A 72,089-nucleotide genomic window follows, 5' to 3' on the forward strand; every position below is an offset into this window, starting at 1 on the left:
CACTCTGCCCCGGCCTCAGGGACTCTGCCAATCCCTGAGTCTCGTGCCCCCGGTACTACACCATTCCCTCGTGAGAGGGTCGGGTCCGGCCGACAAAAGCTTGGATCGAGGGCTGACTTTCAACAGATCGCAGCGAGGTAGCTGCTCTGCTACGTACGAAACCCTGACCCAGAATCAGGGCGTCTGCAAGTGATTTGGCAGCAGGTTCTCCACAAACATGCGGTGCGCGATAGGAGAGGGGCGACTTAGAGGAACTGTTTTGAAGTTTATTGGACATTGAAATATCTGAAAGAAAGAAAAGTATTATTTTTGGGACTTTTTGGAACTTTATTTTGAACAATGGCCGATTCAAATGAGTCTCAGACCGAGACGCCTGTCGAGGACATGGAGGACGAAGTGACGCGTGTGCGCAGGGCAAGGACAAATGTCTCCCATTACGAGGAGAATCAAATGATTTCATGGCAGACAAAGAATTCCTTGAAGAAGTGAAGCTAAATATGACGAGGTTGAATGAGTTTTTTGAATCTGCCATTGTTCTAAATAAAGTGTAACCCCTGTCCCAGCAGCAAAGTCTGACCCATCGTGTCTCTCAGCCTGCTGACGTCACTGCTGATGTGTGACAGCCGGCTAACGAGGCGTTGCCCCGGTAACAGGAGCGCGTGCGGCTCGCCTGTGTCTCTGACAGGTGCGCTCACTTTGGCTTCTTAAAACTGCACTCTATAACTTTGACTGCGCTCGACTGTCTCCAACAAACGGGTCGCTGCTCAGAAAGTAAAAGTCGTGTCCAAATCATTCTTGAACCGTCAGCGCCCCAAGAGACGGCAGAAGCCAGCGGTGTCCTTTTCATCCGGCTACTATGTGCGGCTCGTTTCTTATGGCAGTTTTAAAATCATTTTTCACCTGAATTTGATGACTTTAAGCCTTTATAATGGAAATGGAGAGGCGACCTCTGGACTCAGAGGCAATTTGTAAGAAAAATGTGCGGCAGAGCTCAATGAGTGTGACTAAACCGAGCATAAGGAGAGAGCCCAGCCATGTGAGCGGTGAGATGCAAAGCACAGAGGAAATTCTAAAGAAAAAAAGAATCGAGGATAAAGTGTGCGAGAGGGAGTGCTGCATGGTGTATATCGCTGACACTGACGGGGCTGGATAATTGTAGCTTACTGTGGAAACTCCGGTGAGTGATATCAATGATATGTGAAGCTAATTTATTAAGCTTTTATTTTACAATTTATAATTATTATTATTTTTTTTAAATGTTTTTTTTAACTATGTATTCATATTGTGATATGGACCATGCACTTGTGTCTGATATAAATATTGAATTGAATAATGGCTAGCAAGATCGTTTGCTGGTGTATTTAAAAAAAACAAAAAACAAAAAAAAAAAACATGTTGTTGCACTATTTTTGTATATTTTAAAGCAAAAAGAGGGAGAGAAAAAAAGGTCGTTTGCTAGCAAGATCGTCTGCTAGCAAGATTGTTTGCTAGCAAGATCGTCTGCTAGCAAGATTGTTTGCTAGCAAGATCGTCTGCTAGCAAGATTGTTTGCTAGCAAGGTCGTCTGCTAGCAAGATCGTCTGCTAGCAAGATTGTTTGCTAGCAAGGTCGTCTGCTAGCAAGATCGTCTGCTAGCAAGATTGTTTGCTAGCAAGGTCGTCTGCTAGCAAGATTGTTTGCTAGCAAGATTGTTTGCTAGCAAGATCGTTTGCTAGCAAGATTGTTTGCTAGCAAGATTGTTTGCTAGCAAGGTCGTCTGCTAGCAAGATGTCAGTAGTCTTTAGTCTTGAGCTCTGTAGTCATGCTATCCCTCATTGAAATCCTATTAATTTATTTGTGTTTTAATTTTATTCAAGTGTATCTATTTATAGTTACCTGTTACTAAAACCTTCTTATTATTTTGGTCCGGTCGAAGTGGGTGGTGTTCTGTGTGTTTTTTTTTTTAAAAGAAAAGATAAATCTTATGTAACCTTCCCGATAAGTCTTTGTCACTACTCTTGTTTCTTTTTCTCAATAAAAAGATTTATAAAAAAAACAAACAAAAGAAACCTGCTCAATACCTGTTTCTGTTAGACTGAATATATCTTTATTTTTGTTCTCTTCACAGGACATGCGAGCGGCTCTGGAGGAGAAGGAGCACCTGCTGACGGAGGTGGAGAAAGAGCGGGGCCTGTGGAGACAGCGGGATGGGGCCTTCGCTGCTCTGCTGCAGGAGAAGGAGGCTCTGATCCAGGACCTCCAACAGCAGCTGGATGTGTGTCAGACAGATGTGGAGGTAATCCAGGTCCCACTGTCGGGCTAACGTCGTCTTCTTTTTTTTTTTTTTGGCCACATCGGAGAAATGTTTTAGAGGATAATTCTTTCAGATTTTTGTTGTTGTTGAATTAAACAAGCAATCCGACACCTTGGATAGTTTTCACTGAGTGTTTGCTCCAGTCAGTGTTGGGCTTTAGCTGGTTGGATTAGGGGAGATGTAACATCCATCTGCAGCCTTCTGATGTGACTGAGAGCAGAGCAGCGAGTTCACCCTTATCTCCTGTAAAGCCGAGTGTTCCTGCAGCTCCAGCTGCTGCATCTTTGTTGGTCCATCACGTTATTTGCATGTTGTGAAGTGTTTTAATGCATTTATACATGAACTTGGCAGCCATGTTACTCCACAGGCAGAAGATATGAATCCAGATCAGCTGCATGTTTCTGCATGACTCAGTGAAACTAATCTGAGGGAAAATGTTTTTCTGCTGATCCACAGACAAAGATTGAGTGTTAAAGTGTCCCATTATCTCAGTGATGAATGATTAAATGACCAAAGAAGCCAGAAGTTAATGTTTGTGCTCAAACAAACCTTCAGATCAGCATCTGAGTGCAGATTACAGTCTGAATCTGTCCAGTATGTTCTTATGTATGTATGTTTCTATGTATGAATGTTTTTATTTATGTTTCAATGTATGAATGTTTTTATTTATGTTTCAATGTATGAATGTTTTTATTTATGTTTCAATGTATGAATGTTTTTATGTCTGTATGTATGTGTGAACACGCTAATCTGAGCTGTAAACGGTTTTGTGTCTCTGAGTCCTGCAGTCCTCCGTGAGTCCGTCTGAGCTGAGCTTGGTCGGTAAACATTGACTTTGGTGACCGCAAACGTGTCATTTTCCCCCAGGCTCTCTCCGGCTCTGCGATTGGTCGGCAGTCGGCTGAGCCGGCAGCGTCGTTGAAAGACCGAGTGGAGCACAGCGCCACCTTGTGTCAGGAGGTCACCAAACTCACCGCAGCCCTGCAGGAGTACCAGGACACGGTGCAGGTGAGAAATCAAAGTTTTACCCGTCTGACGGAAACCTGATAAACAAAAAGCTGCGGACCTGAAGCAGGACGATTACTCCACCTGCTTCCAGGTGCGGCGCTGAAGCATTTTACTGCCGCCTCTGACCTCTGGGGGTTTCTTTTTCCCCACCAGGTTCAGCAGGAGAGTCGCAGTCAGACGCTGTCCTCTCTGAAGGCTCAGCTCAGAGACGCTCAGCAGGAGCTGAGGAGGACGGAGAAGGAGAAGAAGGAGGCTGACAGAGGCCGGCGAAACGGCCGAGAGGGCGGCGAGCGGGAGGAGAGGAGGCTGAAGGACAGCCTGCAGAAGAGAGACAAACTCATAGAGGTAAGGTGCTCAAAGCTGTGGAAGCAGAGCAGGAAGCTTCAGACACGTTTACCCGTCGTAGTTTCCTGCTATCGACTGTAGAAATGATCAAATAGTTTCTATGAAATGTGTTTTTCTTTTATTTTTTAAATGTGTTTATTGATTTTCCTTTTTCAACAAAAACAAACACAAAACTTAAGCAACACACAACGACTCAGTTACAACCAATCAGTATCCATATCAGTAAAGACAGTAAAAAAGAAGTACATAAATGGGTCAATAAAAGAAAAGAAGAGCACCAGACTTTTACAAAATAAAAGCCTGTGAGCAACAGACTTTTACAAAATAAAAGCCTGTGAGCAACAGACTTTTACAAAATAAAAGCCTGTGAGCAACAGACTTTTACAATAATAAAAGCCTGTGAGCAACAGACTTTTACAGAATAAAATAAATAATAAAACCTGCGCTAATGCGCGCTAAAATATGTATCGGCGTTAAATAATTAACGAGTTAACGCGATAATAACGAATTAACTCGCCCGGCCCTATAAACTATATATGACAGCAAATGAATTTTTAATGCACTTAAAGGAAGGAACACAAACGGATGTCTACTGAATGTCCCCCTGTTGACAGACTCAAAACCGAACACTCCGTGCACTCAAAGCCAATGAAGTTGTGTGTTTATTTATGTGTTTATTTTTCTTCACTGTAGCAAATCCTGCAGGACTCTGAGGAGCGGGACCATCTGCTCCGAGAGCTGCAGCAGAACCTGCAGAACAAACGTGAGCCGGCGATGGCCGTCAAACACACACTGTGACGGAGGAGGGCCGAGCGGTGCGGACCACGTGCACACCACGTGCACACCACGTGCACACTCTGCACAGGAAGGAGGAATACTTTGCACTTTTTCCGAACCACCGTTTTGCCTCCTGAACGTATTTATCGTTGTGATCGTTGGATCTATTTATATTTTTCTTCCCACATTCATACGGTTTGTGTTTGCAGACCTGCTTTTTGGGGACTTGAGCTGAGGGAAAGTTGAATTTTCCACAGTTACAACTGAACTTCCTGCATCGCATCAGGGATTTCAGCCTCATTGTTTTCAGTATGTGCTGTCAGGCTTGTCATAGCTGGATGTTTGGTACGTGATCTGCAAATGACTGTATTCAGTTCAATTAGAATGTCATTTTTAGGCAGGGACTTGCTTTCATGCAGTGGGAACATTTCTAACTGGGATTATTGTTTAGTTGCTGTTCTGATGTTGCTTTAAGGAGCTCTTTGCAGGAGTGTTTCTTTTTGCTTTTTGTTTCCAGTGCCAGCACAAGTTTAGGGGCAAAGCTACAACCAAAGTAAAATTTTAGCTGCTTTAAGTTTCTGCTTTTTATGCGTCTCCTTTTTCCTTTTATTCTGGACTCATTCCTGGTGTTTACATGTCTGTATTTTTGGTCTGGGACTTCTTACGGGAGATATTTTCAATTCTTTTTTTTTTTTTTTTAGCTCAAGAGAAATAAACTCTGTGATGCAAAAAAGACTTTGGTCTTCAGACCCAGTTATTTCAGCAATCAGCACCCAGGCACCATGATGAAAGATGAGTGAAAACCCCGTTTCCAGAATATTTAGAAGTTTTTTTTTAAATGCAACAAAAAGAGGGTATCGTGCGTGTGGGCAGAGCTGCAGCTCCAGCCTCCAACGCATGCCCCAACGTACGCACATCCCAACGTACGCACATCCCAACGTACGCACACCTCGGTCCCGCTCACAGCTGCTTGCAGCTTTCTAGTTTAACTTAATCTTTCATTTAATATAATTAATAATTTATAATAATTTAATAATAATTTATTTTATTTTATTAATAATTCAATTTAATCTTGATCGATTTTGTTGTATTTTATTGCTTTCACTGTTCTTTTATTGTTTTTATTTGTTTTTACTTCTTCTCTTTATTTATTACCTGCTTTAAAGCACTTTGGTACACCGTAAGGATTGTCTGTAAAGGGCTGTATAAATAAAGTACATTTACATTTTTGCAGAAATTAGCAAATTTAACAGCCATCACAGACTTCCAAGAACCAGGGTAAAGCTGTACGCTGGGTTGATTGATCCGCTGAAAGAAGGTATTTGCTCTCTGCATATGGATGAGAGTTATGTTGTGCTCTTTTTACCCACCGTGATTATTTCCTGTACCACTTCTCTCACTACACTGCCTATAATCACACCCGTTGAAGACGGTTTAAACGGATATCTTCAATCGAGCCCTCAGCCACCACTTCTCAGCACAAAGTAATATATTTTATAAATCAAATCAAATCAAATTTATTTGTAGCACATTTCATGTACAAAACAATTCAAAGTGCTTCACATAAAATAAAAGCATCGCAGCAGGGAGTGGAAGAAGCATTAAAATTACATAAAAGAATATAAAGAGAAACAAATAAAATAATTTAAATGATTAAAAACAAGCAACAGTCCAGATAAATTCCAAGATATCGTGCAGACTTCATGCATAGACACATGAGAACAGAAATGTTTTTAACCTGGATTTAAAAATGTCTCCATTTGGTGAAAGTTTAATCTCCAAAATTCCAAAATAAAATCTCCAAGTTTTATATCCAAAATGTTCATTTTTTGTCACATTTTCATTTAATTTAATTATTTTTTTGTTCAAACTGTTTTAAACTGTTGTAAAACTTTCACATGAGGAGGAAAGAGAAACAAAGCTGAGTGAGTGCTCCGTCTTCTCCTCATTGTCCAATCACCGATCAGCTCCGAGTCTCTGGTTACCCCACGTGTTGCCATGGAGATGATACTTTACACAGAATTACCCCCCTGGATGCTTCTCTGGTTAAAAAACGCGATCATCTCATTTAAAGCTGTCCACAGTGGTTCTGTCCGTGTGCAACATGATGCCGGTTCCCCTCGGCTCGGTCACCATCGGACCGCAGTCCTGGCGCGACGGGACGGCCCGGTCCATCCGGCGGGCGGAGAGCCTGGTCCGGCAGACTCGGGCCGGTCGCTCCGCGGCTGGCGGCCGGCCCCGGAGCGTGAGTTTCGCCCCAATGCGCGCGAACGGCACCGCAGAAACGGACGAATATAAAAACACAGCAGAGGAAGCCGGACTGAGACGGGACTCCATCTGTAAAAATAAGACGGCGAGGCCCCAAACTGCAGGAGCCAGGGTGAGAAAAACCGTTTACAGAGAGAGGCCTGGGTTATGGTCACTTTGGAAATACAGTGAACCCTCGTTTTTCGCGGGGGTTACGTTCCAAAAAGAACCCGTGATAGGCGAAATCCGTGAAGTAGAAACCTTTTTTTTTTTTTTACAATTATACAATGAAATACTGCATAATGCATTGAAACCAAAGAACAAAACCTTTTTACAGGCCCAAGCATTTGTTTAACAAATAAAAGTACTGTATAAACTTTTTTTATTTTTTTTACAAATAACTACTGTAGCCTATTGTAAAATAATCATTTTCATCATCAATACGAACTGAAGGCTTCAAATTGCGGAGGTGTGTTTTTTCGAGAGAAGAACATAGTTATCGGTAGTTGTTGTCGCTCTTTTTTCTTCTGGGCAAAAAGATTTATATATACCGACATGCCACCATCGATTATGTTTGAGAACTGTAATGAACGTGTACGTGTATATTTTAAACCGCAACGTTATTGACACACAGGTAGAGAAGAAGCGGAGAGACTGTTTAGCCAGAAAAATCCCGTTAAATTTAAAAATAATAATAAAAAAAAAAAATGCGTTAATGCGAGATGAAATATTTATCGGCGTTAAAAAATTAGCGAGTTAACGCGATAATAACGAGTTAACTCGCCCAGCCCTACATATTGTAGCTAAACACATAAAACTGGCTTTGAGGAGCAAAGATATTCAGGGGATCTTCAGTTTGATCACAGATGTGTTTTAATCTAATTTAATCTCATCCATTTATTTTGTAATTTGACTTTGACATTAAAGGGACAGTTCGCCTCTTTTGACATGAAGCTGTATGACATCCCATATCAGCAACATCATTTCTGAACATCTTCTTACCCCCTGCTGCGTCCTGTGAGCAGAGTTCCAGCCTCGTTTTGGTGCTGATGAAGGTAGTCCGGCTAGTTGGCTGGGGTTTAAAAAATAAAGCGTTTTGCTTCTCAAAACAATATGCGTTCAACAGAGTAATACATTTGCATCACAAAATGGTTCTCCAGGAAAAAGTCAGACCTCACAATTGGCCCTATTTTCTCTCCCTTCGTATCACTGCGTGCTGTGAAAATAATTGAAAACTTGGTGGTTATGATCAGAACTGAAGTGGAATAAAAGATTTATGAACAAAAGTGGAAAAAAATATTAATATATGATTTTTTTAGGTCGTTTTAAAAGGGGACAAAAATGTCCCTTTTCAGAAATTGAATCTTTTTTAAATCAGATATAGCAAAAAATTTAAAAATCCCTAAAAATCAATTTTGTTGCTGATCATTGACATATCCCAGACCATAATTATCCCCAGTCAATAATTTCACTTTGCATTCTATATATTGAAAATATAGCAGTTTTTGTGGGGTTTTTTTGGTTTTTTTTATACAGAAATTGGCATTTACATCATATAAACCAGTATTTAAAGAGTTACATTTTTGAAAACAATTGAAAACTTTGTAGTTATGATCAGAACTGAAGTGGAATAAAAGATCTATGAAAAAAAAAGCAGGAAAAATATTAACATATAATGTTTTTAAGTTGTTTTAGAAAAAACTTAAGGGGACACAAGGGGAAATTTTCTGAAATGTCCCCTTTCATAAATCAAGTTGCGTTTTAAATCAGGTATGAGGGTTAAGGAACTTGACAATGTGTGATTATTTTTTCTATTCAAACATGCTTTTTAAAATTCTGTAAAAAGTTCCCATCCGGCTCCCGGAGGACATCTGTGGTCCCGTTCCCGCCTGCCAGCCTGCGGGAGCACTGTGCAGCAGCCAGCGTGGCTGTGGCCGGCGGTTACATGCGGAGGGTGCGGGAGGTTGAGGGGCAGCTGCGCCGGCAGGCCGGCCGGGTCACCGAGGAGGGCACCAAGCTGGAGAGGGAGCGGGGTCGCCTGGAGAGGACGCTGCGCAGCATCACCACCAACCTGACCGTCAACAGGAGGAGCTCGGAGGGCAGGAGCAGGAGGCCATCCACCGCTGAGACGGTGAGACTAAAGCCGGGACTTCCCCCGCAGACACACGCATGCCACAAAACTGTCCAACGTGCGTCATAACATCATCATGCAACATCAAACCCGGGTCGCATCCTTCCAGGAAGGCTGAGTATTGCATGTGTGGCCTGTTGCAGATGAGAGACGGCGCTGATGGCTTGTTGCTGTGGGAGAGAAAAGAGCTGGTGGAGTTGAAACGGGATCTGGAGGGAGCGTTGAGAAGCACACTGACCCAGCTCCAGGTGATCCATGACATCACTGCTCTGTTTTCATCTTGTTTTTCAACACGCCTACCTATAGGCCACTGTAATTTCTTACACCAAATAAATAGTGTCGGGTTCCATGGCAGAGGAAAAACGAGAAACAATATCCTATTCTGCCTTTTATAGCCTATTTACTAAACTGTCTTAGGCATTATAAATGGGTAAAATGTGGGTAGGCTAGTTTAAAAGGCTACTCAATCAGGGGAATAACTTATCAGACCATATCAGGGACTCTTAATTTAAGATTCTGACTTTTTATTTTGCAATATTCCCTCTTGTAGAAGTATTTATTGACTGTGCTGCATTAAACAAAGCAAGGCTGCTCAATTTCTCCATTGATAAAATAATTTCACAACTCTACAACATAAAAAATCATAAAAAAACATGTAGAATATAGCATATACTTTGTTGTCTACAGTAGTAGATCAACCCTCATCTTACTTTGAAGCTCCCAGTTCTCTAAAGTGACGTCGACACAGCTTTAGCAGCAGAGAAGCTATCAGGCTTGTGTTGATAATAATTAACTCCTGGACTATTTTCAAACTTCCAAATGCATCGTTTTGTGAGTACAGACCATATTTGTACTACTGTAGAAGTTTGGTGTCATGGCATGTGATTTTAGTGTGGTAATTTTGGAGATACTGCCAGGGTCCGTTAGCGCTTGTACGAAGCTATTCGGGATAACTCAGTAACTCAGCTGATGTTCAGCCAATATCGAAAAAACTGCGGGTGGGCTACTTGGCTGGATATCACGGTTCAAATGACCCCAGGGTGAATCTACTCCGGAGTATCACTTTAAGATTAAAACATGTTCAGCACCTGAACTGAAATATTGTTCATTATTTAGTATCTGTTGACCTGTTGAAAACTGTAACACTGGGCATACTGTGTTTTTTAGTAATATTTCCTCTTGTTAAAGGCTAACTTGATTATGTTTGATGAGCTACAGAAGGAGGAATTGAAAAGCTAAATGGCTGAACTCAAAAGTGTTTCTATTTGCTTAGATAACCTGTAGCTCTGTTAAACCTGTTGAGGTTCATGCAAATTTCAATAAATGTTCTTATACATCCAGTACAGGCTCATTTTCTGTATACAGTAAGGCAGTGTTGGTGGTGGGGTTCTGGCTGGGGGCCTGGGCCCCTGTACAGCTGTATGCCCAGCAACGCCCCTGGTAACAACCCCAACACACTGGAAAAAATGCCCCTCCAAAAATAAGTAAAAAAACAGCAAATAAAAGACGTTTTTGCTTGAAATAAGCAAAAAATCTGCCGATGGAACTAGTGAAAATCGGTTTGTCAAGATTTCTTGAAAGAAAATGTGATATTTGGGACTTTTGAGATAAAAGTGATCTTGAAATTAGCTTAAAAACCTCTTCAAATGAAAAAAAGCTCCTCCCCCTAAGAGACTCCTCCCACTGAGGAAGAGACTCCTCCCCCTAAGAGACTCCTCCCACTGAGGAAGAGACTCCTCCCCCTAACAGACTCCTCCCACTGAGGAAGAGACTCCTCCCCCTAAGAGACTCCTCCCACTGAGGAAGAGACTCCTCCCCCTATGACTCCTCCCACTGAGGAAGAGACTCCTCCCCCTAAGAGACTCCTCCCACTGAGGAAGAGACTCCTCCCCCTATGACTCCTCCCCCTGAGGCAGAGACTCCTCCCCCTAAGAGACTCCTCCCCGAGGAAGAGACTCCTCCCCCTAAGAGACTCCTCCCCCTAAGACAGAGACTCCTCCCCTAAGACAGAGACTCCTCCCCTAAGACAGAGACTCCTCCCCCTAAGACAGAGACTCCTCCCACTAAGACAGAGACTCCTCCCCCTAAAAGACTCCACCCCTAACAGACTCCTCCCACTGAGGAAGAGGCTCCTCCCCCTAAGAGACTCCACCCCCTAACAGACTCCACCCCTAACAGACTCCTCCCACTGAGGAAGAGACTCCTCCCCCTAAGAGACTCCTCCCACTGAGGAAGTGACCCCTCCCCCTAAGAAACTCCTCCCCCTAAGACAGAGACTCCTCCCACTAAGACAGAGACTCCTCCCCCTAACAGACTCCACCCCCTAAGAGACTCCTCCCACTGAGGAAGAGACTCCTCCCCCTAAAACAGAGACTCCTCCCCCTAACAGACTCCTTCCCCTAAGAGACTCCTCCCCCTAAGAGACTCCTCCCCCTAAGAGACTCCTCCCCCTATGACTCCTCCCCCTGAGGCAGAGACTCCACCCTGAGGCAGAGACTCCACCCCTAACAGACTCCTCCCACTGAGGAAGAGGCTCCTCCCCCTAAGAGACTCCACCCCCTAACAGACTCCACCCCTAACAGACTCCTCCCACTGAGGAAGAGACTCCTCCCCCTAAGAGACTCCTCCCACTGAGGAACAGACTCCTCCCCTTAAGAGACTCCTCCCCCTGAGGTAGAGACCCCTCCCCCTAAGAGACTCCTCCCCCTAAGACAGAGACTCCTCCCCCTGAGGCAGAGACTCCTCCCCTAAGAGACTCCTCCCACTGAGGAAGAGACTCCTCCCCTAAGAGACTCCTCCCCTAAGAGACTCCTCCTCCTAACAGACTCCTCCCCCTAAGACAGAGACTCCTCCCACTAAGACAGAGACTCCTCCCCCTAACAGACTCCACCCCCTAAGAGACTCCTCCCACTGAGGAAGAGACTCCTCCCCCTAAGAGACTCCAACCCCTAAGAGAATCCACCCCCTAACAGACTCCAACCCCTAAAATAGAGACTCCTCCCCCAAGAGACTCCTCCTCCTAACAGACTCCACCCCCTAAGAGACTCCACCCCCTAACAGACTCCACCCCTAACAGACTCCTCCCCCTAACAGAGTCCACCCCTAACAGACTCCTCCCCCTGAGAGACTCCTCCCACTGAGGAAGAGACTCCTCCTCCTAACAGACTCCTCCCCCTAAGACAGAAAGACAGAGACTCCACCCTGAGGCAGAGAATCCTCCCCCTAAGAGACTCCTCCCACTGAGGAAGAGACTCCTCCCCCTAAGAAGGAGACTCCTCCCCCTAAGAGACTCCTCCCCCTAAGAGACTCCATCCCTAACAGACTCCTCCCCCTAAGACAGAGACTCCTCCCCCTGAGAGACTCCTCCCCCTAAGAGACTCCTCCCCTAAGACAGAGACTCCTCCCCTAAGAGAGAGACTACTCCCACTGAGACAAAGACTCCTCCCCCTAACAGACTCCTCCCCCTAAGAGACTCCTCCCCCTAAAATAGAGACTCCTCCCCCTAAGAGACTCCTCCCCCTAAGAGACTCCTCCCCCTAACAGACTCCTCCCCCTAACAGACTCCTCCCCTAAGAGACTCCTCCCCCTAAGAAGGAGACTCCTCCCCCTAAGAGACTCCTCCCCCTAAGAGACTCCTCCCACTGAGGAAGAGACTCCTCCCCCTAAGAGACTCCATCCCTAACAGACTCCTCCCCCTAAGAAAGAGACTCCTCCCCCTGAGAGACTCCACCCCCTAAGAGACTCCACCCCCTAAGAGACTCCACCCCCTAAAAGACTCCACCCCTAACAGACTCCTCCCCCTGAGAGACTCCACCCCCTAAGAGACTCCACCCCCTAAGAGACTCCACCCCCTAAAAGACTCCACCCCTAACAGACTCCTCCCCCTGAGCCAGAGACTCCTCCCCCTAAGACAGAGACTCCTCCCCCTAACAGACTCCTCCCCCTAAGAGACTCCTCCCCTAAGAGACTCCTCCCCCTGAGAGACTCCTCCCACTGAGGAAGAGACTCCTCCCCCTGAGGAAGATACTCCTCCCCTAAGAGACTCCTCCCACTGAGGAAGAGACTCCTCCCCCTATGACTCCTCCCCCTGAGGCAGAGACTCCTCCCCTAAGACAGAGACTCCTCCCCCTAAGACAGAGACCCCTCCCCCTAAGAGACTCCTCCCACTGAGGCAGAGACTCCTCCCCCTAAGACAGAGACTCCTCCCACTGAGGCAGAGACTCCTCCCCCTAAGACAGAGACTCCTCCCCCTAACAGACTCCTCCCCCTAAGCCAGAGACTCCTCCCCCTAAGAAACTCCTCCCCTAAGACAGAGACTCCTCCCCTAAGACAGAGACTCCTCCCCTAAGAGACTCCTCCTCCTAACAGACTCCTCCCCCTAAGACAGAGACTCCACCCTGAGGCAGAGACTCCTCCCCCTAAGAGACTCCTCCCACTGAGGAAGAGACTCCTCCCCCTAAGAAGGAGACTCCTCCCCCTAAGAGACTCCATCCCTAACAGACTCCTCCCCCTAAGACAGAGACTCCTCCCCCTGAGAGACTCCTCCCCTAAGACAGAGACTCCTCCCCTAAGACAGAGACTCCTCCCCCTAAGAGACTCCTCCCCCTAAGAGACTCCTCCCCTAAGAGAGAGACTACTCCCACTGAGACAAAGACTCCTCCCCCTAACAGACTCCTCCCCCTAAGAGACTCCTCCCCCTAAAATAGAGACTCCTCCCCCTAAGAGACTCCTCCCCCTAAGAGACTCCTCCCCCTAACAGACTCCTCCCCCTGAGAGACTCCTCCCCCTAAGACAGAGACTCCTCCCCCTAAAATAGAGACTCCTCCCCCTAAGAAACTCCTCCCCTAAGACAGAGACTCCTCCCCTAAGACAGAGACTCCTCCCCTAAGAGACTCCTCCTCCTAACAGACTCCTCCCCCTAAGACAGAGACTCCACCCTGAGGCAGAGACTCCTCCCCCTAAGAGACTCCTCCCACTGAGGAAGAGACTCCTCCCCCTAAGAAGGAGACTCCTCCCCCTAAGAGACTCCTCCCCCTAAGAGACTCCATCCCTAACAGACTCCTCCCCCTAAGACAGAGACTCCTCCCCCTGAGAGACTCCTCCCCTAAGACAGAGACTCCTCCCCTAAGACAGAGACTCCTCCCCCTAAGAGACTCCTCCCCCTAAGAGACTCCTCCCCTAAGAGAGAGACTACTCCCACTGAGACAAAGACTCCTCCCCCTAAGAGACTCCTCCCCCTAAGAGACTCCTCCCACTGAGGAAGAGACTCCTCCTCCTAACAGACTCCTCCCCCTAAGACAGAGACTCCTCCCCCTAAGAGACTCCTCCCCCTAAAATAGAGACACCTACCCCTAAGAGACTCCACCCCCTAAGACAGAGACTCCACCCTGAGGCAGAGACTCCTCCCCCTAAGAGACTCCTCCCACTGAGGAAGAGACTCCTCCCCCTAAGAAGGAGACTCCTCCCCCTAAGAGACTCCTCCCCCTAAGAGACTCCATCCCTAACAGACTCCTCCCACTGAGGAAGAGACTCCTCCCCCTGAGAGACTCCTCCCCTAAGACAGAGACTCCTCCCCCTAAGAGACTCCTCCCCCTAAAATAGAGACACCTCCCCCTAAGAGACTCCTCCCCCTAAGACAGAGACTCCACCCTGAGGCAGAGACTCCTCCCCCTAAGAGACTCCTCCCACTGAGGAAGACACTCCTCCCCCTAAGAAGGAGACTCCTCCCCCTAAGAGACTCCTCCCCCTAAGAGACTCCATCCCTAACAGACTCCTCCCCCTAAGACAGAGACTCCTCCCCCTGAGAGACTCCTCCCCTAAGACAGAGACTCCTCCCCCTAAGAGACTCCTCCCCTAACAGACTCCTCCCCCTAAGAGACTCCTCCCCCTAAGAGACTCCTCCCCTAAGAGACTCCTCCCCCTGAGAGACTCCTCCCACTGAGGAAGAGACTCCTCCCCTAAGAGACTCCTCCCACTGAGGAAGAGACTCCTCCCCCTATGACTCCTCCCCCTGAGGCAGAGACTCCTCCCCCTAAGACAGAGACTCCTCCCCCTAAGAGACTCCTCCCCCTGAGGCAGAGACTCCTCCCCCTAAGAGACTCCTCCCCTAAGACAGAGACTCCTCCCCCTGAGAGACTCCTCCCCTAAGACAGAGACTCCTCCCCTAAGACAGAGACTCCTCCCCCTAAGAGACTCCTCCCCTAAGAGACTCCTCCCACTGAGGAAGAGACTCCTCCCCCTATGACTCCTCCCCCTGAGGCAGAGACTCCTCCCCCTAAGACAGAGACTCCTCCCCCTAAGAGACTCCTCCCCCTGAGGCAGAGACTCCTCCCCCTAAGAAACTCCTCCCCTAAGACAGAGACTCCTCCCCCTAAGACAGAGACCCCTCCCCCTAAGAGACTCCTCCCACTGAGGCAGAGACTCCTCCCCCTGAGAGACTCCTCCCCCTAAGCCAGAGACTCCTCCCCCTAAGACAGAGACTCCTCCCCCTAAAATAGAGACTCCTCCCCCTAAGAAACTCCTCCCCTAAGACAGAGACTCCTCCCCTAAGACAGAGACTCCTCCCCTAACAGACTCCACCCCCTAAGAGACTCCTCCCACTGAGGAAGAGACTCCTCCCCCTAAAACAGAGACTCCTCCCCCTAACAGACTCCTTCCCCTAAGAGACTCCTCCCCCTAAGAGACTCCTCCCCCTAAGAGACTCCTCCCCCTATGACTCCTCCCCCTGAGGCAGAGACTCCACCCTGAGGCAGAGACTCCACCCCTAACAGACTCCTCCCACTGAGGAAGAGGCTCCTCCCCCTAAGAGACTCCACCCCCTAACAGACTCCACCCCTAACAGACTCCTCCCACTGAGGAAGAGACTCCTCCCCCTAAGAGACTCCTCCCACTGAGGAACAGACTCCTCCCCTTAAGAGACTCCTCCCCCTGAGGTAGAGACCCCTCCCCCTAAGAGACTCCTCCCCGTAAGACAGAGACTCCTCCCCCTGAGGCAGAGACTCCTCCCCTAAGAGACTCCTCCCACTGAGGAAGAGACTCCTCCCCTAAGAGACTCCTCCCCTAAGAGACTCCTCCTCCTAACAGACTCCTCCCCCTAAGACAGAGACTCCTCCCACTAAGACAGAGACTCCTCCCCCTAACAGACTCCACCCCCTAAGAGACTCCTCCCACTGAGGAAGAGACTCCTCCCCCTAAGAGACTCCAACCCCTAAGAGAATCCACCCCCTAACAGACTCCAACCCCTAAAATAGAGACTCCTCCCCCAAGAGACTCCTCCTCCTAACAGACTCCACCCCCTAAGAGACTCCACCCCCTAACAGACTCCACCCCTAACAGACTCCTCCCCCTAACAGAGTCCACCCCTAACAGACTCCTCCCCCTGAGAGACTCCTCCCACTGAGGAAGAGACTCCTCCTCCTAACAGACTCCTCCCCCTAAGACAGAAAGACAGAGACTCCACCCTGAGGCAGAGACTCCTCCCCCTAAGAGACTCCTCCCACTGAGGAAGAGACTCCTCCCCCTAAGAAGGAGACTCCTCCCCCTAAGAGACTCCTCCCCCTAAGAGACTCCATCCCTAACAGACTCCTCCCCCTAAGACAGAGACTCCTCCCCCTGAGAGACTCCTCCCCCTAAGAGACTCCTCCCCTAAGACAGAGACTCCTCCCCTAAGAGAGAGACTACTCCCACTGAGACAAAGACTCCTCCCCCTAACAGACTCCTCCCCCTAAGAGACTCCTCCCCCTAAAATAGAGACTCCTCCCCCTAAGAGACTCCTCCCCCTAACAGACTCCTCCCCCTAACAGACTCCTCCCCTAAGAGACTCCTCCCCCTAAGAAGGAGACTCCTCCCCCTAAGAGACTCCTCCCCCTAAGAGACTCCTCCCACTGAGGAAGAGACTCCTCCCCCTAAGAGACTCCATCCCTAACAGACTCCTCCCCCTAAGAAAGAGACTCCTCCCCCTGAGAGACTCCACCCCCTAAGAGACTCCACCCCCTAAGAGACTCCACCCCCTAAAAGACTCCACCCCTAACAGACTCCTCCCCCTGAGAGACTCCACCCCCTAAGAGACTCCACCCCCTAAGAGACTCCACCCCCTAAGAGACTCCACCCCCTAAAAGACTCCACCCCTAACAGACTCCTCCCCCTGAGCCAGAGACTCCTCCCCCTAAGACAGAGACTCCTCCCCCTAACAGACTCCTCCCCCTAAGAGACTCCTCCCCTAAGAGACTCCTCCCCCTGAGAGACTCCTCCCACTGAGGAAGAGACTCCTCCCCCTGAGGAAGATACTCCTCCCCTAAGAGACTCCTCCCACTGAGGAAGAGACTCCTCCCCCTATGACTCCTCCCCCTGAGGCAGAGACTCCTCCCCTAAGACAGAGACTCCTCCCCCTAAGACAGAGACCCCTCCCCCTAAGAGACTCCTCCCACTGAGGCAGAGACTCCTCCCCCTAAGACAGAGACTCCTCCCACTGAGGCAGAGACTCCTCCCCCTAAGACAGAGACTCCTCCCCCTAACAGACTCCTCCCCCTAAGCCAGAGACTCCTCCCCCTAAGAAACTCCTCCCCTAAGACAGAGACTCCTCCCCTAAGACAGAGACTCCTCCCCTAAGAGACTCCTCCTCCTAACAGACTCCTCCCACTGAGGAAGAGACTCCTCCCCCTAAGAAGGAGACTCCTCCCCCTAAGAGACTCCATCCCTAACAGACTCCTCCCCCTAAGACAGAGACTCCTCCCCCTGAGAGACTCCTCCCCTAAGACAGAGACTCCTCCCCTAAGACAGAGACTCCTCCCCCTAAGAGACTCATCCCCCTAAGAGACTCCTCCCCTAAGAGAGAGACTACTCCCACTGAGACAAAGACTCCTCCCCCTAACAGACTCCTCCCCCTAAGAGACTCCTCCCCCTAAAATAGAGACTCCTCCCCCTAAGAGACTCCTCCCCCTAAGAGACTCCTCCCCCTAACAGACTCCTCCCCCTGAGAGACTCCTCCCCCTAAGACAGAGACTCCTCCCCCTAAAATAGAGACTCCTCCCCCTAAGAAACTCCTCCCCTAAGACAGAGACTCCTCCCCTAAGACAGAGACTCCTCCCCTAAGAGACTCCTCCTCCTAACAGACTCCTCCCCCTAAGACAGAGACTCCACCCTGAGGCAGAGACTCCTCCCCCTAAGAGACTCCTCCCACTGAGGAAGAGACTCCTCCCCCTAAGAAGGAGACTCCTCCCCCTAAGAGACTCCTCCCCCTAAGAGACTCCATCCCTAACAGACTCCTCCCCCTAAGACAGAGACTCCTCCCCCTGAGAGACTCCTCCCCTAAGACAGAGACTCCTCCCCTAAGACAGAGACTCCTCCCCCTAAGAGACTCCTCCCCCTAAGAGACTCCTCCCCTAAGAGAGAGACTACTCCCACTGAGACAAAGACTCCTCCCCCTAAGAGACTCCTCCCCCTAAGAGACTCCTCCCACTGAGGAAGAGACTCCTCCTCCTAACAGACTCCTCCCCCTAAGACAGAGACTCCTCCCCCTAAGAGACTCCTCCCCCTAAAATAGAGACACCTACCCCTAAGAGACTCCACCCCCTAAGACAGAGACTCCACCCTGAGGCAGAGACTCCTCCCCCTAAGAGACTCCTCCCACTGAGGAAGAGACTCCTCCCCCTAAGAAGGAGACTCCTCCCCCTAAGAGACTCCTCCCCCTAAGAGACTCCATCCCTAACAGACTCCTCCCACTGAGGAAGAGACTCCTCCCCCTGAGAGACTCCTCCCCTAAGACAGAGACTCCTCCCCCTAAGAGACTCCTCCCCCTAAAATAGAGACACCTCCCCCTAAGAGACTCCTCCCCCTAAGACAGAGACTCCACCCTGAGGCAGAGACTCCTCCCCCTAAGAGACTCCTCCCACTGAGGAAGACACTCCTCCCCCTAAGAAGGAGACTCCTCCCCCTAAGAGACTCCTCCCCCTAAGAGACTCCATCCCTAACAGACTCCTCCCCCTAAGACAGAGACTCCTCCCCCTGAGAGACTCCTCCCCTAAGACAGAGACTCCTCCCCCTAAGAGACTCCTCCCCTAACAGACTCCTCCCCCTAAGAGACTCCTCCCCCTAAGAGACTCCTCCCCTAAGAGACTCCTCCCCCTGAGAGACTCCTCCCACTGAGGAAGAGACTCCTCCCCTAAGAGACTCCTCCCACTGAGGAAGAGACTCCTCCCCCTATGACTCCTCCCCCTGAGGCAGAGACTCCTCCCCCTAAGACAGAGACTCCTCCCCCTAAGAGACTCCTCCCCCTGAGGCAGAGACTCCTCCCCCTAAGAGACTCCTCCCCTAAGACAGAGACTCCTCCCCCTGAGAGACTCCTCCCCCTGAGAGACTCCTCCCCTAAGACAGAGACTCCTCCCCTAAGACAGAGACTCCTCCCCCTAAGAGACTCCTCCCCTAAGAGACTCCTCCCACTGAGGAAGAGACTCCTCCCCCTATGACTCCTCCCCCTGAGGCAGAGACTCCTCCCCCTAAGACAGAGACTCCTCCCCCTAAGAGACTCCTCCCCCTGAGGCAGAGACTCCTCCCCCTAAGAAACTCCTCCCCTAAGACAGAGACTCCTCCCCCTAAGACAGAGACCCCTCCCCCTAAGAGACTCCTCCCACTGAGGCAGAGACTCCTCCCCCTGAGAGACTCCTCCCCCTAAGCCAGAGACTCCTCCCCCTAAGCCAGAGACTCCTCCCCCTAAAATAGAGACTCCTCCCCCTAAGAAACTCCTCCCCTAAGACAGAGACTCCTCCCCTAAGACAGAGACTCCTCCCCTAAGAGACTCCTCCTCCTAACAGACTCCTCCCCCTAAGACAGAGACTCCTCCCCCTAAGACAGAGACTCCTCCCCCTAAGAGACTTCTCCCCCTGAGGCAGAGACTCCTCCCCCTAAGAGACTCCTCCCCTAAGACAGAGACTCCTCCCCCTGAGAGACTCCTCCCCTAAGACAGAGACTCCTCCCCTAAGACAGAGACTCCTCCCCCTAACAGACTCCACCCCCTAAGAGACTCCTCCCACTGAGGAAGAGACTCCTCCCCCTAAAACAGAGACTCCTCCCCCTAACAGACTCCTTCCCCTAAGAGACTCCTCCCCCTAAGAGACTCCTCCCCCTAAGAGACTCCTCCCCCTAAGAGACTCCTCCCCCTATGACTCCTCCCCCTGAGGCAGAGACTCCACCCTGAGGCAGAGACTCCACCCCTAACAGACTCCTCCCACTGAGGAAGAGGCTCCTCCCCCTAAGAGACTCCACCCCCTAACAGACTCCACCCCTAACAGACTCCTCCCACTGAGGAAGAGACTCCTCCCCCTAAGAGACTCCTCCCACTGAGGAACAGACTCCTCCCCCTAAGAGACTCCTCCCCCTGAGACAGAGACTCCTCCCCCTAACAGACTCCTCCCCCTAAGAGACTCCTCCCCTAAGAGACTCCTCCCCTAAGAGACTCCTCCCCCTGAGAGACTCCTCCCACTGAGGAAGAGACTCCTCCCCTAAGAGACTCCTCCCACTGAGGAAGAGACTCCTCCCCCTATGACTCCTCCCCCTGAGGCAGAGACTCCTCCCCCTAAGACAGAGACTCCTCCCCCTAAGAGACTCCTCCCCCTGAGGCAGAGACTCCTCCCCCTAAGAGACTCCTCCCCTAAGACAGAGACTCCTCCCCCTGAGAGACTCCTCCCCTAAGACAGAGACTCCTCCCCTAAGACAGAGACTCCTCCCCCTAAGAGACTCCTCCCCTAAGAGACTCCTCCCACTGAGGAAGAGACTCCTCCCCCTATGACTCCTCCCCCTGAGGCAGAGACTCCTCCCCCTAAGACAGAGACTCCTCCCCCTAAGAGACTCCTCCCCCTGAGGCAGAGACTCCTCCCCTAAGAGACTCCTCCCACTGAGGAAGAGACTCCTCCCCCTATGACTCCTCCCCCTGAGGCAGAGACTCCTCCCCCTAAGACAGAGACTCCTCCCCCTAAGAGACTCCTCCCCCTGAGGCAGAGACTCCTCCCCCTAAGACAGAGACCCCTCCCCCTAAGAGACTCCTCCCACTGAGGCAGAGACTCCTCCCCCTAACAGACTCCTCCCCCTAAGCCAGAGACTCCTCCCCCTAAGACAGAGACTCCTCCCCCTAAGCCAGAGACTCCTCCCCCTAAGCCAGAGACTCCTCCCCCTAAGACAGAGACTCCTCCCCCTAAGACAGAGACTCCTCCCCCTAAAATAGAGACTCCTCCCCCTAAGACAGAGACCCCTCCCCCTAAGAGACTCCTCCCACTGAGGCAGAGACTCCTCCCCCTAACAGACTCCTCCCCCTAAGACAGAGACTCCTCCCCTAAGACAGAGACTCCTCCCCTAAGAGACTCCTCCTCCTAACAGACTCCTCCCCCTAAGACAGAGACTCCACCCTGAGGCAGAGACTCCTCCCCCTAAAAGACTCCTCCCACTGAGGAAGAGACTCCTCCCCCTAAGAAGGAGACTCCTCCCCCTAAGAGACTCCTCCCCCTAAGAGACTCCATCCCTAACAGACTCCTCCCCCTAAGACAGAGACTCCTCCCCCTGAGAGACTCCTCCCCTAAGACAGAGACTCCTCCCCTAAGACAGAGACTCCTCCCCCTAAGAGACTCCTCCCCCTAAGAGACTCCTCCCCTAAGAGAGAGACTACTCCCACTGAGACAAAGACTCCTCCCCCTAACAGACTCCTCCCCCTAAGAGACTCCTCCCCCTAAAATAGAGACTCCTCCCCCTAAGAGACTCCTCCCCCTAAGAGACTCCTCCCCCTAACAGACTCCTCCCCTAAGAGACTCCTCCCCCTAAGAAGGAGACTCCTCCCCCTAAGAGACTCCTCCCCCTAAGAGACTCCATCCCTAACAGACTCCTCCCCCTAAGACAGAGACTCCTCCCCCTGAGAGACTCCTCCCCTAAGACAGAGACTCCTCCCCTAAGACAGAGACTCCTCCCCCTAAGAGACTCCTCCCCCTAAGAGACTCCTCCCCTAAGAGAGAGACTACTCCCACTGAGACAAAGACTCCTCCCCCTAACAGACTCCTCCCCCTAAGAGACTCCTCCCCCTAAAATAGAGACTCCTCCCCCTAAGAGACTCCTCCCCCTAAGAGACTCCTCCCCCTAACAGACTCCTCCCCTAAGAGACTCCTCCCCCTAAGAAGGAGACTCCTCCCCCTAAGAGACTCCTCCCCCTAAGAGACTCCATCCCTAACAGACTCCTCCCCCTAAGACAGAGACTCCTCCCCCTGAGAGACTCCACCCCCTAAGAGACTCCACCCCCTAAGAGACTCCACCCCCTAAAAGACTCCACCCCTAACAGACTCCTCCCCCTGAGAGACTCCTCCCACTGAGGAAGAGACTCCTCCTCCTAACAGACTCCTCCCCCTAAGACAGAGACTCCTCCCCCTAAGAGACTCCTCCCCCTAAAATAGAGACACCTCCCCCTAAGAGACTCCTCCCCCTAAGAGACTCCATCCCCTAACAGACTCCTCCCCCTAAGCCAGAGACTCCTCCCCCTAAGACAGAGACTCCTCCCCCTAACAGACTCCTCCCCCTAAGAGACTCCTCCCCTAAGAGACTCCTCCCCTAAGAGACTCCTCCCCCTGAGAGACTCCTCCCACTGAGGAAGAGACTCCTCCCCTAAGAGACTCCTCCCACTGAGGAAGAGACTCCTCCCCCTATGACTCCTCCCCCTGAGGCAGAGACTCCTCCCCCTAAGACAGAGACTCCTCCCCCTAAGAGACTCCTCCCCCTGAGGCAGAGACTCCTCCCCCTAAGAGACTCCTCCCCTAAGACAGAGACTCCTCCCCCTAAGACAGAGACCCCTCCCCCTAAGAGACTCCTCCCACTGAGGCAGAGACTCCTCCCCCTGAGAGACTCCTCCCACTGAGGCAGAGACTCCTCCCCCTAAGACAGAGACTCCTCCCCCTGAGACAGAGACTCCTCCCCCTAAGAGACTCCTCCCCCTAAGAGACTCTTCCCCCTGAGGCAGAGACTCCTCCCCCTAAGAGACTCCTCCCACTGAGGCAGAGACTCCTCCCCCTGAGAGACTCCTCCCACTGAGGCAGAGACTCCTCCCCCTATGACAGACACTCCTCCCCCTGAGACAGAGACTCCTCCCCCTAAGACAGAGACTCCTCCCCCTGAGAGACTCCTCCCCCTGAGACAGAGACTCCTCAGTGGGAGTGCTAGTGCACGTGTGTAAGTGTGTGCACGTGTGTGTGCACGTGTGTAGGTGCACGTGCTAGTGCACGTTTATGCGTGTGCACGTGCGTGTGCACGTTTATGCGTGTGCACGCGTGTGTCTAAGTGTGTGCACGTGTGTAGTAGCATGTGCACGTGTGTGCACGTGTGTGCGCATGTGTGTGAACGTGCTAGTGCACGTGTGTGTAAGTGTGTTTGTGCATGTGTGTGTGTGCAAGTGTGTGCACGTGTGTAGGTGTACGTGCGTGCACGTGTGTAGGTGTGTGTGTGTGTGTGTGCACGTGTGTAGGTGCACGTGTGTGTGCATATGTGTATTAATGTGCACGTGCTAGTGCACGTGTGTGTGCATATGTGTATGCATGTGCACGAGTGTGTGTGCACGTTAATGCGTGTGCGCGTGTGTGCACGTGCTAGTGCACGTGCGTGTGCACATGTGTGCATATGTGTATTAATGTGCACGTGCTAGTGCACGTGTGTGTGCACGTTTATGCGTGTGCACGCGTGTAGGTGCACGTGCGTGTGTACGTGTGGGCTCAAACATTGAGCTGTCGGAACAAAGGGTGAATTTAATCTGGAACAAAGACATTTCGGACGAGTGGGCTGTAGGATCAATGGGAAATTTTCGGAATATTGACGGGTCGGACCAAAGGGGCGTCGGAGAAATGACATGTTACCAAAAACGGACAGGACTTGGGCTCCAGGAAAAGCCAAAAACCTGTTTTCACCAGTACAATTAGTCAATAACTCCTGGAACTTTGGATTACAGACAACTTTGGAACTTGGACCACGGAGAAACTTTCCCACTGCGCGCTGGATGACAGCGGGAACTGTCGCCATTACACGCGGACAATTGTTAGACAAAGGAAGAAAGGAACCACTCGTTTGAGGGTATGTACGGCAAAATGCCAGAAGATTAGGAACTTTTTCGTTGGAGAAAAATATTTGGATTATTTAGAAGCTAGTTTGGTTGGTGTTTTTTTGTGAGTTAATTAACGACCAAACAATTGGAAGCAGCAAACGCAGTTTATTTTTGGAAGGAAACCCGACATTTAAGTTTGAAAGGAAAGGAAAAACACACACAAATCATTTTTTAACCAAAAATCTGTATTTCGTCTTAACTCCGGAAAAGAAGGCTATTCCTGGGTTTCTTTCTCAAACAAGCCGACCCCGCCGATTTCAGCGTGGCGTGCGGCAGCGAGACAACGGCAGTTTTAACGCCGGTTATCAGGCGGTGTGTTCTACTTGGCTTTTCACACCGGACAGTCCGCGGCCGCGGTAGTTCCGCTCCAGCCCTGTCTGCATTCCCCATTCATTTCAACGGGACACCGCCGGCCGCTGCCGTCCAAATTCCGCTCGAGTTCTATTTTCCAAAAGCAGCGCGAGACGGAGGCGTCTCCCGCGCCGCTACCGCCCGACTACCGCTGCGTCTGTGCGCAAGGAGAACCGGGCTCCAGGCCCACCATCAGCACCTGTGTACCCACACTTAAGCACCCCTCCCCGGCCTAACGATCCAGTCCGCACCCCCTGGAGCTCCACGCCCCTGGTACCGTAAAAAAAAAGAAAAAAAGAACCGGGCTCCAGGCCCTCCATCCACACCTGTGTACCCACACTTAAGCACCCCTCCCCGGCCTAACGATCCAGTCCGCACCCCCTGGAGCTCCACGCCCCTGGTACTATAAAAAAAAAAAAAAGAACCGGGCTCCAGGCCCTCCATCCGCACCTGTGTACCCACACTTAAGCACCCCTCCCCGGCCTAACGATCCAGTCCGCACCCCCTGGAGCTCCACGCCCCTGGTACTATAAAAAAAAAAAAGAACCGGGCTCCAGGCCCTCCATCCGCACCTGTGTACCCACACTTAAGCACCCCTCCCCGGCCTAACGATCCAGTCCGCACCGCCTGGAGCTCCACGCCCCTGGTACTATAAAACACTGAAATTTTTTTAAGTCACCAGGCTGCCTGGTCCAGGCACACTCACCCGAACTCAAGCAGCCCTTCCCGGGCATGGACTCTGGTCCTTCCCGACCGGAGCTCCATGTAATTTTTTTTTTTTTTTTTTTAAGAGTCCCCAGGCTCCAGGGCCTCTGGCCCCACACACTCACCCCCACTCAAGCACACTCTGCCCCGGCCTCAGGGACTCTGCCAATCCCTGAGTCTCGTGCCCCCGGTACTACACCATTCCCTCGTGAGAGGGTCGGGTCCGGCCGACAAAAGCTTGGATCGAGGGCTGACTTTCAACAGATCGCAGCGAGGTAGCTGCTCTGCTACGTACGAAACCCTGACCCAGAATCAGGGCGTCTGCAAGTGATTTGGCAGCAGGTTCTCCACAAACATGCGGTGCGCGATAGGAGAGGGGCGACTTAGAGGAACTGTTTTGAAGTTTATTGGACATTGAAATATCTGAAAGAAAGAAAAGTATTATTTTTGGGACTTTTTGGAACTTTATTTTGAACAATGGCCGATTCAAATGAGCCTCAGACCGAGACGCCTGTCGAGGACATGGAGGACGAAGTGACGCGTGTGCGCAGGGCAAGGACAAATGTCTCCCATTACGAGGAGAATCAAATGATTTCATGGCAGACAAAGAATTCCTTGAAGAAGTGAAGCTAAATATGACGAGGTTGAATGAGTTTTTTTAATCGGCCATTGTTCTAAATAAAGTGTAACCCCTGTCCCAGCAGCAAAGTCTGACCCATCGTGTCTCTCAGCATGCTGACGTCACTGCTGATGTGTGACAGCCGGCTAACGAGGCGTTGCCCCGGTAACAGGAGCGCGTGCGGCTCGCCTGTGTCTCTGACAGGTGCGCTCACTTTGGCTTCTTAAAACTGCACTCTATAACTTTGACTGCGCTCGACTGTCTCCAACAAACGGGTCGCTGCTCAGAAAGTAAAAGTCGTGTCCAAATCATTCTTGAACCGTCAGCGCCCCAAGAGACGGCAGAAGCCAGCGGTGTCCTTTTCATCCGGCTACTATGTGCGGCTCGTTTCTTATGGCAGTTTTAAAATCATTTTTCACCTGAATTTGATGACTTTAAGCCTTTATAATGGAAATGGAGAGGCGACCTCTGGACTCAGAGGCAATTTGTAAGAAAAATGTGCGGCAGAGCTCAATGAGTGTGACTAAACCGAGCATAAGGAGAGAGCCCAGCCATGTGAGCGGTGAGATGCAAAGCACAGAGGAAATTCTAAAGAAAAAAAGAATCGAGGATAAAGTGTGCGAGAGGGAGTGCTGCATGGTGTATATCGCTGACACTGACGGGGCTGGATAATTGTAGCTTACTGTGGAAACTCCGGTGAGTGATATCAATGATATGTGAAGCTAATTTATTAAGCTTTTATTTTACAATTTATAATTATTTTTATTTTTTTTAAATGTTTTTTTAACTATGTATTCATATTGTGATATGGACCATGCACTTGTGTCTGATATAAATATTGAATTCAATAATGGCTAGCAAGATCGTTTGCTGGTGTATTTAAAAAAAAAAACAAAAAAAAAAAAACATGTTGTTGCACTATTTTTGTATATTTTAAAGCAAAAAGAGGGAGAGAAAAAAAGGTCGTTTGCTAGCAAGATCGTCTGCTAGCAAGATTGTTTGCTAGCAAGATCGTCTGCTAGCAAGATTGTTTGCTAGCAAGGTCGTCTGCTAGCAAGATTGTTTGCTAGCAAGATTGTTTGCTAGCAAGATTGTTTGCTAGCAAGATCGTCTGCTAGCAAGATGTCAGTAGTCTTTAGTCTTGAGCTCTGTAGTCATGCTATCCCTCATTGAAATCCTATTAATTTATTTGTGTTTTAATTTTATTCAAGTGTATCTATTTATAGTTACCTGTTACTAAAACCTTCTTATTATTTTGGTCCGGTCGAAGTGGGTGGTGTTCTGTGTGTTTTTTTTTTTTTAAAAGAAAAGAAAAGATAAATCTTATGTAACCTTCCCGATAAGTCTTTGTCACTACTCTTGTTTCTTTTTCTCAATAAAAAGATTTATAAAAAAAACAAACAAAAAAGAAACCTGCTCAATACCTGTTTCTGTTAGACTGAATATATCTTTATTTTTGTTCTCTTCACAGGACATGCGAGCGGCTCTGGAGGAGAAGGAGCACCTGCTGACGGAGGTGGAGAAAGAGCGGGGCCTGTGGAGACAGCGGGATGGGGCCTTCGCTGCTCTGCTGCAGGAGAAGGAGGCTCTGATCCAGGACCTCCAACAGCAGCTGGATGTGTGTCAGACAGATGTGGAGGTAATCCAGGTCCCACTGTCGGGCTAACGTCGTCTTCTTTTTTTTTTTTTTTGGCCACATCGGAGAAATGTTTTAGAGGATAATTCTTTCAGATTTTTGTTGTTGTTGAATTAAACAAGCAATCCGACACCTTGGATAGTTTTCACTGAGTGTTTGCTCCAGTCAGTGTTGGGCTTTAGCTGGTTGGATTAGGGGAGATGTAACATCCATCTGCAGCCTTCTGATGTGACTGAGAGCAGAGCAGCGAGTTCACCCTTATCTCCTGTAAAGCCGAGTGTTCCTGCAGCTCCAGCTGCTGCATCTTTGTTGGTCCATCACGTTATTTGCATGTTGTGAAGTGTTTTAATGCATTTATACATGAACTTGGCAGCCATGTTACCCCACAGGCAGAAGATATGAATCCAGATCAGCTGCATGTTTCTGCATGACTCAGTGAAAGTAATCTGAGGGAAAATGTTTTTCTGCTGATCCCCAGACAAAGATTGAGTGTTAAAGTGTCCCATTATCTCAGTGATGAATGATTAAATGACCAAAGAAGCCAGAAGTTAATGTTTGTGCTCAAACAAACCTTCAGATCAGCATCTGAGTGCAGATTACAGTCTGAATCTGTCCAGTATGTTTCTATGTATGAATGTTTTTATTTATGTTTCAATGTATGAATGTTTTTATTTATGTTTCTATGTATGTATGTTTTTATGTATGTCTGTATGTATGTGTGAACACGCTAATCTGAGCTGTAAATGGTTTTGTGTCTCTGAGTCCTGCAGTCCTCCGTGAGTCCGTCTGAGCTGAGCTTGGTCGGTAAACATTGACTTTGGTGACCGCAAACGTGTCATTTTCCCCCAGGCTCTCTCCGGCTCTGCGATTGGTCGGCAGTCGGCTGAGACGGCAGCGTCGTTGAAAGACCGAGTGGAGCACAGCGCCACCTTGTGTCAGGAGGTCACCAAACTCACCGCAGCCCTGCAGGAGTACCAGGACACGGTGCAGGTGAGAAATCAAAGTTTTACCCGTCTGACGGAAACCTGATAAACAAAAAGCTGCAGACCTGAAGCAGGACGATTACTCCACCTGCTTCCAGGTGCGGGGCTGAAGCATTTTACTGCCGCCTCTGACCTCTGGGGCTTTCTTTTTCCCCACCAGGTTCAGCAGGAGAGTCACAGTCAGACGGTGTCCTCTCTGAAGGCTCAGCTCAGAGACGCTCAGCAGGAGCTGAGGAGGACGGAGAAGGAGAAGAAGGAGGCTGACAGAGGCCGGCGAAACGGCCGAGAGGACGGCGAGCGGGAGGAGAGGAAGCTGAAGGACAGCCTGCAGAAGAGAGACAAACTCATAGAGGTAAGGTGCTCAAAGCTGTGGCAGCAGAGCAGGAAGCTTCAGACACGTTTACCCGTCGTAGTTTCCTGCTATCGACTGTAGAAATGATCAAATAGTTTCTATGAAATGTGTTTTTCTTTTCTTTTTAAAATGTGTTTATTGATTTTCCTTTTTCAACAAAAACACAAAACTCAAGCAACACACAACGACTCAGTTACAACCAATCAGTATCCATATCAGTAAAGACAGTAAAAAAGAAGTACATAAATGGGTCGATAAAAGAAAAGAAGAGCACCAGACTTTTACAAAATAAAAGCCTGTGAGCAACAGACTTTTACAGAATAAAATAAATAATAAAACCTGCGCTAATGCGCGCTAAAATATGTATCGGCGTTAAATAATTAACGAGTTAACGCGATAATAACGAATTAACTCGCCCGGCCCTATAAACTATATATGACAGCAAATGAATTATTAATGCACTTAAAGGAAGGAACACAAACGGATGTCTACTGAATGACCCCCTGTTGACAGACTCAAAACCGAACACTCCGTGCACTCAAAGCCAATGAAGTTGTGTGTTTATTTTTGTCTTTATTTATGTGTTTATTGTTCTTCACTGTAGCAAATCCTGCAGGACTCTGAGGAGCGGGACCATCTGCTCCGAGAGCTGCAGCAGAACCTGCAGAACAAACGTGAGCCGGCGATGGGCGTCAAACACACACTGTGACGGAGGAGGGCCGAGCGGTGCGGACCACGTGCACACCACGTGCACACCACGTGCACACTCTGCACAGGAAGGAGGAATACTTTGCACTTTTTCCGAACCACCGTTTTGCCTCCTGAACGCATTTATCGTTGTGATCGTTGGATCTATTTATATTTTTCTTCCCACATTCATACGGTTTGTGTTTGCAGACCTGCTTTTTGGGGACTTGAGCTGAGGGAAAGTTGAATTTTCCACAGTTACAACTGAACTTCCTGCATCGCATCAGGGATTTCAGCCTCATTGTTTTCAGTATGTGCTGTCAGGCTTGTCATAGCTGGATGTTTGGTACGTGATCTGCAAATGACTGTATTCAGTTCAATTAGAATGTCATTTTTAGGCAGGGACTTGCTTTCATGCAGTGGGAACATTTCTAACTGGGATTATTGTTTAGTTGCTGTTCTGATGTTGCTTTAAGGAGCTCTTTGCAGGAGTGTTTCTTTTTGCTTTTTGTTTCCAGTGCCAGCACAAGTTTAGGGGCAAAGCTACAACCAAAGTAAAATTTTAGCTGCTTTAAGTTTCTGCTTTTTATGCGTCTCCTTTTTCCTTTTATTCTGGACTCATTCCTGGTGTTTACATGTCTGTATTTTTGGTCTGGGACTTCTTACGGGAGATATTTTCAATTCTTTTTTTTTTTTTTTTAGCTCAAGAGAAATAAACTCTGTGATGCAAAAAAGACTTTGGTCTTCAGACCCAGTTATTTCAGCAATCAGCACCCAGGCACCATGATGAAAGATGAGTGAAAACCCCGTTTCCAGAATATTTAGAAGTTTTTTTTTAAATGCAACAAAAAGAGGGTATCGTGCGTGTGGGCAGAGCTGCAGCTCCAGCCTCCAACGCATGCCCCAACGTACGCACATCCCAACGTACGCACATCCCAACGTACGCACACCTCGGTCCCGCTCACAGCTGCTTGCAGCTTTCTAGTTTAACTTAATCTTTCATTTAATATAATTAATAATTTATAATAATTTAATAATAATTTATTTTATTTTATTAATAATTCAATTTAATCTTGATCGATTTTGTTGTATTTTATTGCTTTCACTGTTCTTTTATTGTTTTTATTTGTTTTTACTTCTTCTCTTTATTTATTACCTGCTTTAAAGCACTTTGGTACACCGTAAGGATTGTCTGTAAAGGGCTGTATAAATAAAGTACATTTACATTTTTGCAGAAATTAGCAAATTTAACAGCCATCACAGACTTCCAAGAACCAGGGTAAAGCTGTACGCTGGGTTGATTGATCCGCTGAAAGAAGGTATTTGCTCTCTGCATATGGATGAGAGTTATGTTGTGCTCTTTTTACCCACCGTGATTATTTCCTGTACCACTTCTCTCACTACACTGCCTATAATCACACCCGTTGAAGACGGTTTAAACGGATATCTTCAATCGAGCCCTCAGCCACCACTTCTCAGCACAAAGTAATATATTTTATAAATCAAATCAAATCAAATTTATTTGTAGCACATTTCATGTACAAAACAATTCAAAGTGCTTCACATAAAATAAAAGCATCGCAGCAGGGAGTGGAAGAAGCATTAAAATTACATAAAAGAATATAAAGAGAAACAAATAAAATAATTTAAATGATTAAAAACAAGCAACAGTCCAGATAAATTCCAAGATATCGTGCAGACTTCATGCATAGACACATGAGAACAGAAATGTTTTTAACCTGGATTTAAAAATGTCTCCATTTGGTGAAAGTTTAATCTCCAAAATTCCAAAATAAAATCTCCAAGTTTTATATCCAAAATGTTCATTTTTTGTCACATTTTCATTTAATTTAATTATTTTTTTGTTCAAACTGTTTTAAACTGTTGTAAAACTTTCACATGAGGAGGAAAGAGAAACAAAGCTGAGTGAGTGCTCCGTCTTCTCCTCATTGTCCAATCACCGATCAGCTCCGAGTCTCTGGTTACCCCACGTGTTGCCATGGAGATGATACTTTACACAGAATTACCCCCCTGGATGCTTCTCTGGTTAAAAAACGCGATCATCTCATTTAAAGCTGTCCACAGTGGTTCTGTCCGTGTGCAACATGATGCCGGTTCCCCTCGGCTCGGTCACCATCGGACCGCAGTCCTGGCGCGACGGGACGGCCCGGTCCATCCGGCGGGCGGAGAGCCTGGTCCGGCAGACTCGGGCCGGTCGCTCCGCGGCTGGCGGCCGGCCCCGGAGCGTGAGTTTCGCCCCAATGCGCGCGAACGGCACCGCAGAAACGGACGAATATAAAAACACAGCAGAGGAAGCCGGACTGAGACGGGACTCCATCTGTAAAAATAAGACGGCGAGGCCCCAAACTGCAGGAGCCAGGGTGAGAAAAACCGTTTACAGAGAGAGGCCTGGGTTATGGTCACTTTGGAAATACAGTGAACCCTCGTTTTTCGCGGGGCTTACGTTCCAAAAAGAACCCGTGATAGGCGAAATCCGTGAAGTAGAAACCTTTTTTTTTTTTTTACAATTATACAATGAAATACTGCATAATGCATTGAAACCAAAGAACAAAACCTTTTTACAGGCCCAAGCATTTGTTTAACAAATAAAAGTACTGTATAAACTTTTTTTATTTTTTTTACAAATAACTACTGTAGCCTATTGTAAAATAATCATTTTCATCATCAATACGAACTGAAGGCTTCAAATTGCGGAGGTGTGTTTTTTCGAGAGAAGAACATAGTTATCGGTAGTTGTTGTCGCTCTTTTTTCTTCTGGGCAAAAAGATTTATATATACCGACATGCCACCATCGATTATGTTTGAGAACTGTAATGAACGTGTACGTGTATATTTTAAACCGCAACGTTATTGACACACAGGTAGAGAAGAAGCGGAGAGACTGTTTAGCCAGAAAAATCCCGTTAAATTTAAAAATAATAATAAAAAAAAAAAATGCGTTAATGCGAGATGAAATATTTATCGGCGTTAAAAAATTAGCGAGTTAACGCGATAATAACGAGTTAACTCGCCCAGCCCTACATATTGTAGCTAAACACATAAAACTGGCTTTGAGGAGCAAAGATATTCAGGGGATCTTCAGTTTGATCACAGATGTGTTTTAATCTAATTTAATCTCATCCATTTATTTTGTAATTTGACTTTGACATTAAAGGGACAGTTCGCCTCTTTTGACATGAAGCTGTATGACATCCCATATCAGCAACATCATTTCTGAACATCTTCTTACCCCCTGCTGCGTCCTGTGAGCAGAGTTCCAGCCTCGTTTTGGTGCTGATGAAGGTAGTCCGGCTAGTTGGCTGGGGTTTAAAAAATAAAGCGTTTTGCTTCTCAAAACAATATGCGTTCAACAGAGTAATACATTTGCATCACAAAATGGTTCTCCAGGAAAAAGTCAGACCTCACAATTGGCCCTATTTTCTCTCCCTTCGTATCACTGCGTGCTGTGAAAATAATTGAAAACTTGGTGGTTATGATCAGAACTGAAGTGGAATAAAAGATTTATGAACAAAAGTGGAAAAAAATATTAATATATGATTTTTTTAGGTCGTTTTAAAAGGGGACAAAAATGTCCCTTTTCAGAAATTGAATCTTTTTTAAATCAGATATAGCAAAAAATTTAAAAATCCCTAAAAATCAATTTTGTTGCTGATCATTGACATATCCCAGACCATAATTATCCCCAGTCAATAATTTCACTTTGCATTCTATATATTGAAAATATAGCAGTTTTTGTGGGGTTTTTTTGGTTTTTTTTATACAGAAATTGGCATTTACATCATATAAACCAGTATTTAAAGAGTTACATTTTTGAAAACAATTGAAAACTTTGTAGTTATGATCAGAACTGAAGTGGAATAAAAGATCTATGAAAAAAAAAGCAGGAAAAATATTAACATATAATGTTTTTAAGTTGTTTTAGAAAAAACTTAAGGGGACACAAGGGGAAATTTTCTGAAATGTCCCCTTTCATAAATCAAGTTGCGTTTTAAATCAGGTATGAGGGTTAAGGAACTTGACAATGTGTGATTATTTTTTCTATTCAAACATGCTTTTTAAAATTCTGTAAAAAGTTCCCATCCGGCTCCCGGAGGACATCTGTGGTCCCGTTCCCGCCTGCCAGCCTGCGGGAGCACTGTGCAGCAGCCAGCGTGGCTGTGGCCGGCGGTTACATGCGGAGGGTGCGGGAGGTTGAGGGGCAGCTGCGCCGGCAGGCCGGCCGGGTCACCGAGGAGGGCACCAAGCTGGAGAGGGAGCGGGGTCGCCTGGAGAGGACGCTGCGCAGCATCACCACCAACCTGACCGTCAACAGGAGGAGCTCGGAGGGCAGGAGCAGGAGGCCATCCACCGCTGAGACGGTGAGACTAAAGCCGGGACTTCCCCCGCAGACACACGCATGCCACAAAACTGTCCAACGTGCGTCATAACATCATCATGCAACATCAAACCCGGGTCGCATCCTTCCAGGAAGGCTGAGTATTGCATGTGTGGCCTGTTGCAGATGAGAGACGGCGCTGATGGCTTGTTGCTGTGGGAGAGAAAAGAGCTGGTGGAGTTGAAACGGGATCTGGAGGGAGCGTTGAGAAGCACACTGACCCAGCTCCAGGTGATCCATGACATCACTGCTCTGTTTTCATCTTGTTTTTCAACACGCCTACCTATAGGCCACTGTAATTTCTTACACCAAATAAATAGTGTCGGGTTCCATGGCAGAGGAAAAACGAGAAACAATATCCTATTCTGCCTTTTATAGCCTATTTACTAAACTGTCTTAGGCATTATAAATGGGTAAAATGTGGGTAGGCTAGTTTAAAAGGCTACTCAATCAGGGGAATAACTTATCAGACCATATCAGGGACTCTTAATTTAAGATTCTGACTTTTTATTTTGCAATATTCCCTCTTGTAGAAGTATTTATTGACTGTGCTGCATTAAACAAAGCAAGGCTGCTCAATTTCTCCATTGATAAAATAATTTCACAACTCTACAACATAAAAAATCATAAAAAAACATGTAGAATATAGCATATACTTTGTTGTCTACAGTAGTAGATCAACCCTCATCTTACTTTGAAGCTCCCAGTTCTCTAAAGTGACGTCGACACAGCTTTAGCAGCAGAGAAGCTATCAGGCTTGTGTTGATAATAATTAACTCCTGGACTATTTTCAAACTTCCAAATGCATCGTTTTGTGAGTACAGACCATATTTGTACTACTGTAGAAGTTTGGTGTCATGGCATGTGATTTTAGTGTGGTAATTTTGGAGATACTGCCAGGGTCCGTTAGCGCTTGTACGAAGCTATTCGGGATAACTCAGTAACTCAGCTGATGTTCAGCCAATATCGAAAAAACTGCGGGTGGGCTACTTGGCTGGATATCACGGTTCAAATGACCCCAGGGTGAATCTACTCCGGAGTATCACTTTAAGATTAAAACATGTTCAGCACCTGAACTGAAATATTGTTCATTATTTAGTATCTGTTGACCTGTTGAAAACTGTAACACTGGGCATACTGTGTTTTTTAGTAATATTTCCTCTTGTTAAAGGCTAACTTGATTATGTTTGATGAGCTACAGAAGGAGGAATTGAAAAGCTAAATGGCTGAACTCAAAAGTGTTTCTATTTGCTTAGATAACCTGTAGCTCTGTTAAACCTGTTGAGGTTCATGCAAATTTCAATAAATGTTCTTATACATCCAGTACAGGCTCATTTTCTGTATACAGTAAGGCAGTGTTGGTGGTGGGGTTCTGGCTGGGGGCCTGGGCCCCTGTACAGCTGTATGCCCAGCAACGCCCCTGGTAACAACCCCAACACACTGGAAAAAATGCCCCTCCAAAAATAAGTAAAAAAACAGCAAATAAAAGACGTTTTTGCTTGAAATAAGCAAAAAATCTGCCGATGGAACTAGTGAAAATCGGTTTGTCAAGATTTCTTGAAAGAAAATGTGATATTTGGGACTTTTGAGATAAAAGTGATCTTGAAATTAGCTTAAAAACCTCTTCAAATGAAAAAAAGCTCCTCCCCCTAAGAGACTCCTCCCACTGAGGAAGAGACTCCTCCCCCTAAGAGACTCCTCCCACTGAGGAAGAGACTCCTCCCCCTAACAGACTCCTCCCACTGAGGAAGAGACTCCTCCCCCTAAGAGACTCCTCCCACTGAGGAAGAGACTCCTCCCCCTATGACTCCTCCCACTGAGGAAGAGACTCCTCCCCCTAAGAGACTCCTCCCACTGAGGAAGAGACTCCTCCCCCTATGACTCCTCCCCCTGAGGCAGAGACTCCTCCCCCTAAGAGACTCCTCCCCGAGGAAGAGACTCCTCCCCCTAAGAGACTCCTCCCCCTAAGACAGAGACTCCTCCCCTAAGACAGAGACTCCTCCCCTAAGACAGAGACTCCTCCCCCTAAGACAGAGACTCCTCCCACTAAGACAGAGACTCCTCCCCCTAAAAGACTCCACCCCTAACAGACTCCTCCCACTGAGGAAGAGGCTCCTCCCCCTAAGAGACTCCACCCCCTAACAGACTCCACCCCTAACAGACTCCTCCCACTGAGGAAGAGACTCCTCCCCCTAAGAGACTCCTCCCACTGAGGAAGTGACCCCTCCCCCTAAGAAACTCCTCCCCCTAAGACAGAGACTCCTCCCACTAAGACAGAGACTCCTCCCCCTAACAGACTCCACCCCCTAAGAGACTCCTCCCACTGAGGAAGAGACTCCTCCCCCTAAAACAGAGACTCCTCCCCCTAACAGACTCCTTCCCCTAAGAGACTCCTCCCCCTAAGAGACTCCTCCCCCTAAGAGACTCCTCCCCCTATGACTCCTCCCCCTGAGGCAGAGACTCCACCCTGAGGCAGAGACTCCACCCCTAACAGACTCCTCCCACTGAGGAAGAGGCTCCTCCCCCTAAGAGACTCCACCCCCTAACAGACTCCACCCCTAACAGACTCCTCCCACTGAGGAAGAGACTCCTCCCCCTAAGAGACTCCTCCCACTGAGGAACAGACTCCTCCCCTTAAGAGACTCCTCCCCCTGAGGTAGAGACCCCTCCCCCTAAGAGACTCCTCCCCCTAAGACAGAGACTCCTCCCCCTGAGGCAGAGACTCCTCCCCTAAGAGACTCCTCCCACTGAGGAAGAGACTCCTCCCCTAAGAGACTCCTCCCCTAAGAGACTCCTCCTCCTAACAGACTCCTCCCCCTAAGACAGAGACTCCTCCCACTAAGACAGAGACTCCTCCCCCTAACAGACTCCACCCCCTAAGAGACTCCTCCCACTGAGGAAGAGACTCCTCCCCCTAAGAGACTCCAACCCCTAAGAGAATCCACCCCCTAACAGACTCCAACCCCTAAAATAGAGACTCCTCCCCCAAGAGACTCCTCCTCCTAACAGACTCCACCCCCTAAGAGACTCCACCCCCTAACAGACTCCACCCCTAACAGACTCCTCCCCCTAACAGAGTCCACCCCTAACAGACTCCTCCCCCTGAGAGACTCCTCCCACTGAGGAAGAGACTCCTCCTCCTAACAGACTCCTCCCCCTAAGACAGAAAGACAGAGACTCCACCCTGAGGCAGAGACTCCTCCCCCTAAGAGACTCCTCCCACTGAGGAAGAGACTCCTCCCCCTAAGAAGGAGACTCCTCCCCCTAAGAGACTCCTCCCCCTAAGAGACTCCATCCCTAACAGACTCCTCCCCCTAAGACAGAGACTCCTCCCCCTGAGAGACTCCTCCCCCTAAGAGACTCCTCCCCTAAGACAGAGACTCCTCCCCTAAGAGAGAGAATACTCCCACTGAGACAAAGACTCCTCCCCCTAACAGACTCCTCCCCCTAAGAGACTCCTCCCCCTAAAATAGAGACTCCTCCCCCTAAGAGACTCCTCCCCCTAAGAGACTCCTCCCCCTAACAGACTCCTCCCCCTAACAGACTCCTCCCCTAAGAGACTCCTCCCCCTAAGAAGGAGACTCCTCCCCCTAAGAGACTCCTCCCCCTAAGAGACTCCTCCCACTGAGGAAGAGACTCCTCCCCCTAAGAGACTCCATCCCTAACAGACTCCTCCCCCTAAGAAAGAGACTCCTCCCCCTGAGAGACTCCACCCCCTAAGAGACTCCACCCCCTAAGAGACTCCACCCCCTAAAAGACTCCACCCCTAACAGACTCCTCCCCCTGAGAGACTCCACCCCCTAAGAGACTCCACCCCCTAAGAGACTCCACCCCCTAAAAGACTCCACCCCTAACAGACTCCTCCCCCTGAGCCAGAGACTCCTCCCCCTAAGACAGAGACTCCTCCCCCTAACAGACTCCTCCCCCTAAGAGACTCCTCCCCTAAGAGACTCCTCCCCCTGAGAGACTCCTCCCACTGAGGAAGAGACTCCTCCCCCTGAGGAAGATACTCCTCCCCTAAGAGACTCCTCCCACTGAGGAAGAGACTCCTCCCCCTATGACTCCTCCCCCTGAGGCAGAGACTCCTCCCCTAAGACAGAGACTCCTCCCCCTAAGACAGAGACCCCTCCCCCTAAGAGACTCCTCCCACTGAGGCAGAGACTCCTCCCCCTAAGACAGAGACTCCTCCCACTGAGGCAGAGACTCCTCCCCCTAAGACAGAGACTCCTCCCCCTAACAGACTCCTCCCCCTAAGCCAGAGACTCCTCCCCCTAAGAAACTCCTCCCCTAAGACAGAGACTCCTCCCCTAAGACAGAGACTCCTCCCCTAAGAGACTCCTCCTCCTAACAGACTCCTCCCCCTAAGACAGAGACTCCACCCTGAGGCAGAGACTCCTCCCCCTAAGAGACTCCTCCCACTGAGGAAGAGACTCCTCCCCCTAAGAAGGAGACTCCTCCCCCTAAGAGACTCCATCCCTAACAGACTCCTCCCCCTAAGACAGAGACTCCTCCCCCTGAGAGACTCCTCCCCTAAGACAGAGACTCCTCCCCTAAGACAGAGACTCCTCCCCCTAAGAGACTCCTCCGCCTAAGAGACTCCTCCCCTAAGAGAGAGACTACTCCCACTGAGACAAAGACTCCTCCCCCTAACAGACTCCTCCCCCTAAGAGACTCCTCCCCCTAAAATAGAGACTCCTCCCCCTAAGAGACTCCTCCCCCTAAGAGACTCCTCCCCCTAACAGACTCCTCCCCCTGAGAGACTCCTCCCCCTAAGACAGAGACTCCTCCCCCTAAAATAGAGACTCCTCCCCCTAAGAAACTCCTCCCCTAAGACAGAGACTCCTCCCCTAAGACAGAGACTCCTCCCCTAAGAGACTCCTCCTCCTAACAGACTCCTCCCCCTAAGACAGAGACTCCACCCTGAGGCAGAGACTCCTCCCCCTAAGAGACTCCTCCCACTGAGGAAGAGACTCCTCCCCCTAAGAAGGAGACTCCTCCCCCTAAGAGACTCCTCCCCCTAAGAGACTCCATCCCTAACAGACTCCTCCCCCTAAGACAGAGACTCCTCCCCCTGAGAGACTCCTCCCCTAAGACAGAGACTCCTCCCCTAAGACAGAGACTCCTCCCCCTAAGAGACTCCTCCCCCTAAGAGACTCCTCCCCTAAGAGAGAGACTACTCCCACTGAGACAAAGACTCCTCCCCCTAAGAGACTCCTCCCCCTAAGAGACTCCTCCCACTGAGGAAGAGACTCCTCCTCCTAACAGACTCCTCCCCCTAAGACAGAGACTCCTCCCCCTAAGAGACTCCTCCCCCTAAAATAGAGACACCTACCCCTAAGAGACTCCACCCCCTAAGACAGAGACTCCACCCTGAGGCAGAGACTCCTCCCCCTAAGAGACTCCTCCCACTGAGGAAGAGACTCCTCCCCCTAAGAAGGAGACTCCTCCCCCTAAGAGACTCCTCCCCCTAAGAGACTCCATCCCTAACAGACTCCTCCCACTGAGGAAGAGACTCCTCCCCCTGAGAGACTCCTCCCCTAAGACAGAGACTCCTCCCCCTAAAATAGAGACACCTCCCCCTAAGAGACTCCTCCCCCTAAGACAGAGACTCCACCCTGAGGCAGAGACTCCTCCCCCTAAGAGACTCCTCCCACTGAGGAAGACACTCCTCCCCCTAAGAAGGAGACTCCTCCCCCTAAGAGACTCCTCCCCCTAAGAGACTCCATCCCTAACAGACTCCTCCCCCTAAGACAGAGACTCCTCCCCCTGAGAGACTCCTCCCCTAAGACAGAGACTCCTCCCCCTAAGAGACTCCTCCCCTAACAGACTCCTCCCCCTAAGAGACTCCTCCCCCTAAGAGACTCCTCCCCTAAGAGACTCCTCCCCCTGAGAGACTCCTCCCACTGAGGAAGAGACTCCTCCCCTAAGAGACTCCTCCCACTGAGGAAGAGACTCCTCCCCCTATGACTCCTCCCCCTGAGGCAGAGACTCCTCCCCCTAAGACAGAGACTCCTCCCCCTAAGAGACTCCTCCCCCTGAGGCAGAGACTCCTCCCCCTAAGAGACTCCTCCCCTAAGACAGAGACTCCTCCCCCTGAGAGACTCCTCCCCTAAGACAGAGACTCCTCCCCTAAGACAGAGACTCCTCCCCCTAAGAGACTCCTCCCCTAAGAGACTCCTCCCACTGAGGAAGAGACTCCTCCCCCTATGACTCCTCCCCCTGAGGCAGAGACTCCTCCCCCTAAGACAGAGACTCCTCCCCCTAAGAGACTCCTCCCCCTGAGGCAGAGACTCCTCCCCCTAAGAAACTCCTCCCCTAAGACAGAGACTCCTCCCCCTAAGACAGAGACCCCTCCCCCTAAGAGACTCCTCCCACTGAGGCAGAGACTCCTCCCCCTGAGAGACTCCTCCCCCTAAGCCAGAGACTCCTCCCCCTAAGACAGAGACTCCTCCCCCTAAAATAGAGACTCCTCCCCCTAAGAAACTCCTCCCCTAAGACAGAGACTCCTCCCCTAAGACAGAGACTCCTCCCCTAACAGACTCCACCCCCTAAGAGACTCCTCCCACTGAGGAAGAGACTCCTCCCCCTAAAACAGAGACTCCTCCCCCTAACAGACTCCTTCCCCTAAGAGACTCCTCCCCCTAAGAGACTCCTCCCCCTAAGAGACTCCTCCCCCTATGACTCCTCCCCCTGAGGCAGAGACTCCACCCTGAGGCAGAGACTCCACCCCTAACAGACTCCTCCCACTGAGGAAGAGGCTCCTCCCCCTAAGAGACTCCACCCCCTAACAGACTCCACCCCTAACAGACTCCTCCCACTGAGGAAGAGACTCCTCCCCCTAAGAGACTCCTCCCACTGAGGAACAGACTCCTCCCCTTAAGAGACTCCTCCCCCTGAGGTAGAGACCCCTCCCCCTAAGAGACTCCTCCCCCTAAGACAGAGACTCCTCCCCCTGAGGCAGAGACTCCTCCCCTAAGAGACTCCTCCCACTGAGGAAGAGACTCCTCCCCTAAGAGACTCCTCCCCTAAGAGACTCCTCCTCCTAACAGACTCCTCCCCCTAAGACAGAGACTCCTCCCACTAAGACAGAGACTCCTCCCCCTAACAGACTCCACCCCCTAAGAGACTCCTCCCACTGAGGAAGAGACTCCTCCCCCTAAGAGACTCCAACCCCTAAGAGAATCCACCCCCTAACAGACTCCAACCCCTAAAATAGAGACTCCTCCCCCTAACAGAGTCCACCCCTAACAGACTCCTCCCCCTGAGAGACTCCTCCCACTGAGGAAGAGACTCCTCCTCCTAACAGACTCCTCCCCCTAAGACAGAAAGACAGAGACTCCACCCTGAGGCAGAGACTCCTCCCCCTAAGAGACTCCTCCCACTGAGGAAGAGACTCCTCCCCCTAAGAAGGAGACTCCTCCCCCTAAGAGACTCCTCCCCCTAAGAGACTCCATCCCTAACAGACTCCTCCCCCTAAGACAGAGACTCCTCCCCCTGAGAGACTCCTCCCCCTAAGAGACTCCTCCCCTAAGACAGAGACTCCTCCCCTAAGAGAGAGACTACTCCCACTGAGACAAAGACTCCTCCCCCTAACAGACTCCTCCCCCTAAGAGACTCCTCCCCCTAAAATAGAGACTCCTCCCCCTAAGAGACTCCTCCCCCTAACAGACTCCTCCCCCTAACAGACTCCTCCCCTAAGAGACTCCTCCCCCTAAGAAGGAGACTCCTCCCCCTAAGAGACTCCTCCCCCTAAGAGACTCCTCCCACTGAGGAAGAGACTCCTCCCCCTAAGAGACTCCATCCCTAACAGACTCCTCCCCCTAAGAAAGAGACTCCTCCCCCTGAGAGACTCCACCCCCTAAGAGACTCCACCCCCTAAGAGACTCCACCCCCTAAAAGACTCCACCCCTAACAGACTCCTCCCCCTGAGAGACTCCACCCCCTAAGAGACTCCACCCCCTAAGAGACTCCACCCCCTAAGAGACTCCACCCCCTAAAAGACTCCACCCCTAACAGACTCCTCCCCCTGAGCCAGAGACTCCTCCCCCTAAGACAGAGACTCCTCCCCCTAACAGACTCCTCCCCCTAAGAGACTCCTCCCCTAAGAGACTCCTCCCCCTGAGAGACTCCTCCCACTGAGGAAGAGACTCCTCCCCCTGAGGAAGATACTCCTCCCCTAAGAGACTCCTCCCACTGAGGAAGAGACTCCTCCCCCTATGACTCCTCCCCCTGAGGCAGAGACTCCTCCCCTAAGACAGAGACTCCTCCCCCTAAGACAGAGACCCCTCCCCCTAAGAGACTCCTCCCACTGAGGCAGAGACTCCTCCCCCTAAGACAGAGACTCCTCCCACTGAGGCAGAGACTCCTCCCCCTAAGACAGAGACTCCTCCCCCTAACAGACTCCTCCCCCTAAGCCAGAGACTCCTCCCCCTAAGAAACTCCTCCCCTAAGACAGAGACTCCTCCCCTAAGACAGAGACTCCTCCCCTAAGAGACTCCTCCTCCTAACAGACTCCTCCCCCTAAGACAGAGACTCCACCCTGAGGCAGAGACTCCTCCCCCTAAGAGACTCCTCCCACTGAGGAAGAGACTCCTCCCCCTAAGAAGGAGACTCCTCCCCCTAAGAGACTCCATCCCTAACAGACTCCTCCCCCTAAGACAGAGACTCCTCCCCCTGAGAGACTCCTCCCCTAAGACAGAGACTCCTCCCCTAAGACAGAGACTCCTCCCCCTAAGAGACTCCTCCCCCTAAGAGACTCCTCCCCTAAGAGAGAGACTACTCCCACTGAGACAAAGACTCCTCCCCCTAACAGACTCCTCCCCCTAAGAGACTCCTCCCCCTAAAATAGAGACTCCTCCCCCTAAGAGACTCCTCCCCCTAAGAGACTCCTCCCCCTAACAGACTCCTCCCCCTGAGAGACTCCTCCCCCTAAGACAGAGACTCCTCCCCCTAAAATAGAGACTCCTCCCCCTAAGAAACTCCTCCCCTAAGACAGAGACTCCTCCCCTAAGACAGAGACTCCTCCCCTAAGAGACTCCTCCTCCTAACAGACTCCTCCCCCTAAGACAGAGACTCCACCCTGAGGCAGAGACTCCTCCCCCTAAGAGACTCCTCCCACTGAGGAAGAGACTCCTCCCCCTAAGAAGGAGACTCCTCCCCCTAAGAGACTCCTCCCCCTAAGAGACTCCATCCCTAACAGACTCCTCCCCCTAAGACAGAGACTCCTCCCCCTGAGAGACTCCTCCCCTAAGACAGAGACTCCTCCCCTAAGACAGAGACTCCTCCCCCTAAGAGACTCCTCCCCCTAAGAGACTCCTCCCCTAAGAGAGAGACTACTCCCACTGAGACAAAGACTCCTCCCCCTAAGAGACTCCTCCCCCTAAGAGACTCCTCCCACTGAGGAAGAGACTCCTCCTCCTAACAGACTCCTCCCCCTAAGACAGAGACTCCTCCCCCTAAGAGACTCCTCCCCCTAAAATAGAGACACCTACCCCTAAGAGACTCCACCCCCTAAGACAGAGACTCCACCCTGAGGCAGAGACTCCTCCCCCTAAGAGACTCCTCCCACTGAGGAAGAGACTCCTCCCCCTAAGAAGGAGACTCCTCCCCCTAAGAGACTCCTCCCCCTAAGAGACTCCATCCCTAACAGACTCCTCCCACTGAGGAAGAGACTCCTCCCCCTGAGAGACTCCTCCCCTAAGACAGAGACTCCTCCCCCTAAGAGACTCCTCCCCCTAAAATAGAGACACCTCCCCCTAAGAGACTCCTCCCCCTAAGACAGAGACTCCACCCTGAGGCAGAGACTCCTCCCCCTAAGAGACTCCTCCCACTGAGGAAGACACTCCTCCCCCTAAGAAGGAGACTCCTCCCCCTAAGAGACTCCTCCCCCTAAGAGACTCCATCCCTAACAGACTCCTCCCCCTAAGACAGAGACTCCTCCCCCTGAGAGACTCCTCCCCTAAGACAGAGACTCCTCCCCCTAAGAGACTCCTCCCCTAACAGACTCCTCCCCCTAAGAGACTCCTCCCCCTAAGAGACTCCTCCCCTAAGAGACTCCTCCCCCTGAGAGACTCCTCCCACTGAGGAAGAGACTCCTCCCCTAAGAGACTCCTCCCACTGAGGAAGAGACTCCTCCCCCTATGACTCCTCCCCCTGAGGCAGAGACTCCTCCCCCTAAGACAGAGACTCCTCCCCCTAAGAGACTCCTCCCCCTGAGGCAGAGACTCCTCCCCCTAAGAGACTCCTCCCCTAAGACAGAGACTCCTCCCCCTGAGAGACTCCTCCCCTAAGACAGAGACTCCTCCCCTAAGACAGAGACTCCTCCCCCTAAGAGACTCCTCCCCTAAGAGACTCCTCCCACTGAGGAAGAGACTCCTCCCCCTATGACTCCTCCCCCTGAGGCAGAGACTCCTCCCCCTAAGACAGAGACTCCTCCCCCTAAGAGACTCCTCCCCCTGAGGCAGAGACTCCTCCCCCTAAGAAACTCCTCCCCTAAGACAGAGACTCCTCCCCCTAAGACAGAGACCCCTCCCCCTAAGAGACTCCTCCCACTGAGGCAGAGACTCCTCCCCCTGAGAGACTCCTCCCCCTAAGCCAGAGACTCCTCCCCCTAAGCCAGAGACTCCTCCCCCTAAAATAGAGACTCCTCCCCCTAAGAAACTCCTCCCCTAAGACAGAGACTCCTCCCCTAAGACAGAGACTCCTCCCCTAAGAGACTCCTCCTCCTAACAGACTCCTCCCCCTAAGACAGAGACTCCTCCCCCTAAGACAGAGACTCCTCCCCTAAGACAGAGACTCCTCCCCTAAGAGACTCCTCCTCCTAACAGACTCCTCCCCCTAAGACAGAGACTCCTCCCCCTAAGACAGAGACTCCTCCCCCTAAGAGACTTCTCCCCCTGAGGCAGAGACTCCTCCCCCTAAGAGACTCCTCCCCTAAGACAGAGACTCCTCCCCCTGAGAGACTCCTCCCCTAAGACAGAGACTCCTCCCCTAAGACAGAGACTCCTCCCCCTAACAGACTCCACCCCCTAAGAGACTCCTCCCACTGAGGAAGAGACTCCTCCCCCTAAAACAGAGACTCCTCCCCCTAACAGACTCCTTCCCCTAAGAGACTCCTCCCCCTAAGAGACTCCTCCCCCTAAGAGACTCCTCCCCCTAAGAGACTCCTCCCCCTATGACTCCTCCCCCTGAGGCAGAGACTCCACCCTGAGGCAGAGACTCCACCCCTAACAGACTCCTCCCACTGAGGAAGAGGCTCCTCCCCCTAAGAGACTCCACCCCCTAACAGACTCCACCCCTAACAGACTCCTCCCACTGAGGAAGAGACTCCTCCCCCTAAGAGACTCCTCCCACTGAGGAACAGACTCCTCCCCCTAAGAGACTCCTCCCCCTGAGACAGAGACTCCTCCCCCTAACAGACTCCTCCCCCTAAGAGACTCCTCCCCTAAGAGACTCCTCCCCTAAGAGACTCCTCCCCCTGAGAGACTCCTCCCACTGAGGAAGAGACTCCTCCCCTAAGAGACTCCTCCCACTGAGGAAGAGACTCCTCCCCCTATGACTCCTCCCCCTGAGGCAGAGACTCCTCCCCCTAAGACAGAGACTCCTCCCCCTAAGAGACTCCTCCCCCTGAGGCAGAGACTCCTCCCCCTAAGAGACTCCTCCCCTAAGACAGAGACTCCTCCCCCTGAGAGACTCCTCCCCTAAGACAGAGACTCCTCCCCTAAGACAGAGACTCCTCCCCCTAAGAGACTCCTCCCCTAAGAGACTCCTCCCACTGAGGAAGAGACTCCTCCCCCTATGACTCCTCCCCCTGAGGCAGAGACTCCTCCCCCTAAGACAGAGACTCCTCCCCCTAAGAGACTCCTCCCCCTGAGGCAGAGACTCCTCCCCTAAGAGACTCCTCCCACTGAGGAAGAGACTCCTCCCCCTATGACTCCTCCCCCTGAGGCAGAGACTCCTCCCCCTAAGACAGAGACTCCTCCCCCTAAGAGACTCCTCCCCCTGAGGCAGAGACTCCTCCCCCTAAGACAGAGACCCCTCCCCCTAAGAGACTCCTCCCACTGAGGCAGAGACTCCTCCCCCTAACAGACTCCTCCCCCTAAGCCAGAGACTCCTCCCCCTAAGACAGAGACTCCTCCCCCTAAGCCAGAGACTCCTCCCCCTAAGCCAGAGACTCCTCCCCCTAAGACAGAGACTCCTCCCCCTAAGACAGAGACTCCTCCCCCTAAAATAGAGACTCCTCCCCCTAAGACAGAGACCCCTCCCCCTAAGAGACTCCTCCCACTGAGGCAGAGACTCCTCCCCCTAACAGACTCCTCCCCCTAAGACAGAGACTCCTCCCCTAAGACAGAGACTCCTCCCCTAAGAGACTCCTCCTCCTAACAGACTCCTCCCCCTAAGACAGAGACTCCACCCTGAGGCAGAGACTCCTCCCCCTAAAAGACTCCTCCCACTGAGGAAGAGACTCCTCCCCCTAAGAAGGAGACTCCTCCCCCTAAGAGACTCCTCCCCCTAAGAGACTCCATCCCTAACAGACTCCTCCCCCTAAGACAGAGACTCCTCCCCCTGAGAGACTCCTCCCCTAAGACAGAGACTCCTCCCCTAAGACAGAGACTCCTCCCCCTAAGAGACTCCTCCCCCTAAGAGACTCCTCCCCTAAGAGAGAGACTACTCCCACTGAGACAAAGACTCCTCCCCCTAACAGACTCCTCCCCCTAAGAGACTCCTCCCCCTAAAATAGAGACTCCTCCCCCTAAGAGACTCCTCCCCCTAAGAGACTCCTCCCCCTAACAGACTCCTCCCCTAAGAGACTCCTCCCCCTAAGAAGGAGACTCCTCCCCCTAAGAGACTCCTCCCCCTAAGAGACTCCATCCCTAACAGACTCCTCCCCCTAAGACAGAGACTCCTCCCCCTGAGAGACTCCTCCCCTAAGACAGAGACTCCTCCCCTAAGACAGAGACTCCTCCCCCTAAGAGACTCCTCCCCCTAAGAGACTCCTCCCCTAAGAGAGAGACTACTCCCACTGAGACAAAGACTCCTCCCCCTAACAGACTCCTCCCCCTAAGAGACTCCTCCCCCTAAAATAGAGACTCCTCCCCCTAAGAGACTCCTCCCCCTAAGAGACTCCTCCCCCTAACAGACTCCTCCCCTAAGAGACTCCTCCCCCTAAGAAGGAGACTCCTCCCCCTAAGAGACTCCTCCCCCTAAGAGACTCCATCCCTAACAGACTCCTCCCCCTAAGACAGAGACTCCTCCCCCTGAGAGACTCCACCCCCTAAGAGACTCCACCCCCTAAGAGACTCCACCCCCTAAAAGACTCCACCCCTAACAGACTCCTCCCCCTGAGAGACTCCTCCCACTGAGGAAGAGACTCCTCCTCCTAACAGACTCCTCCCCCTAAGACAGAGACTCCTCCCCCTAAGAGACTCCTCCCCCTAAAATAGAGACACCTCCCCCTAAGAGACTCCTCCCCCTAAGAGACTCCATCCCCTAACAGACTCCTCCCCCTAAGCCAGAGACTCCTCCCCCTAAGACAGAGACTCCTCCCCCTAACAGACTCCTCCCCCTAAGAGACTCCTCCCCTAAGAGACTCCTCCCCTAAGAGACTCCTCCCCCTGAGAGACTCCTCCCACTGAGGAAGAGACTCCTCCCCTAAGAGACTCCTCCCACTGAGGAAGAGACTCCTCCCCCTATGACTCCTCCCCCTGAGGCAGAGACTCCTCCCCCTAAGACAGAGACTCCTCCCCCTAAGAGACTCCTCCCCCTGAGGCAGAGACTCCTCCCCCTAAGAGACTCCTCCCCTAAGACAGAGACTCCTCCCCCTAAGACAGAGACCCCTCCCCCTAAGAGACTCCTCCCACTGAGGCAGAGACTCCTCCCCCTGAGAGACTCCTCCCACTGAGGCAGAGACTCCTCCCCCTAAGACAGAGACTCCTCCCCCTGAGACAGAGACTCCTCCCCCTAAGAGACTCCTCCCCCTAAGAGACTCTTCCCCCTGAGGCAGAGACTCCTCCCCCTAAGAGACTCCTCCCACTGAGGCAGAGACTCCTCCCCCTGAGAGACTCCTCCCACTGAGGCAGAGACTCCTCCCCCTATGACAGACACTCCTCCCCCTGAGACAGAGACTCCTCCCCCTAAGACAGAGACTCCTCCCCCTGAGAGACTCCTCCCCCTGAGACAGAGACTCCTCAGTGGGAGTGCTAGTGCACGTGTGTAAGTGTGTGCACGTGTGTGTGCACGTGTGTAGGTGCACGTGCTAGTGCACGTTTATGCGTGTGCACGTGCGTGTGCACGTTTATGCGTGTGCACGCGTGTGTCTAAGTGTGTGCACGTGTGTAGTAGCATGTGCACGTGTGTGCACGTGTGTGCGCATGTGTGTGAACGTGCTAGTGCACGTGTGTGTAAGTGTGTTTGTGCATGTGTGTGTGTGCAAGTGTGTGCACGTGTGTAGGTGTACGTGCGTGCACGTGTGTAGGTGTGTGTGTGTGTGTGTGTGCACGTGTGTAGGTGCACGTGTGTGTGCATATGTGTATTAATGTGCACGTGCTAGTGCACGTGTGTGTGCATATGTGTATGCATGTGCACGAGTGTGTGTGCACGTTAATGCGTGTGCGCGTGTGTGCACGTGCTAGTGCACGTGCGTGTGCACATGTGTGCATATGTGTATTAATGTGCACGTGCTAGTGCACGTGTGTGTGCACGTTTATGCGTGTGCACGCGTGTAGGTGCACGTGCGTGTGTACGTGTGGGCTCAAACATTGAGCTGTCGGAACAAAGGGTGAATTTAATCTGGAACAAAGACATTTCGGACGAGTGGGCTGTAGGATCAATGGGAAATTTTCGGAATATTGACGGGTCGGACCAAAGGGGCGTCGGAGAAATGACATGTTACCAAAAACGGACAGGACTTGGGCTCCAGGAAAAGCCAAAAACCTGTTTTCACCAGTACAATTAGTCAATAACTCCTGGAACTTTGGATTACAGACAACTTTGGAACTTGGACCACGGAGAAACTTTCCCACTGCGCGCTGGATGACAGCGGGAACTGTCGCCATTACACGCGGACAATTGTTAGACAAAGGAAGAAAGGAACCACTCGTTTGAGGGTATGTACGGCAAAATGCCAGAAGATTAGGAACTTTTTCGTTGGAGAAAAATATTTGGATTATTTAGAAGCTAGTTTGGTTGGTGTTTTTTTGTGAGTTAATTAACGACCAAACAATTGGAAGCAGCAAACGCAGTTTATTTTTGGAAGGAAACCCGACATTTAAGTTTGAAAGGAAAGGAAAAACACACACAAATCATTTTTTAACCAAAAATCTGTATTTCGTCTTAACTCCGGAAAAGAAGGCTATTCCTGGGTTTCTTTCTCAAACAAGCCGACCCCGCCGATTTCAGCGTGGCGTGCGGCAGCGAGACAACGGCAGTTTTAACGCCGGTTATCAGGCGGTGTGTTCTACTTGGCTTTTCACACCGGACAGTCCGCGGCCGCGGTAGTTCCGCTCCAGCCCTGTCTGCATTCCCCATTCATTTCAACGGGACACCGCCGGCCGCTGCCGTCCAAATTCCGCTCGAGTTCTATTTTCCAAAAGCAGCGCGAGACGGAGGCGTCTCCCGCGCCGCTACCGCCCGACTACCGCTGCGTCTGTGCGCAAGGAGAACCGGGCTCCAGGCCCACCATCAGCACCTGTGTACCCACACTTAAGCACCCCTCCCCGGCCTAACGATCCAGTCCGCACCCCCTGGAGCTCCACGCCCCTGGTACCGTAAAAAAAAAGAAAAAAAGAACCGGGCTCCAGGCCCTCCATCCACACCTGTGTACCCACACTTAAGCACCCCTCCCCGGCCTAACGATCCAGTCCGCACCCCCTGGAGCTCCACGCCCCTGGTACTATAAAAAAAAAAAAAAGAACCGGGCTCCAGGCCCTCCATCCGCACCTGTGTACCCACACTTAAGCACCCCTCCCCGGCCTAACGATCCAGTCCGCACCCCCTGGAGCTCCACGCCCCTGGTACTATAAAAAAAAAAAAGAACCGGGCTCCAGGCCCTCCATCCGCACCTGTGTACCCACACTTAAGCACCCCTCCCCGGCCTAACGATCCAGTCCGCACCGCCTGGAGCTCCACGCCCCTGGTACTATAAAACACTGAAATTTTTTTAAGTCACCAGGCTGCCTGGTCCAGGCACACTCACCCGAACTCAAGCAGCCCTTCCCGGGCATGGACTCTGGTCCTTCCCGACCGGAGCTCCATGTAATTTTTTTTTTTTTTTTTTTAAGAGTCCCCAGGCTCCAGGGCCTCTGGCCCCACACACTCACCCCCACTCAAGCACACTCTGCCCCGGCCTCAGGGACTCTGCCAATCCCTGAGTCTCGTGCCCCCGGTACTACACCATTCCCTCGTGAGAGGGTCGGGTCCGGCCGACAAAAGCTTGGATCGAGGGCTGACTTTCAACAGATCGCAGCGAGGTAGCTGCTCTGCTACGTACGAAACCCTGACCCAGAATCAGGGCGTCTGCAAGTGATTTGGCAGCAGGTTCTCCACAAACATGCGGTGCGCGATAGGAGAGGGGCGACTTAGAGGAACTGTTTTGAAGTTTATTGGACATTGAAATATCTGAAAGAAAGAAAAGTATTATTTTTGGGACTTTTTGGAACTTTATTTTGAACAATGGCCGATTCAAATGAGCCTCAGACCGAGACGCCTGTCGAGGACATGGAGGACGAAGTGACGCGTGTGCGCAGGGCAAGGACAAATGTCTCCCATTACGAGGAGAATCAAATGATTTCATGGCAGACAAAGAATTCCTTGAAGAAGTGAAGCTAAATATGACGAGGTTGAATGAGTTTTTTTAATCGGCCATTGTTCTAAATAAAGTGTAACCCCTGTCCCAGCAGCAAAGTCTGACCCATCGTGTCTCTCAGCATGCTGACGTCACTGCTGATGTGTGACAGCCGGCTAACGAGGCGTTGCCCCGGTAACAGGAGCGCGTGCGGCTCGCCTGTGTCTCTGACAGGTGCGCTCACTTTGGCTTCTTAAAACTGCACTCTATAACTTTGACTGCGCTCGACTGTCTCCAACAAACGGGTCGCTGCTCAGAAAGTAAAAGTCGTGTCCAAATCATTCTTGAACCGTCAGCGCCCCAAGAGACGGCAGAAGCCAGCGGTGTCCTTTTCATCCGGCTACTATGTGCGGCTCGTTTCTTATGGCAGTTTTAAAATCATTTTTCACCTGAATTTGATGACTTTAAGCCTTTATAATGGAAATGGAGAGGCGACCTCTGGACTCAGAGGCAATTTGTAAGAAAAATGTGCGGCAGAGCTCAATGAGTGTGACTAAACCGAGCATAAGGAGAGAGCCCAGCCATGTGAGCGGTGAGATGCAAAGCACAGAGGAAATTCTAAAGAAAAAAAGAATCGAGGATAAAGTGTGCGAGAGGGAGTGCTGCATGGTGTATATCGCTGACACTGACGGGGCTGGATAATTGTAGCTTACTGTGGAAACTCCGGTGAGTGATATCAATGATATGTGAAGCTAATTTATTAAGCTTTTATTTTACAATTTATAATTATTTTTATTTTTTTTAAATGTTTTTTTAACTATGTATTCATATTGTGATATGGACCATGCACTTGTGTCTGATATAAATATTGAATTCAATAATGGCTAGCAAGATCGTTTGCTGGTGTATTTAAAAAAAAAAACAAAAAAAAAAAAACATGTTGTTGCACTATTTTTGTATATTTTAAAGCAAAAAGAGGGAGAGAAAAAAAGGTCGTTTGCTAGCAAGATCGTCTGCTAGCAAGATTGTTTGCTAGCAAGATCGTCTGCTAGCAAGATTGTTTGCTAGCAAGGTCGTCTGCTAGCAAGATTGTTTGCTAGCAAGATTGTTTGCTAGCAAGATTGTTTGCTAGCAAGATCGTCTGCTAGCAAGATGTCAGTAGTCTTTAGTCTTGAGCTCTGTAGTCATGCTATCCCTCATTGAAATCCTATTAATTTATTTGTGTTTTAATTTTATTCAAGTGTATCTATTTATAGTTACCTGTTACTAAAACCTTCTTATTATTTTGGTCCGGTCGAAGTGGGTGGTGTTCTGTGTGTTTTTTTTTTTTAAAAGAAAAGAAAAGATAAATCTTATGTAACCTTCCCGATAAGTCTTTGTCACTACTCTTGTTTCTTTTTCTCAATAAAAAGATTTATAAAAAAAACAAACAAAAAAGAAACCTGCTCAATACCTGTTTCTGTTAGACTGAATATATCTTTATTTTTGTTCTCTTCACAGGACATGCGAGCGGCTCTGGAGGAGAAGGAGCACCTGCTGACGGAGGTGGAGAAAGAGCGGGGCCTGTGGAGACAGCGGGATGGGGCCTTCGCTGCTCTGCTGCAGGAGAAGGAGGCTCTGATCCAGGACCTCCAACAGCAGCTGGATGTGTGTCAGACAGATGTGGAGGTAATCCAGGTCCCACTGTCGGGCTAACGTCGTCTTCTTTTTTTTTTTTTTTGGCCACATCGGAGAAATGTTTTAGAGGATAATTCTTTCAGATTTTTGTTGTTGTTGAATTAAACAAGCAATCCGACACCTTGGATAGTTTTCACTGAGTGTTTGCTCCAGTCAGTGTTGGGCTTTAGCTGGTTGGATTAGGGGAGATGTAACATCCATCTGCAGCCTTCTGATGTGACTGAGAGCAGAGCAGCGAGTTCACCCTTATCTCCTGTAAAGCCGAGTGTTCCTGCAGCTCCAGCTGCTGCATCTTTGTTGGTCCATCACGTTATTTGCATGTTGTGAAGTGTTTTAATGCATTTATACATGAACTTGGCAGCCATGTTACCCCACAGGCAGAAGATATGAATCCAGATCAGCTGCATGTTTCTGCATGACTCAGTGAAAGTAATCTGAGGGAAAATGTTTTTCTGCTGATCCCCAGACAAAGATTGAGTGTTAAAGTGTCCCATTATCTCAGTGATGAATGATTAAATGACCAAAGAAGCCAGAAGTTAATGTTTGTGCTCAAACAAACCTTCAGATCAGCATCTGAGTGCAGATTACAGTCTGAATCTGTCCAGTATGTTTCTATGTATGAATGTTTTTATTTATGTTTCAATGTATGAATGTTTTTATTTATGTTTCTATGTATGTATGTTTTTATGTATGTCTGTATGTATGTGTGAACACGCTAATCTGAGCTGTAAATGGTTTTGTGTCTCTGAGTCCTGCAGTCCTCCGTGAGTCCGTCTGAGCTGAGCTTGGTCGGTAAACATTGACTTTGGTGACCGCAAACGTGTCATTTTCCCCCAGGCTCTCTCCGGCTCTGCGATTGGTCGGCAGTCGGCTGAGACGGCAGCGTCGTTGAAAGACCGAGTGGAGCACAGCGCCACCTTGTGTCAGGAGGTCACCAAACTCACCGCAGCCCTGCAGGAGTACCAGGACACGGTGCAGGTGAGAAATCAAAGTTTTACCCGTCTGACGGAAACCTGATAAACAAAAAGCTGCAGACCTGAAGCAGGACGATTACTCCACCTGCTTCCAGGTGCGGGGCTGAAGCATTTTACTGCCGCCTCTGACCTCTGGGGCTTTCTTTTTCCCCACCAGGTTCAGCAGGAGAGTCACAGTCAGACGGTGTCCTCTCTGAAGGCTCAGCTCAGAGACGCTCAGCAGGAGCTGAGGAGGACGGAGAAGGAGAAGAAGGAGGCTGACAGAGGCCGGCGAAACGGCCGAGAGGACGGCGAGCGGGAGGAGAGGAAGCTGAAGGACAGCCTGCAGAAGAGAGACAAACTCATAGAGGTAAGGTGCTCAAAGCTGTGGCAGCAGAGCAGGAAGCTTCAGAGCCGTTTACCCGTCGTAGTTTCCTGCTATCGACTGTAGAAATGATCAAATAGTTTCTATGAAATGTGTTTTTCTTTTTTTTTTTTTTAAATGTGTTTATTGATTTTCCTTTTTCAACAAAAACACAAAACTCAAGCAACACACAACGACTCAGTTACAACCAATCAGTATCCATATCAGTAAAGACAGTAAAAAAGAAGTACATAAATGGGTCAATAAAAGAAAAGAAGAGCACCAGACTTTTACAAAATAAAAGCCTGTGAGCAACAGACTTTTACAGAATAAAATAAATAATAAAACCTGCGCTAATGCGCGCTAAAATATGTATCGGCGTTAAATAATTAACGGGTTAACGCGATAATAACGAGTTAACTCGCCCGGCCCTATAAACTATATATGACAGCAAATGAATTTTTAATGCACTTAAAGGAAGGAACACAAACGGATGTCTATTGAATGACCCCCTGTTGACAGACTCAAAACCGAACACTCCGTGCACTCAAAGCCAATGAAGTTGTGTGTTTATTTTTGTCTTTATTTATGTGTTTATTTTTCTTCACTGTAGCGAATCCTGCAGGACTCTGAGGAGCGGGACCATCTGCTCCGAGAGCTGCAGCAGAACCTGCAGAACAAACGTGAGCCGGCGATGGGCGTCAAACACACACTGTGACGGAGGAGGGCCGAGCGGTGCGGACCACGTGCACACCACGTGCACACCACGTGCACACTCTGCACAGGAAGGAGGAATACTTTGCACTTTTTCCGAACCACCGTTTTGCCTCCTGAACGCATTTATCGTTGTGATCGTTGGATCTATTTATAGTTTTCTTCCCACATTCATACGGTTTGTGTTTGCAGACCTGCTTTTTGGGGACTTGAGCTGAGGGAAAGTTGAATTTTCCACAGTTACAACTGAACTTCCTGCATCGCATCAGGGATTTCAGCCTCATTGTTTTCAGTATGTGGTGTCAGGCTTGTTATAGCTGGATGTTTGGTACGTGATCTGCAAATGACTGTATTCAGTTCAATTAGAATGTCATTCTTAGGCAGGGATTTGCTTTCATGCAGTGGGAACATTTCTAACTGGGATTATTGTTTAGTTGCTGTTCTGATGTTGCTTTAAGGAGCTCTTTGCAGGAGTGTTTCTTTTTGCTTTTTGTTTCCAGTGCCAGCACAAGTTTAGGGGCAAAGCTACAACCAAAGTAAAATTTTAGCTGCTTTAAGTTTCTGCTTTTTATGCGTCTCCTTTTTCCTTTTATTCTGGACTCATTCCTGGTGTTTACATGTCTGTATTTTTGGTCTGGGACTTCTTACGGGAGATATTTTCAATTCTTTTTTTTCTTTTTTTTTTTAGCTCAAGAGAAATAAACTCTGTGATGCAAAAAAGACTTTGGTCTTCAGACCCAGTTATTTCAGCAATCAGCACCCAGGCACCATGATAAAAGATGAGTGAAAACCCCGTTTCCAGAATATTTAGAAGTTTTTTAAAATGCAACAAAAAGTCAAACTGTTTGTTTGTTTGTTTGTTCATTCGTTTGGGCCTAAGTCTAAAAAAACATGATTTTCAGATTGTTCACTGAGTAACTTAATTGAGTCTGAAGCAGCAACACTCAGTAAAAGCTGTTCCAGAGTCCATCAGCTTCCTTTAATGACTCTTTTTAACGCTCTGGGAACTGAGGACACTGATTTGTTGCAGTTTTTCAGAGGAATCTGGGTCCATTCCTGCTGAATCCAACGTTTCAGCTGCTCAGCAGCCTTGCAAAGCTTAACTCAGTTCATATCCAAATGTCCTGACATCTTCTATTAGAGTTCACTGATCTAATTCATAATGAATTCTCCAGCCGACCTGGCCCAGATTCAGCAAAACGGGGCCCAAACCATGTGGCTACCACCACCATGCTTCACATGTGGGATCGGGCTCTTTGGCGCGAATGTAACTTTCTCCAAACAGAAAATCTAATCATCCATCTTTTTTTTTTTTTTTTTCTTTAAAGCAACCTTCTAGTTTAACCATATTCTTAAAAAAAAAAAAAAAAAACTGCACACACTCACACTTGGCTGTCGTACCAGCAATTGGTAACTTCTGACTTTAATTTAACTTAATCTTTCATTTAATATAATTAATAATTTAATAATAATTTATTTTATTTTATTAATAATTCAATTTAATCTTAATCGATTTTGTTGTATTTTATTGCTTTCACTGTTCTTTTATTGTTTTTATTTGTTTTTACTTCTTCTCTTTATTTATTACCTGCTTTAAAGCACTTTGGTACACCGTAAGGATTGTCTGTAAAGGGCTGTATAAATAAAGTACATTTACATTTTTGCAGAAATTAGCAAATTTAACAGCCATCACAGACTTCCAAGAACCAGGGTAAACCTGTACGGTGGGTTGATTGATCCGCTGAAAGAAGGTATTTGCTCTCTGCATATGGATGAGAGTTATGTTGTGCTCTTTTTACCCACCGTGATTATTTCCTGTACCACTTCTCTCACTACACTGCCTATAATCACACCCGTTGAAGACGGTTTAAACGGATATCTTCAATCGAGCCCTCAGCCACCACTTCTCAGCACAAAGTAATATATTTTATAAATCAAATCAAATCAAATTTATTTGTAGCACATTTCATGTACAAAACAGTTCAAAGTGCTTTACATAAAATAAAAGCATTACAGCAGGGAGTGGAAGAAGCATTAAAATTACATAAAAGAATATAAAGAGAAACAAATAAAATAATTTAAATGATTAAAAACAAGCAACAGTCCAGATAAATTCCAAGATATCGTGCAGACTTCATGCATAGACACATGAGAACAGAAATGTTTTTAACCTGGATTTAAAAATGTCTCCATTGGGTGAAAGTTTAATCTCCAAAATTCCAAAATAAAATCTCCAAGTTTTATATCCAAAATGTTCATTTTTTGTCACATTTTCATTTAATTTAATTATTTTTTTGTTCAAACTGATTTACTTCTGTTGTAAAACTTTCACATGAGGAGGAAAGAGAAACAAAGCTGAGTGAGTGCTCCGTCTTCTCCTCATTGTCCAATCACCGATCAGCTCCGAGTCTCTGGTTACCCCACGTGTTGCCATGGAGATGATACTTTACACAGAATTACCCCCCTGGATGCTTCTCTGGTTAAAAAACGCGATCATCTCATTTAAAGCTGTCCACAGTGGTTCTGTCCGTGTGCAACATGATGCCGGTTCCCCTCGGCTCGGTCACCATCGGACCGCAGTCCTGGCGCGACGGGACGGCCCGGTCCATCCGGCGGGCGGAGAGCCTGGTCCGGCAGACTCGGGCCGGTCGCTCCGCGGCTGGCGGCCGGCCCCGGAGCGTGAGTTTCGCCCCAATGCGCGCGAACGGCACCGCAGAAACGGACGAATATAAAAACACAGCAGAGGAAGCCGGACTGAGACGGGACCCCATCTGTAAAAATAAGACGGGGAGGCCCCAAACTGCAGGAGCCAGGGTGAGAAAAACCGTTTACAGAGAGAGGCCTGGGTTATGGTCACTTTGGAAATAATGTTTTTATTTTCATGTCAACTTTGCAATGTGGAGTAGGACCGGAGTTCCCAGCCTTGGGTTTGGGGCTCTTTCAGGGGACAGGGAACCAGAAAAATCCCCTCAAAATGTTGATGTATTGTTAGGGCTGGGCAACGATTAAATGTTTAATCTAATTAATCGCATGATTTCCCTGATTAATCGCGATTAATCTCATTTGTACGCAAAATCCAAAAATGAATCCAAAAGTAGTGTATAGCTTTTAGCATTTAGCTTTATTTTAAATGTGCTGCCATATGAATGAAAGTGCCATAACATTTGTTGTGCAAACACACTTTTAACATCAGCATCTTTCTGTAGTTTTTATGTAGAAGCCTCGCTCCACTGTCTGTTTCCTTGAATGACTTGCTGCTATCAGTTGTGTGTTTTGCCTTTAAGTGATATTTTAGACTGGAACTACTACGCTGAGAAGACAATTCAACTTGGCAGAGTTTACAGATGACTTTGGTTCTGTCGACTCCGCCGTCTGGAAGAACTTTAACATGAAAATGGCCGAGTAAAAGTTCCGTACCCTTCTCCATGTTTGGTGGATCCACCGATTACTTTCTTTTCCTGTTCCACAACAGACAGCAACAGACTTTTACAGAATAAAAGCCTGTGAGCAACAGACTTTTACAAAATAAAAGCCTGTGAGCAACAGACTTTTACAAAATAAAAGCCTGTGAGCAACAGACTTTAACAATAATAAAATAAATTTAAAAATTAAAAAAAAAAATAAAAAATGCGTTAATGCGCGATGAAATATTTATCTGCATTAAATAATTAGCTAGTTAACGCGATAATAACGAGTTAACTCGCCCAGCCCTACATATTGTAGCTAAACACATATAACTGGCTTTGAGGAGCAAAGATATTCAGGGGATCTCCAGTTTGTTCACAAATGTGTTTGAATCTAATTTAATCTCACCCATTTATTTTGTCATTTGACTTTGACATTAAAGGGACAGTTCGCCTCTTTTGACATGAAGCTGTATGACATCCCATATCAGCAACATCATTTCTGAACATCTTCTTACCCCCTGCTGCGTCCTGTGAGCAGAGTTCCAGCCTCGTTTTGGTGTTGATGAAGGTAGTCCGGCTAGTTGGCTGGGGCTTAAAAAATAAAGCGTTTTGCTTCTCAAAACAATATGCGTTCAACAGAGTAATACATTTGCATCACAAAATGGTTCTCCGGGAAAAAGTCAGACCTCACAATCTCTTGGCGCTATTTTCTCTCCCTTCGTATCACTGCCTGCTGTGAAAATAATTGAAAACTTGGTGGTTATGATCAGAACTGAAGTGGAATAAAAGATTTATGAAAAAAAGTGGAAAAAAATATTAATATATTATGTTTTTAGGTCGTTTTAAAAGGGGACAAAAATGTCCCTTTTCAGAAATTGAATCTTTTTTAAATCAGATATAGCAAAAAATTTAAAAATCCCTAAAAATCAATGTTGTTGCTGATCATTGACATATCCCAGACCATAATTATCCCCAGTCAATAATTTCACTTTGCATTCTATATATTGAAAATATAGCAGTTTTTGTGGGTTTTTTTTGGTTTTTTTACAGAAATTGGCGTTTACATCATATAAACCAGTATTTAAAGGGTTAAATTTTTGAAAACAATTGAAAACTTTGTAGCTATGATCAGAACTGAAGTGGAATAAAAGATCTATGAAAAAAAAAGCGGGAAAAATATTAACATATGATGTTTTTAAGTTGTTTTAGAAAAAACTTAAGGGGACACAAGGGGAAATTTTCTGAAATGTCCCCTTTCATAAATCAAGTTGCGTTTTAAATCAGGTATGAGGGTTAAGGAACTTGACAATGTGTGATTTTTTTTTCTATTTAAACATGCTTTTTAAAATTCTGTAAAAAGTTCCCATCCGGCTCCCGGAGGACATCTGTGGTCCCGTTCCCGCCTGCCAGCCTGCGGGAGCACTGTGCTGCAGCCAGCGTGGCTGTGGCCGGCGGTTACATGCGGAGGGTGCGGGAGGTTGAGGGGCAGCTGCGCCGGCAGGCCGGCCGGGTCACCGAGGAGGGCACCAAGCTGGAGAGGGAGCGGGGTCGCCTGGAGAGGACGCTGCGCAGCATCACCACCAACCTGACCGTCAACAGGAGGAGCTCGGAGGGCAGGAGCAGGAGGCCATCCACCGCTGAGACGGTGAGACTAAAGCCGGGACTTCCCCCGCAGACACACGCAAGCCACAAAACTGTCCAACGTGCGTCATAACATCATCATGCAACATCAAACCCGGGTCGCATCCTTCCAGGAAGGCTGAGTATTGCATGTGTGGCCTGTTGCAGATGAGAGACGGCGCTGATGGCTTGTTGCTGTGGGAGAGAAAAGAGCTGGTGGAGTTGAAACGGGATCTGGAGGGAGCGTTGAGAAGCACACTGACCCAGCTCCAGGTGATCCATGACATCACTGCTCTGTTTTCATCTTGTTTTTCAACACGCCTACCTATAGGCCACTGTAATTTCTTACACCAAATAAATAGTGTCGGGTTCCATGGCAGAGGAAAAACGAGAAACAATATCCTATTCTGCCTTTTATAGCCTATGTACTAAACTGTCTTAGGCATTATAAATGGGTAAAATGTGGGTAGGTTAGTTTTAAAAGGCTACTCAATCAGGGGAATAACTTATCAGACCATATCAGGGACTCTTAATTTAAGATTCTGACTTTTTATTTTGCAATATTCCCTCTTGTAGAAGTATTTATTGACTGTGCTGCATTAAGATTAAAACATGTTCAGCACCTGAACTGAAATATTGTTCATTATTTAGTATCTGTTGACCTGTTGAAAACTGTAACACTGGGCATACTGTGTTTTTTAGTAATATTTCCTCTTGTTAAAGGCTAACTTGATTATGTTTGATGAGCTACAGAAGGAGGAATTGAAAAGCTAAATGGCTGAACTCAAAAGTGTTTCTATTTGCTTAGATAACCTGTAGCTCTGTTAAACCTGTTGAGGTTCATGCAAATTTCAATAAATGTTCTTATACATCCAGTACAGGCTCATTTTCTGTATACAGTAAGGCAGTGTTGGTGGTGGGGTTCTGGCTGGGGGCCTGGGCCCCTGTACAGCTGTATGCCCAGCAACGCCCCTGGTAACAACCCCAACACACTGGAAAAAATGCCCCTCCAAAAATAAGTAAAAAAACAACAAATAAAAGACGTTTTTGCTTGAAATAAGCAAAAAATCTGCCGATGGAACTAGTGAAAATCGGTTTGTCAAGATTTCTTGAAAGAAAATGTGATATTTGGGACTTTTGAGATAAAAGTGATCTTGAAATTAGCTTAAAAACCTCTTCAAATGAAAAAAAGCTCCTCCCCCTAAGAGACTCCTCCCACTGAGGAAGAGACTCCTCCCCCTAAGAGACTCCTCCCACTGAGGAAGAGACTCCTCCCCCTATGACTCCTCCCACTGAGGAAGAGACTCCTCCCCCTAAGAGACTCCTCCCCCTATGACTCCTCCCACTGAGGAAGAGACTCCTCCCCCTAAGAGACTCCTCCCACTGAGGAAGAGACTCCTCCCCCTATGACTCCTCCCACTGAGGAAGAGACTCCTCCCCCTAAGAGACTCCTCCCACTGAGGAAGAGACTCCTCCCCCTATGACTCCTCCCCCTGAGGCAGAGACTCCTCCCCCTAAGAGACTCCTCCCCCTAAGACTCCTCCCCTAAGACAGAGACTCCACCCCTAACAGACTCCTCCCCCTAAGAGACTCCTCCCCGAGGAAGAGACTCCTCCCCCTAAGAGACTCCTCCCCCTAAGACAGAGACTCCTCCCCTAAGACAGAGACTCCTCCCCTAAGACAGAGACTCCTCCCCCTAAGACAGAGACTCCTCCCACTAAGACAGAGACTCCTCCCACTAAGACAGAGACTCCTCCCCCTAACAGACTCCACCCCTAACAGACTCCTCCCACTGAGGAAGAGACTCCTCCCCCTAAGAGACTCCACCCCCTAACAGACTCCACCCCTAACAGACTCCTCCCACTGAGGAAGAGACTCCTCCCCCTAAGAGACTCCTCCCACTGAGGAAGTGACCCCTCCCCCTAAGAGACTCCTCCCCCTAAGACAGAGACTCCTCCCACTAAGACAGAGACTCCTCCCCCTAACAGACTCCACCCCCTAAGAGACTCCTCCCACTGAGGAAGAGACTCCTCCCCCTAAAACAGAGACTCCTCCCCCTAACAGACTCCTTCCCCTAAGAGACTCCTCCCCCTAAGACAGAGACTCCTCCCCCTAAGAGACTCCTCCCCCTAAAACAGAGACTCCTCCCCCTAAGAGACTCCTCCCCCTAAGAGACTCCTCCCCCTATGACTCCTCCCCCTGAGGCAGAGACTCCACCCTGAGGCAGAGACTCCTCCCCCTAAGAGACTCCTCCCACTGAGGAAAAGACTCCACCCCCTAAGAGACTCCTCCCCCTAAGAGACTCCTCCCACTGAGGAAGAGACTCCTCCCCCTAAGAGACTCCTCCCCTAAGACAGAGACTCCTCCCCTAAGACAGAGACTCCTCCCCTAAGAGACTCCTCCTCCTAACAGACTCCTCCCCCTAAGACAGAGACTCCTCCCCCTAAGAGACTCCTCCCCCTAAAATAGAGACTCCTCCCCTAAGAGACTCCTCCCCTAAGAGACTCCTCCCCTAAGACAGAGACTCCTCCCCCTAAGAGACTCCTCCCCTAAGACAGAGACTCCTCCCCCTAACAGACTCCTCCCCCTAAGCCAGAGACTCCTCCCCCTAAGACAGAGACTCCTCCCCCTGAGAGACTCCTCCCACTGAGGAAGTGACTCCTCCTCCTAACAGACTCCACCCCCTAAGACAGAGACTCCTCCCCCCTAAGAGAATCCACCCCATAAGAGACTCCTCCCCCTAACAGACTCCTCCCCCTAACAGACTCCTCCCCCTAACAGACTCCTCCCCCTGAGGCAGAGACTCCTCCCCTAAGAGACTCCTCCCCCTAACAGACTCCACCCCCTAACAGACTCCTCCCCCTAAGCCAGAGACTCCTCCCACTGAGACAAAGACTCCTCCCCCTAACAGACTCCTCCCCCTAAGAGACTCCTCCCCCTGAGGCAGAGACTCCTCCCCTAAGAGACTCCTCCCCCTAAGAGACTCCTCCCCTAAGACAGAGACTCCTCCCCTGAGACAGAGACTCCTCCCCCTAAGAGACTCCTCCCCCTAAGAGACTCCTCCCACTGAGGAAGAGACTCCTCCCCCTAAGAGACTCCTCCCCCTAAGAGACTCCTCCCACTGAGGAAGAGACTCCTCCCCCTGAGGAAGAGACTTCTCCCCTAAGAGACTCCTCCCACTGAGGAAGAGACTCCTCCCCCTATGACTCCTCCCCCTGAGGCAGAGACTCCTCCCCCTAAGAGACTTCTCCCACTGAGGAAGAGACTCCTCCTCCTAACAGACTCCTCCCCCTAAGACAGAGACTCCTCCCCCTAAGAGACTCCTCCCCCTGAGAGACTCCTCCCACTGAGGCAGAGACTCCTCCCCCTAAGAGACTCCTCCCACTAAGACAGAGACTCCTCCCCCTAAGAGACTCCTCACCCTGAGAGACTCCTCCCACTGAGGAAGAGACTCCTCCCCCTAAGAGACTCCATCCCCTAACAGACTCCTCCCCCTAACAGACTCCTCCCCCTAAGCCAGAGACTCCTCCCCCTAAGAAAGAGACTCCTCCCCCTAAGAGACTCCTCCCCCTGAGAGACTCCTCCCACTGAGGAAGTGACTCCTCCTCCTAACAGACTCCAACCCTTAAGACAGAGACTCCTCCCCCTGAGAGACTCCTCCCACTGAGGAAGAGACTCCTCCTCCTAACAGACTCCTCCCCCTAAGACAGAGACTCCTCCCCCTAAGAGACTCCATCCCCTAACAGACTCCTCCCACTGAGGAAGAGACTCCTCCCCCTAACAGACTCCTCCCCCTAAGCCAGAGACTCCTCCCCCTAAGACAGAGACTCCTCCCCCTAAGAGACTCCTCCCCCTGAGAGACTCCTCCCACTGAGGAAGTGACTCCTCCTCCTAACAGACTCCACCCCCTAAGACAGAGACTCCTCCCCCCTAAGAGAATCCACCCCCTAAGAGACTCCTCCCCCTAAGAGACTCCTCCCCCTGAGAGACTCCACCCCCTGAGGCAGAGACTCCTCCCCTAAGAGACTCCTCCCCCTAAGAGACTCCTCCCCTAAGACAGAGACTCCTCCCCTAAGAGACTCCTCCCCCTAAAATAGAGACTCCTCCCCTAAGAGACTCCTCCCCTAAGAGACTCCTCCCCTAAGACAGAGACTCCTCCCCCTAAGAGACTCCTCCCCTAAGACAGAGACTCCTCCCCTAAGAGACTCCTCCCCCTAAGCCAGAGACTCCTCCCACTGAGACAAAGACTCCTCCCCCTAACAGACTCCTCCCCCTAAGAGACTCCTCCCCCTGAGGCAGAGACTCCTCCCCCTAACAGACTCCTCCCCCTAACAGACTCCACCCCTTACAGACTCCTCCCACTGAGGCAGAGACTCCACCCCCTGAGGCAGAGACTCCTCCCCTAAGAGACTCCTCCCCCTAAGAGACTCCTCCCCTAAGAGACTCCTCCCCTAAGAGACTCCTCCTCCTAACAGACTCCTCCCCCTAAGACAGAGACTCCTCCCCCTAAGAGACTCCTCCCCCTAAAATAGAGACTCCTTCCCTAAGAGACTCCTCCCCTAAGAGACTCCTCCCCTAAGACAGAGACTCCTCCCCCTAAGAGACTCCTCCCCTAAGACAGAGACTCCTCCCCTAAGAGACTCCTCCCCCTAAGCCAGAGACTCCTCCCACTGAGACAAAGACTCCTCCCCCTAACAGACTCCTCCCCCTAAGAGACTCCTCCCCCTGAGGCAGAGACTCCTCCCCTAACAGACTCCTCCCCCTAAGAGACTCCTCCCACTGAGGAAGAGACTCCTCCCCCTAAGAGACTCCTCCCCCTGAGGCAGAGACTCCTCCCACTGAGTAAGAGACTCCTCCCCCTAAGCCAGAGACTCCTCCCCCTGAGAGACTCCTCCCACTGAGGAAGAGACTCCTCCTCCTAACAGACTCCTCCCCCTAAGACAGAGACTCCTCCCCCTAAGAGACTCCTCCCCCTAAAACAGAGACTCCTCCCCCTAAGAGACTCCTCCCCCTAAGAGACTCCTCCCCTAAGACAGAGACTCCTCCCCCTAAGAGACTCCATCCCCTAACAGACTCCTCCCCCTAACAGACTCCTCCCCCTAAGAGACTCCTCCCCCTGAGGCAGAGACTCCTCCCCTAAGAGACTCCTCCCCCTAACAGACTCCAACCCTAACAGACTCCTCCCCCTAAGAGACTCCTCCCACTGAGGAAGAGACTCCTCCCCCTAAGAGACTCCTCCCCCTGAGGCAGAGACTCCTCCCACTGAGTAAGAGACTCCTCCCCCTAAGCCAGAGACTCCTCCCCCTGAGAGACTCCTCCCCCTGAGGCAGAGACTCCACCCCTAAGAGACTCCACCCCCTAAGAGACTCCACCCCCTAACAGACTCCAACCCCTAACAGACTCCACCCCTTAAGACAGAGACTCCTCCCCCTGAGAGACTCCTCCCACTGAGGAAGAGACTCCTCCTCCTAACAGACTCCTCCCCCTAAGACAGAGACTCCTCCCCCTAAGAGACTCCTCCCCCTAAAATAGAGACTCCTCCCCCTAAGAGACTCCTCCCCTAAGACAGAGACTCCTCCCCCTAAGAGACTCCATCCCCTAACAGACTCCTCCCCCTAACAGACTCCTCCCCCTAAGCCAGAGACTCCTCCCCCTAAGACAGAGACTCCTCCCCCTAAGAGACTCCTCCCCCTGAGAGACTCCTCCCACTGAGGAAGTGACTCCTCCTCCTAACAGACTCCACCCCCTAAGACAGAGACTCCTCCCCCCTAAGAGAATCCACCCCCTAAGAGACTCCTCCCCCTAAGAGACTCCTCCCCCTGAGAGACTCCTCCCACTGAGGCAGAGAGTCTCCCCCTAAGAGACTCCTCCCACTAAGACAGAGACTCCTCCCCCTAACAGACTCCTCCCCCTAAGAGACTCCTCCCCCTAAGAGACTCCTCCCCCTAACAGACTCCTCCCCTAAGACAGAGACTCCTCCCCCTAAGAGACTCCATCCCCTAACAGACTCCTCCCCCTAAGCCAGAGACTCCTCCCCCTAAGACAGAGACTCCTCCCCCTAAGAGACTCCTCCCCCTGAGGCAGAGACTCCTCCCCCTAAGAGACTCCTCCCCTAAGACAGAGACTCCTCCCCCTAAGACAGAGACCCCTCCCCCTAAGAGACTCCTCCCACTGAGGCAGAGACTCCTCCCCCTGAGAGACTCCTCCCACTGAGGCAGAGACTCCTCCCCCTGAGAGACTCCTCCCACTGAGGCAGAGACTCCTCCCCCTGAGACAGAGACTCCTCCCCCTAAGACAGAGACTCCTCCCCCTGAGAGACTCCTCCCCCTGAGACAGAGACTCCTCAGTGGGAGTGCTAGTGCACGTGTGTAAGTGTGTGCACGTGTGTGTGCACGTGTGTAGGTGCACGTGCTAGTGCACGTTTATGCGTGTGCACGTGCGTGTGCACGTTTATGCGTGTGCACGCGTGTGTCTAAGTGTGTGCACGTGTGTAGTAGCATGTGCATGTGCACGTGTGTGCACGTGTGTGCGCATGTGTGTGCACGTGCTAGTGCACGTGTGTGTAAGTGTGTTTGTGCATGTGTGTGTGTGCAAGTGTGTGCACGTGTGTGTGCACGTGTGTAGGTGTACGTGTGTGTGCATATGTGTATTAATGTGCACGTGCTAGTGCACGTGTGTGTGCATATGTGTATGCATGTGCACGAGTGTGTGTGCACGTTTATGCGTGTGCGCGTGTGTGCACGTGCTAGTGCACGTGCGTGTGCACATGTGTGCATATGTGTATTAATGTGCACGTGCTAGTGCACGTGTGTGTGCACGTTTATGCGTGTGCACGCGTGTAGGTGCACGTGCGTGTGTACGTGTGGGCTCAAACATTGAGCTGTCGGAACAAAGGGTGAATTTAATCTGGAACAAAGACATTTCGGACGAGTGGGCTGTAGGATCAATGGGAAATTTTCGGAATATTGACGGGTCGGACCAAAGGGGCGTCGGAGAAATGACATGTTACCAAAAACGGACAGGACTTGGGCTCCAGGAAAAGCCAAAAACCTGTTTTCACCAGTACAATTAGTCAATAACTCCTGGAACTTTGGATTACAGACAACTTTGGAACTTGGACCACGGAGAAACTTTCCCACTGCGCGCTGGATGACAGCAGGAACTGTCGCCGTTACACGCGGACAATTGTTAGACAAAGGAAGAAAGGAACCACTCGTTTGAGGGTATGTACGGCAAAATGCCAGAAGATTAGGAACTTTTTCGTTGGAGAAAAATATTTGGATTATTTAGAAGCTAGTTTGGTTGGTGTTTTTTTGTGAGTTAATTAACGACCAAACAATTGGAAGCAGCAAACGCAGTTTATTTTTGGAAGGAAACCCGACATTTAAGTTTGAAAGGAAAGGAAAAACACACACAAATCATTTTTTAACCAAAAATCTGTATTTCGTCTTAACTCCGGAAAAGAAGGCTATTCCTGGGTTTCTTTCTCAAACAAGCCGACCCCGCCGATTTCAGCGTGGCGTGCGGCAGCGAGACAACGGCAGTTTTAACGCCGGTTATCAGGCGGTGTGTTCTACTTGGCTTTTCACACCGGACAGTCCGCGGCCGCGGTAGTTCCGCTCCAGCCCTGTCTGCATTCCCCATTCATTTCAACGGGACACCGCCGGCCGCTGCCGTCCAAATTCCGCTCGAGTTCTATTTTCCAAAAGCAGCGCGGGACGGAGGCGTCTCCCGCGCCGCTACCGCCCGACTACCGCTGCGTCTGTGCGCAAGGAGAACCGGGCTCCAGGCCCACCATCAGCACCTGTGTACCCACACTTAAGCACCCCTCCCCGGCCTAACGATCCAGTCCGCACCCCCTGGAGCTCCACGCCCCTGGTACTGTTAAAAAAAAAAAAGAACCGGGCTCCAGGCCCTCCATCCACACCTGTGTACCCACACTTAAGCACCCCTCCCCGGCCTAAGTATCCAGTCCGCACCCCCTGGAGCTCCACGCCCCTGGTACCGTAAAAAAAAAAGAAAAAAAGAACCGGGCTCCAGGCCCTCCATCCACACCTGTGTACCCACACTTAAGCACCCCTCCCCGGCCTAAGTATCCAGTCCGCACCCCCTGGAGCTCCACGCCCCTGGTACTGTAAAAAAAAAAAAAAAGAACCGGGCTCCAGGCCCTCCATCCACACCTGTGTACCCACACTTAAGCACCCCTCCCCGGCCTAAGTATCCAGTCCGCACCCCCTGGAGCTCCACGCCCCTGGTACTGTAAGAAAAAAAAAGAACCGAGCTCCAGGCCCTCCATCCACACCTGTGTACCCACACTTAAGCACCCCTCCCCGGCCTAACGATCCAGTCCGCACCCCCTGGAGCTCCACGCCCCTGGTACCGTAAAAAAAAAGAAAAAAAGAACCGGGCTCCAGGCCTTCCATCCACACCTGTGTACCCACACTTAAGCACCCCTCCCCGGCCTAAGTATCCAGTCCGCACCCCCTGGAGCTCCACGCCCCTGGTACTGTTAAAAAAAAAAAAGAACCGGGCTCCAGGCCCTCCATCCACACCTGTGTACCCACACTTAAGCACCCCTCCCCGGCCTAAGTATCCAGTCCGCACCCCCTGGAGCTCCACGCCCCTGGTACTGTAAGAAAAAAAAGAACCGAGCTCCAGGCCCTCCATCCACACCTGTGTACCCACACTTAAGCACCCCTCCCCGGCCTAACGATCCAGTCCGCACCCCCTGGAGCTCCACGCCCCTGGTACCGTAAAAAAAAAGAAAAAAAGAACCGAGCTCCAGGCCCTCCATCCACACCTGTGTACCCACACTTAAGCACCCCTCCCCGGACTAAGTATCCAGTCCGCACCCCCTGGAGCTCCACGCCCCTGGTACTGTTAAAAAAAAAAAAGAACCGGGCTCCAGGCCCTCCATCCACACCTGTGTACCCACACTTAAGCACCCCTCCCCGGCCTAAGAATCCAGTCCGCACCCCCTGGAGCTCCACGCCCCTGGTACCGTAAAAAAAAAAGAAAAAAAGAACCGAGCTCCAGGCCCTCCATCCACACCTGTGTACCCACACTTAAGCACCCCTCCCCGGCCTAAGAATCCAGTCCGCACCCCCTGGAGCTCCACGCCCCTGGTACCGTAAAAAAAAAAGAAAAAAAAGAACCGAGCTCCAGGCCCTCCATCCACACCTGTGTACCCACACTTAAGCACCCCTCCCCGGCCTAACGATCCAGTCCGCACCCCCTGGAGCTCCACGCCCCTGGTACTTTAAAAAAAAAAAAAGAACCGAGCTCCAGGCCCTCCATCCGCACCTGTGTACCCACACTTAAGCACCCCTCCCCGGCCTAACGATCCAGTCCGCACCGCCTGGAGCTCCACGCCCCTGGTACTATAAAACACTGAAATTTTTTTAAGTCACCAGGCTGCCTGGTCCAGGCACACTCACCCGAACTCAAGCAGCCCTTCCCGGGCATGGACTCTGGTCCTTCCCGACCGGAGCTCCATGTAATTTTTTTTTTTTTTTTTTTAAGAGTCCCCAGGCTCCAGGGCCTCTGGCCCCACACACTCACCCCCACTCAAGCACACTCTGCCCCGGCCTCAGGGACTCTGCCAATCCCTGAGTCTCGTGCCCCCGGTACTACACCATTCCCTCGTGAGAGGGTCGGGTCCGGCCGACAAAAGCTTGGATCGAGGGCTGACTTTCAACAGATCGCAGCGAGGTAGCTGCTCTGCTACGTACGAAACCCTGACCCAGAATCAGGGCGTCTGCAAGTGATTTGGCAGCAGGTTCTCCACAAACATGCGGTGCGCGATAGGAGAGGGGCGACTTAGAGGAACTGTTTTGAAGTTTATTGGACATTGAAATATCTGAAAGAAAGAAAAGTATTATTTTTGGGACTTTTTGGAACTTTATTTTGAACAATGGCCGATTCAAATGAGCCTCAGACCGAGACGCCTGTCGAGGACATGGAGGACGAAGTGACGCGTGTGCGCAGGGCAAGGACAAATGTCTCCCATTACGAGGAGAATCAAATGATTTCATGGCAGACAAAGAATTCCTTGAAGAAGTGAAGCTAAATATGACGAGGTTGAATGAGTTTTTTTAATCGGCCATTGTTCTAAATAAAGTGTAACCCCTGTCCCAGCAGCAAAGTCTGACCCATCGTGTCTCTCAGCCTGCTGACGTCACTGCTGATGTGTGACAGCCGGCTAACGAGGCGTTGCCCCGGTAACAGGAGCGCGTGCGGCTCGCCTGTGTCTCTGACAGGTGCCCTCACTTTGGCTTCTTAAAACTGCACTCTATAACTTTGACTGCGCTCGACTGTCTCCAACAAACGGGTCGCTGTTCAGAAAGTAAAAGTCGTGTCCAAATCATTCTTGAACCGTCAGCGCCCCAAGAGACGGCAGAAGCCAGCGGTGTCCTTTTCATCCGGCTACTATGTGCGGCTCGTTTCTTATGGCAGTTTTAAAATCATTTTTCACCTGAATTTGATGACTTTAAGCCTTTATAATGGAAATGGAGAGGCGACCTCTGGACTCAGAGGCAATTTGTAAGAAAAATGTGCGGCAGAGCTCAATGAGTGTGACTAAACCGAGCATAAGGAGAGAGCCCAGCCATGTGAGCGGTGAGATGCAAAGCACAGAGGAAATTCTAAAGAAAAAAAGAATCGAGGATAAAGTGTGCGAGAGGGAGTGCTGCATGGTGTATATCGCTGACACTGACGGGGCTGGATAATTGTAGCTTACTGTGGAAACTCCGGTGAGTGATATCAATGATATGTGAAGCTAATTTATTAAGCTTTTATTTTACAATTTATAATTATTATTATTTTTATTTTTTTTAAATGTTTTTTTTAACTATGTATTCATATTGTGATATGGACCATGCACTTGTGTCTGATATAAATATTGAATTGAATAATGGCTAGCAAGATCGTTTGCTGGTGTATTTAAAAAAAAAACAAAAAAAAAAAAACATGTTGTTGCACTATTTTTGTATATTTTAAAGCAAAAAGAGGGAGAGAAAAAAAGGTCGTTTGCTAGCAAGATCGTCTGCTAGCAAGATTGTTTGCTAGCAAGGTCGTCTGCTAGCAAGATCGTCTGCTAGCAAGATTGTTTGCTAGCAAGATTGTTTGCTAGCAAGATTGTTTGCTAGCAAGATCGTCTGCTAGCAAGATGTCAGTAGTCTTTAGTCTTGAGCTCTGTAGTCATGCTATCCCTCATTGAAATCCTATTAATTTATTTGTGTTTTAATTTTATTCAAGTGTATCTATTTATAGTTCCCTGTTACTAAAACCTTCTTATTATTTTGGTCCGGTCGAAGTGGGTGGTGTTCTGTGTGTTTTTTTTTTTTAAAAGAAAAGAAAAGATAAATCTTATGTAACCTTCCCGATAAGTCTTTGTCACTACTCTTGTTTCTTTTTCTCAATAAAAAGATTTATAAAAAAAACAAACAAAAAAGAAACCTGCTCAATACCTGTTTCTGTTAGACTGAATATATCTTTATTTTTGTTCTCTTCACAGGACATGCGAGCGGCTCTGGAGGAGAAGGAGCACCTGCTGACGGAGGTGGAGAAAGAGCGGGGCCTGTGGAGACAGCGGGATGGGGCCTTCGCTGCTCTGCTGCAGGAGAAGGAGGCTCTGATCCAGGACCTCCAACAGCAGCTGGATGTGTGTCAGACAGATGTGGAGGTAATCCAGGTCCCACTGTCGGGCTAACGTCGTCTTCTTTTTTTTTTTTTTGGCCACATCGGAGAAATGTTTTAGAGGATAATTCTTTCAGATTTTTGTTGTTGTTGAATTAAACAAGCAATCCGACACCTTGGATAGTTTTCACTGAGTGTTTGCTCCAGTCAGTGTTGGGCTTTAGCTGGTTGGATTAGGGGAGATGTAACATCCATCTGCAGCCTTCTGATGTGACTGAGAGCAGAGCAGCGAGTTCACCCTTAACTCCTGTAAAGCCGAGTGTTCCTGCAGCTCCAGCTGCTGCATCTTTGTTGGTCCATCACGTTATTTGCATGTTGTGAAGTGTTTTAATGCATTTATACATGAACTTGGCAGCCTTGTTACTCCACAGGCAGAAAATATGAATCCAGATCAGCTGCATGTTTCTGCATGACTCAGTGAAACTAATCTGAGGGAAAATGTTTTTCTGCTGATCCACAGACAAAGATTGAGTGTTAAAGTGTCCCATTATCTCAGTGATGAATGATTAAATGACCAAAGAAGCCAGAAGTTAATGTTTGTGCTCAAACAAACCTTCAGATCAGCATCTGAGTGCAGATTACAGTCTGAATCTGTCCAGTATGTTTCTATGTATGAATGTTTTTATTTATGTTTCTATGTACGTTTTTATGTCTGTATGTATGTGTGAACACGCTAATCTGAGCTGTAAACGGTTTTGTGTCTCTGAGTCCTGCAGTCCTCCGTGAGTCCGTCTGAGCTGAGCTCGGTCGGTAAACATTGACTTTGGTGACCGCAAACGTGTCATTTTCCCCCAGGCTCTCTCCGGCTCTGCGATTGGTCGGCAGTCGGCTGAGACGGCAGCGTCGTTGAAAGACCGAGTGGAGCACAGCGCCACCCTGTGTCAGGAGGTCACCAAACTCACCGCAGCCCTGCAGGAGTACCAGGACACGGTGCAGGTGAGAAATCACAGTTTTACCCGTCTGACGGAAACCTGATAAACAAAAAGCTGCAGACCTGAAGCAGGACGATTACTCCACCTGCTTCCAGGTGCGGCGCTGAAGCATTTTACTGCCACCTCTGACCTCTGGGGGTTTCTTTTTCCCCACCAGGTTCAGCAGGAGAGTCACAGTCAGACGCTGTCCTCTCTGAAGGCTCAGCTCAGAGACGCTCAGCAGGAGCTGAGGAGGACGGAGAAGGAGAAGAAGGAGGCTGACAGAGGCCGGCGAAACGGCCGAGAGGACGGCGAGCGGGA

This window comes from Odontesthes bonariensis, chromosome 5 (genome assembly GCF_027942865.1).
Source record: "Odontesthes bonariensis isolate fOdoBon6 chromosome 5, fOdoBon6.hap1, whole genome shotgun sequence".
NCBI lineage: Eukaryota > Metazoa > Chordata > Actinopteri > Atheriniformes > Atherinopsidae > Odontesthes > Odontesthes bonariensis.